A 60,948-nucleotide genomic window follows, 5' to 3' on the forward strand; every position below is an offset into this window, starting at 1 on the left:
ACTCCAGCGGATTTCCTTCAAGGCCAGGCACCAGGCACCAGTCCATGATCCGGGTCATCGGAAATTTCGGAGGCATCAGATGAATCATAGTCTAGTTTCAGTTGCTTCCGATCTTCCGCAGGTAAGGTCTTGAACTCAACACTATCCTCATAATACACTCGACTGCCGTCTGGCATCCACCACAGCTCGTGGCCGTCTGCAGAAGGGTGCATACGAAACTATTCAAATTAACTACAGAGAAAGAGAGAGAGAGAGAGTGGCATCCATATATATATGTCAAGTACGTTAAGATAATTAATGATGGAGAAATACAAAATGAGATGGATTTTAATTACTTACCCTCGTCTTGCCCAGCAGGTTCCTCTATCTCGCTTTCGTGATCCATCCAATCAAAATCATTCGAAAGCAGTGGATGATAGCGATTAGAGTAGGGGTGAGGAAATCGGTAGCCATGCTCTTTTCGAAGGTAGCCAGTGTTTTTCAGCTTGTAACGGAGACGCTTCACCTTAATTAATTAATTTACAGGAAAATTAAATAAAATTAGAGGCAGAAATTAATTAAAAATTTGAGCAAAGCATGAAATGAAATCAACTCGTACCGTCTCCCAGATGAACCTTTTATCAACACCAACACCGGCAAGCTGATCCCATGCCCTGTCCAGGGCCTCCTTGTCGACAGGATAATCTTCAGGCCGGCCAATAATAATATATGTACCAAATTAATTAATATTGACCGACAAATCTGATGAGTTGAAAAATAAATGAAAAAATCCCTTAAATAATTAAACATACATACATCTTCGCAAATCATCAGGTTTCCTGTCTGGCAAATGAGGAAGCTTATCAAGGCTGCTTTCATTCTCCCCCGGCGCCTGTAGGAACCATCTTTTAATGCTTGTCAGCTGGAACCAAAAAAAAAAAAAAAGGTGGAAACAGTGAGTCTGCATCTTTTTCTAAAAAAAAAAAAATCAGATCGAGAGAGATGAATAATAAATTATATGAAATAAGAACATGTACACATACCACATGGTAACGGAGGTCTTTCCCTTTCAGGCTTTTCACAAACGATTTTGGAGTCAGACGACGAGGAGGACGAGTGGAAGGAGGAATCGGAAGAGTGGGAGGAGGAGGATCCATGGCGGTGGCAGTGTGGAGCAAGCTAGGTATATAGCTCAGGGAGGTTGCTTTGTTTTTAGAAACTATGGAAGAAGCGGCTTGCTAGGGTTTGATCCAAGGAAAATGAATCCAGATATTTATGTGTAGTAAATGGAAGCAGCTAGATGGATAGGATTTGGGGTGTACGGAGGAATTGTAAACCGTTGCAATGATCCAATGACTATGATTATGACCAGCTAGCTAGGGTTTCTCTTGTACGAACCTAATACACACCATTGTTCACATCCAATGGCTGTGGTGATGATAGACATGACTTTCAAAATTCAAGCGTCTCTTTTTTTCTTTCCTTTTCTTTTTGAGAAATTTTTGTCCTCTTGGAACAATTTTTAGACTTGTTCAATTAATTTTAACATTAGCGAAATTAATTGGTCAGTGGTTAGTTCTTAATTAGCTAGCTAGAACATTGGATCTGAAAATATGGACAAAGGTTATAGTCTACCATGAAAAAGGCAAGTTTTAATCAAGTCAATGGACTAGACTAGTTACAATGGCGAACTTGGTTTCTATGATTAATTAGGATTTATCATGAGGAGTAGATGCGATCAAACTTTGCTCAAAATGTTACTGAGATAAATGAGGGAGGCCAAGGAATTTTTTACAACTTCACATTTCTACGTAAATGGCTTATTGGATGTCTTCTTAAACGAAATATAAGATCTTTCTTCTCTTAAATGATCTAGATGGCAACCCGTGAATGGTTAAAGCAGATATGAGATATATATTGTAACTACAACTTGATGATCGAATAATTTCGTATTTGGGCGACCTCGATCTGTTACTAATGTGTCATTTTATTTTAAACATCTTGACAACTAATTTTACTTGGTGTAATCGTTGCTCAGAACAAGGGGTGTTTGATGCTTAGAACACAATTATATAAGCTAGCTAGCTGGTTGCTTGCCTCTTGCTAGAAATTATAATAAGGCTTTTTTTTTAATCAATTCAGACAGAGCAGCTAGCATTGTCTACTAATGATGAAAAAGACCTTTCTCAAATCCTTGGGTTCGGACCAATTGACTTGCTAGACTTCTCAGTCCTCAGCCTATTTCTATTAACACGCAAATGGTTTCTGCTGAAAGACTACTAGAATCGAAACCTGCAAGAAAGGATGAAAGTGTGTAAAGCTAGCTAGCTAGCCCAGTTTCGTCAGTGGTTTACTTGTTTGATATGTCATACCAAATACTATTTGTCCGTGGGCTCGTTTCACTAAGCCAGTTTGTATTTCAGATAGAGTCAGCTAGTAATACAGAGAGAAAAGGCATGCCATTTGAGTCCAGGGTGCTTTCATGAAATTGCTCCTGCAATTTTCGGGGCACCATGGCTGACTCCAGCTTTGCTTCCCCTTGTTAAGGAAATAAGATAGCTACGTATCACTGCTACCCAGTAAAATAGAAAAACCCATGATCGAGAATTCGAGATGAAGCTAAGACGAAGTATATGAAAATAATAATAATAATAATTATTATTATTATTATTATTATATGAAACTTGTTCCTTGTACAAGATATACTAATATGCCAATACCAATTAAGCTTATCGTCATAGAACAAAGTTTTGGCACAAAAACCCTAGAGAGCGAGACTCTGGTTTAACGGCGGCAGTGGACGCTTCCAGGTCGATTCGACGGCAAACAGGAATGATGACCCTGAAAATTCTTGCATGGAATTGCAGGGGAATGGTTAGTAACTCAAGAAGGAGGGCGTTGGTGGATTTAATCCGACAAGAGAAGCCAAAAATCCTTTTCTTATCGGAAACGCTGTGCACAAAAAATCAGTTGGAAACCCTACGTATCAGAATAGGGTTTGATAATTGCCTGGGTTGGCCGAAAGAAGCTGGTAGTCGGGGAATTGCCTTTCTATGGATGAATGATACACAGGTCAGAATAAAAAACTACTCAGCCAGACATGTAGACGTGAATATTGGAGTGAGGGGAGCAACAGATGAGTGGCGACTTACTGGAATCTACGGTTTCGCTCAGACCGCAGATAGGAATGAAACTTGGAACCTAATGAGACGCTTGGCAGCGGAATCAAATCTACCATGGCTTATCGTAGGGGACTTCAACGAAATTGCAGAAAACTCTGAGAAGACAGGGGGTGTGCCAAGGCAATATGCCCAGATTCAAGCTTTCAGAGAAGCCATGATGGATTGCTCTTTACTCGACATGGGATATTTTGGAAGCCCCTATACCTGGTCAGATTATCAGACGAAGGAAAGATTGGACCGTAGTTTGTGGACATTAGAATTGCGAAATTTATTTCCATCATCTCGTACCACACACCTTCCACCTAGTGTATCTGATCATAGCCCGCTATTAGTGGAGATAAGTGAGAACCCCAGTTCGCAAAATAGTCGAAGAAAATCCTTGTTCCGCTTCGAGCAATTCTGGGCAACTCATGATGAGTGTGAAACTGTAGTCCAACGAGGATGGCAACATGATGCTGAAGGAGATCCTATGAACCGAGTCTGTCAAAAAATCAAACAAACCGGAACTGAACTATTGGGATGGCATAAGCAAACTTTTACCTTTCGACAAGTTGAGATGAGAACGATCCGAAATAGATTGGATGAACTCCTTAAGAAACCATATGATGTTGCTGATCATGCAGAGAAACAAGACCTACAGGCCAAGTTTCAAGAGTTGCTTACACAGGAAGAAACGTTGTGGATACAACGATCACGAGCCTTATGGTTGAAGGGAGGGGATAGAAACACAGCGTATTTTCACAGACGGGCTTCAAACAGAAAACAGAGAAACAAAATCATGGGGCTATTTAATGCGCAAAATCAATGGATGAGTGAAGCCTCTGACATTGAAGGCGTAGTCACTGATTACTACAAAAGACTATTTAACACAGAAGGAGTCAATACAAGAGCTCTTGAGCTTATCCTTGATACCGTTCAACCCAAGGTCACAACAAGCATGAATGAGCAACTAATGGCACCTTATTCTGATGATGAAATCAAGATAGCCCTATTTCAGATGCATCCATCGAAAGCACCTGGGCCCGATGGAATGTCACCTTTTTTCTTCCAAAAATACTGGAACAAAGTTGGCCCTGATGTGTGCATGGCAGTAAAACATTTTCTCTCTTCGGGGGTGCTACTCAGGGAAGTAAACTTTACACATATAACTTTGATTCCCAAAACTAAAAACCCGAAGTATATGACAGATTTACGCCCAATTGCGCTTTGTAATGTTCTATACAGGATTTGCTCAAAAGTTATAGCAAACAGATTGAAGAAGATGCTTGGTGAGATTATTTCACCATTACAGAGTGCTTTTGTCCCAGAAAGGTTGATCTCGGATAACATTCTAGTAGCTACAGAAGTGGCTCATTATCTCCATAATAATCGACGTGGAGGAGATGGGCATTTCTCTTTAAAACTCGATATCAGCAAGGCGTATGACAGATTAGAATGGCCGTTTCTACAAACAATACTACTGAAGTTAGGTTTTCATGCTGAATGGGTGGAATTGGTGATGACTAGTCTCAAAACAGTCAGTTATTCGTTTTTGCTAAATGGAGAGGTGCGGGGGTATATCAGACCATCTAGGGGAATTAGGCAAGGTGATCCTCTATCACCTTACCTTTTCATCCTCTGTGCGGAGGGCCTTTCCTCACTTATAAGCTACTTTGTTCAACAACAGTGGATTCAGGGTATTTCTATCTCCCCATCTGCTCCTATACTTCATCATCTCTTGTTTGCAGATGATAGCTTCTTATTTGGCACTGCAACTGAAGAGGAATGCCAACAATTCCGGAATATCCTACACACATACGAATTGGCTTCTGGTCAGAAAATAAACTTGCAGAAAAGTGAAGTGGCTTTTAGCAAGAATGTGCCTATGGATAGACAGGTCAAACTGGCAACCTTGTTGGGAGTTCAGCGGGTTGACAAACATGAGAGATACCTGGGCCTCCCTACATACGTGGGAAAAACAAAAACAGCTGCATTTAGCTACCTCAAGGAGAAGCTAACCAACAAAGTTGTTAGTTGGCGCGGTAAACTGCTTAGTGGAGCAGGCAAAGAAATTTTGATCAAGGCAGTGGCTCAAACGGTACCCAACTATGTAATGAATTGCTACAAGCTACCTGTTGGACTGTGTGAAGATTTGCACCAGCTTTGTGCAGGCTTCTGGTGGGGTGACTCAGAGGAGAAACAAAAAATCCATTGGCGATCTTGGGATAGATTGTGCATCCCAAAAAAAGAAGGTGGGATGGGTTTTAAGAACCTAATTTGGTTTAATATGGCAATGTTGGCAAAACAGGGATGGAGACTTGTCCGGAAACCGGACTCTCTGATTTCAAGGCTATACAAAGCAATCTATTTTCCCCATTGTGATTTTCTACATGCAGAGTTGGGAGATCACCCGTCTTTCCCGTGGCGGAGTATTTGTGAGGCTAGAGAAGTGCTCAAAAAAGGTCTGAGATGGCAGATTGGCGATGGGGAGGATACAAATATATGGGAAGATAACTGGTTGCCAGATGTATATCCTAGAAATCCTTGTTCACCACCACCAAGAAATGCACCAAGCAAAGTGGCAGAGTTAATTGTCCCGGGTACTAGAACCTGGGATATAGCAAAGATCGAACAATTTTTTGCCCCAGTCGATCGAGACCTCATCTTAAACATACCTTTAAGCAGACGAGCTCCCAAGGACAGGTTAGTTTGGCACTTTCATAAACGTGGTTTCTTTACTACAAATAGTGCATATTATGTTGCACGAGATATTGCTTTGGGTTTGGTTTTAGCTCCCCCTCCACCACCAGACCGCTATAAGAAATTGTGGAATGCTATCTGGAATGCCAAAGTGCCAAACAAAGTTGCACTGCAAGTATGGAAGTCTTGTGAAAATATCCTGCCCAATAGACAATGCTTGAGTACAAAAGGCTATATAGGGGATTCTATGTGCCCCTTCTGTGCGGGGAGTATAGAGACAAATACACACCTATTCAATCAATGTGGGTATGCAACTGAAATATGGACAGCAGCAGGTCTCTCTCTACCTCAAATGGGAACAATGGAAATTAAAGACTGGCTATTGGAGTCAATTGATAGAGTCAGTAAGGACCAATTCTGCAAGATTATGATGATCATCTGGGCCATATGGAAAAATAGGAACACACAAGTGTGGAATGAAGTGACACAACATCCGTGTGATGTCGTATTAATGGCATTTGGGTGGTGGGAAGATTTTAAGAAAGCAAATAGCTCTCCTCCCCAACCAAGGCTGCAGCGACATGGTTGGAAAGAACCACCGATGGGGTGGATCAAATGTAATACAGATGGGGCCTTTGTATCGCAAACTAGAAGAGGTGGCGCAGGTATAATCTTTAGGGAACATGGAGGACAATATCGAGCTACGACAACAAAGCCATTGCAGAATATTATCTCACCTTTCCATGCTGAGCTTATAGCTCTTTCTGAGGGCATTATAATGGCAGAAGGAATGGGCTATAATCAAGTCATATTTGAAACTGATTGTTCGATTCTAGTAACAGCTGTTAATCAAATCGAAACTGACCTCTCCATGTTCAGCCATGTTATTGAAGACTTGAAGACCCTCGTGCAGAAACATGCAAACTTCAAGGTAGTTTTTGTGCCTCGTGAGGCAAATAGAATAGCACATTCACTTGCTAGTCTAGCTCTAAATACAAATGTTAGCCAAACATGGTTTGGTACTGCTCCCGAATTTATAAGGGATGCCATTCTCAACGAGTGTACTCGTTAGTTGATTTAATGAAATCCACTTTCAAAAAAAGATATACTAATATGCCAAATTGGTAAATGGTAATTACTGTCAGCCCATTACATGCATGAGGTGAAATTAAGAAATTAATGAAGAATATGGATATTACTATTACCTAAAGTAAAAAAGAACATGCATTTAGATTCTAGTTGAGATATATTAGGGAAAGTTAATTAAAACCTACGAGTTATTTTATTTTACTTTTGTGTTCATTCGCTTAATTATAAGTACTGGTCTAATAATCTCAACACAGATTCATTGAAAGTACATGTACTTCTTGAATGTCATGGTTTGATTAACGCTGTCTCCAAAAGCTACCTCCATCGTAACTGACATGAATTTACTAGGTTATTTGAAGAAAAAGCATTATGTAATTTGAATTAAATACAATATAGACGCGCAATCACGGAAAAATGTCATTAATTTTCAAGTATGTTAGATGCGAATTCAAATTTTAAAAATAAAAGTTAGATTGGCACATTTCAGATAATTTACTACCATTAATACTGTTTTTGTTTACATATTACTATGTATATCCAATACTGTTTTTGTTTACATATTACTATGTATATCCATCGACATATTTTCACCTCTGAACTTCTAATATTTTTCTGATATCCAATTTGGTCATTGCATACAAATACAAATACACCACGAGTCACAAACGTACTAAATTTGGATTTTGTAATATTTAAACTTGAGAAAAATAATTAATTTGGAGGAAGATTTCAATGAGAAGTTTAAATCTTAATAATTACCACGTCTATAGGGTTATAGGGTGACCTCATGCTTTCATCAGGTACCACATGCATATTTGAAGATCCCTAATTATCGAAGATTCGAAGTCACAGCTGGTACCATAGACGCTTAGAGCAAGTGCACCCGTAGTCAAGAAAATGCAAAGTCGAGAAATCAAGAATTCGACCAGTCAAGTTACTATTCACTGCCACTGGACATGGGTTTGCACCTATTTTTTTTCTTGACCGGTCAAGACTGTTCACTTTTAACTATTCATCTACTTTAACTGTTTATATTCCACTATTCATCGAATATTTTACTTTTAATTTTAGTGTTCATTTTTTTACTGTTTATTAATTTGGAGCGATCTGGGCCATTCAAATTCTCACCGTTTAATCTCAGCCCTCGGATTAAACTGAGTTTTGGGGATAAATATCCCTCCGCACAGTTCAACGACCAAGATCGTTCCAGAAGCATCGAGCGCCCTCGACCCGAGAGAGAGAACTGGCGACCTGTATGGAAGACCCAATCGGAACTTTCGATTCCGGCCATATCACGGCGGCGGACCACTGGCATTCGCTTCTTCTTGACGACGCCGGCGCACCTCTGGCCACGGATCGTCCATGCACGGACCGTGGAGAGAGATTCGAGCTCGGAAGCTTGAAGCTTTTCCGGCAATTTCTGACTTTTCCTACGACTCCGGCCATCGTTTGGGTCACCTAAGGTATGAAACATAATCCTCTCGTCGAGCTCTAATCTGGGTATACTTACTTGTTGGAATTGATCGATTTTTAATGCTTTTCGATTCTGGGTACCGTCGGCTTCGTCGGAGTTACCTTGCACTGCGGCGATTCTGGAATGTCTGGGCTTGTTTTGATGTTGGTTCTCGTCCTAGAATCAAGAAGTGATGATCTCGGAGCAAATCAGACCGAATCCGATCATTGTCCTTCATCCTGCGGGTCTGTGGCGTCAAACCGCCCAGAATCTTCCCCCAGGCCGAGATCGAAAAAGCCCAGGCGGAGCAAATCTTCCGGCAGCTCTGTGGCGTCAGTCGAGCTGCCTTTGCGGCGCCACACGTCGATGCCCAGTCCTCCACTCCCTCCATTTGGCGCGTCGACCATTGCTGAGCTCCTCCTCACTTCAGCCACGATATGGCCTGGCCTAGCTGGCATCTGGGTTTGGCCGGTCATGGAAATAGTCATGGGGATGACTATTTTCTTGGCTGTAGTCAAGAAAGGGTTGGTTTTGCCCGGACAAAAAACCACCGGTGGAAGGAGCAAAATCCATCTCAAGGTCATGTAGTCAGGTTTTTCTTGACTAAGCCCGGTCAAGAGTAAACCGGTGGACTTGCTCTTAATAGCAAGTGCACCCGTAGTCAAGAAAAGGCAAAGTCGAGAAGTCAAAAATTCGACCGGTCAAGCTACTATTCACTGCCACTGGACATGGGTTTGCACCCGTTGTTTTTCTTGCCCGGTCAATACTGTTCACTGTTCATAGTACTGTTCACGTAATTCACTGTTCATCCGTGGGTTTCACTATTTAAATTTACTGTTCTTTTTTACTGTTCATATATACATATTAATTCATCCACCGTCGGATTGTAAACATTAATTGAAACCAACGGCCCAGATTAAAGGACCGTTGGTTTCAAATTTTCTGAACAAGCCAACGGCCCAATGCCACCTGTCCCCTGAGCCCACTCACTGTGGCTACGCGACAAAATAGCAATGCAGTCTGATTGTTGGCCACATGGCGCGTTTCGATTGGGCCGTGTCCTCTACTCTGGGCCATTAACGCGTTTGATAAGGTGCTGACCCCACTGACGTCACCCACGTTCCTCTCTTCCTTCAGCTGGCAGCCGGATGCCTTTGGGCAAGACTTTAGTCACGGGCTTGCCCGTTTTTATGGCTTTGGGCATGGAAGGGCAAGACTTGCCCAGTCAAGCTTGGGCCGGTGGAAACCATTTTTCTGCATAGCCAGGCAGCCACATCAACATTCCTTCTTTTTGCCCGGGCAATCCAACATCGGTGGACTTGCTCTAATAGTTCTAATTCCACAAATGTTTATCATATAAATATTAGGGTCATCATGATAATGCACAGGTGCAGATAGCTATCAAATCATAACAGTTGCTCTTTCTTATTATGGTAAAATACTACCTGTTTTTTTAATTTTACTTTAGTTGTTTGAAGGATAAAAGATTTTTTTTTTTCTTTTTTTTAGTTGGAAGGACAAAATATGGGAAGGATAGAAAGTACAAATTTTCAGCCACAAATATTTTACCTTTCAACATTCATTTACAATTTCATAAGAGTAGTACCAACAGAGAGACTAGGGGAACAAAATTAAAGGAACTAACTAAATTTTCCGCTAGCTATTAAAGACAAAGCACTAAAAATTAACAACACATACAGAATCATAGTAAAACACTAAAACGAGTTGATAAAACTACTGCACGAGTCTAAAACCCATCTTTACAATTCAGCTATAAATAGTTAAGATTTAGATTCTTAATCTACTGGTGGGGTACTTGGGTGCACCCCTAAGCTTTCCAAGAGGTGTGAGCTTCGGAGGCGACACACCATCGCATGGAGGTGCGACAACCACAGGCAAGTACTCGTCACACTCGCACCGGAATACTTTGCGCCTAAAATTCCCGATTAGTGCTTTCTTTCCCTACAAATATGAATTCTGATTTAAGAAATTCGTACAACTAATTAGATGTCAAAACATTTCCAGATAGAATAGATTACCTGAATTTTAGCGCAGGTAATTGCACATGTTTTTTTGTTCTGTTCAACATCCCACTCGAAATTGTGGTAACGCTGGTAGAATCTTTGTGCCCCAATTGCACCGGTGAAGTTTACAAATGCGTAACCCAAATTGCTACCCCTATTTTTGCTACAAGAACAATAGTTTCAAAGAAAAATGTAACATTTGTTTTTTGGAAAAACTGATCGAATAATTAAGCTATTACAGTATTACTTACTTGAAATCCATGGGCAAATACACAAAATCAAACTCGGACTTGTTAGGATCAGACCGCACCACAGCATCTAGGTTTTCTACCAAGCAATGCTCCGTCAATATATCCAGTAGATCACTCCTCCTTCACAATAATGAAACACTTCAATCAATACAATCCCGGAGACTAAAACTAGGGGATTAGATAAAAGTGGATGCATGCATATATTATATTCTCCTATGTCAACACAAAAGGGATCCACTTGATATGATCAAAAGGCACAAACAAAGTACGAAACCATGGCCGGTGGTCACTAAATTCTCAGATATCATATGTTGCCTAAAACGCTGCGCTTCCAACATGACTGGGTAATCGACCTTGGAACAACATATGTATGTGTGCCGTGTGCGCGCGCGCGCGCGCGCATGTAACTTGATCTATCATCTATATGCAGGAAACAATATGAAGCACCAGGATGCATAGAGATTTGAGAAAGTGAGGGTTCGATTACTTCACCTGAACTGGTTTGGGATATTCTTTATCATGATAGTTGTAGTAGCTGACGACCCATTTTGCTGCTGATCCGGACCTGAAGGAAATGGAATTACACCTCCCTCCCCAGTAGCACCACGACTCAAAGCACCAATGTTCCTTTTTCGACCGTTCCTTTTTCGAAGTCGTCTCATCGGAACTCTAGGAAACTCCACCACTGCGGTTGGGTTTAATTGATGATGAAAAAGATTTGGATGCAGATGATGATCAGCATAGATTGGGTAGTTGTAGCACACATAGGTCTGGAAGTTGTGGAAACGGCTTGCAAAAAATGGCTGGGCGTTGGAGTTGAGAGGTTTGGAGCCCATTGTTTCAGTTAAAGAAGAATGAGACAGACGGTAGTGTATATGAGTGGATGTGCATGCACCTGAAAATCAATAAGAAGGAGAAAATGCAGAGATCTCGATCAGGAGGAGATTAATTTTTGAAGCTGCAGCTAGCACTCTAGCGGAGAAATTTATGATGGATAAACTACTCCATGGCTCCATGCATGTCTTAGCTAGCTAGCTAGCAATGATGAGAATGGAGTTCGAGAAAGATTGCGAACTGGACAAACCCATATATGCCACTGGCATGCAGTGGCGGCATAACTTGACTGTCGTTTAGAGTAGTGCAGACGGCAACTAGTATGAGTATATTGACTGGACAAACCCCTCTTAATTCGATGCTTTGTTTTTCTTGCTTTTTTCTTAGCAAAATTCTTTTTCTTATATAAAAAAGAAAAAAAGGGGACTTCCATACATACATAATTTGAGTTATGACTTCTTATTTCCTAGAGCTTGAAGATTTGATAAGTCTATGGGCGATTTGGCTTGTTAGTTCTATTAAAACTTCGACAGTCTCTGCTTGAAGAGTGTTAGGGTCCTAACCTCCAACGATTTAAGCTCTTGAGCTTGTTTGATGCCAACTTCTATTCAGAACAAACCTAGCCTATTCCATTTTCTCCATTGGCAACCAAGAGACTGTATTTAATAGTTTTTAAGATACAAAACTACTAAGATGCTTAAATTTGGTAAATAAGTATATAAAACTTATGTTTCATTTATATATGATTATATGTAAAAGATAGGCATAGTCCTAAGTACAAACATATGTATAATAAATTGTATCGCTTGTCATTATTTCATGGTTAAGTGATGTGTACGATATGTCTATACGTATATATTAATTTAGAATATTAAATGCTTTGACTAAAAAAAAGATATGCGCTATTAATTTATCCAAATTCCTCTGAACACGTTAATAAAATCCTCATTTTTATGTGACATTCATATCTTTAGCAAAAAAATTTACACAGTGCGAGAAAATAAATAAATATATAAAAAAGAGATAAGATAAAAAAAAAAAATTAAGATAACTTGCATTACTCAATACTCATACACATAGAAGAGAAATTCAAACAAAAAGGATTTTAGCTTTTTCAGACATAGCTAGGCAATAAAACCCAGACATAGGTACATTTATAGGACCAACATAGTCGCTTTGTGCAGAAGTAGAGGTGGCAGTCTTACTAGTCTGTAGAGTAGCTGTGTGGTGCTCAGTTTAGAAATTAATTAAAAGCCTGTACAGAACTGTCTTATATATGCAGTCTTGGAGTCTTATTGCTACTGCCCTACACTATGCTTCCCTATCTCTGGGCGCCATGTTTTGCTTCTTCCTTGCTTCCCAGTACAAAGTATTATGATATCTTGTCCTGTTATCTTGTCCTGTTTCCCAGATTGTGTTCTTCATAATTTGTACAATTATTCATTTAACCAAAAAAAAAAATTTGATCATAAACATCTTTGATATTTGGAATATATATATGTGGAAAAGAGACAACAGGCTTGTTCACCTCCCTTTTTTTACTTGTCCTCCTGACCTTCTCACCAAGTATGGACTTACGGTGATCAGGGATCATCATAAGTCGAACATATTTAAAATTCACCATAACTAATTACTTTTTTTTTTTTTTAGTCTGAACCACAACTAATTACCTTACATAAATATTTTCATCTGTCACATTAGTCATTACATACCCTAATATATGAGTTTTCTTTGTGGGGGTTCTGAAAAGATGATCATACACCATACACGAATCCCTAGATGGATTTGTATACGGAAAATCACACCTTCACATCACATGCCAGAGACCTGGTTTAGATATTAACTTATTAAGTTAAGAGCAAGTTCACCCGTAGTCAAGAAATGTCAAGGTCGAGAAGTCAAGAATTCGACCAGTCAAGATACTGTTCACTGCCACTGGACATGGGTTAGCACCCGTTGTTTTTCTCGACCGGTCAAGACTGTTCATCGCGGGCACTGTTCAATCATCACTGTTCACCAATTTCACTGTTCATTGAGTTTTTAGTCTGAATTCTGCACTGTTTATTTTTACTGTTCATTGTTAATTTTTTGGGTTCTTTTTTTTTTTTTTTTTTTTAAATAAAATATATTTGATGCTACTAACATGGATTTATGGATAATTAATGTCATAATTATGCAATTTTATTTGGTTTGTATTATGTTTATTAGGTGCTATGATTTTGATAAGAGGAATGTGCTTTAATAATAGGAATTTTAAAATACAACTTTTATTTCATTAAATAGTAGCTTACATAAATGAAAAACTATGAATAAATACAATACAATTAACAACATGCATAATCAACTAATTATTCAAATCATAATCATAATCCTCATCTTCTCTAGACATCCAATTTGCGTTTGAATGGTCATCATGAGGGTTAGGGTTGGTGGAATTATCCGTAGAGAAAGGTGAAAATTGTGGTTGTGTAGGATATCCCCGGGGTAAGGTGGTTGCGGATAATATCCACCCATAGAAGCAGAGGGTTGTGGGAATCCACCCATAGAAGCAGAGGGTTGTGGGAATCCACCGGTGAAGGGAGGTGGTGGGAATCCACCGGTTAAGGGAGGTTGTGGGAATCCATCGGGGTAAGGTGGTTGTGGGTATGCACCGGGGTAAGGTGGTTGTGGGTATGCACCGGGGTAAGGAGGTTGTGGGTATGCACCACCAAAATTTGGTTGCGGATAGTATCCACCCATAGAAGGTGGCGGCTGCTCGTCAAGATCTTCTTTCTCCGCTATCTTCTTTTGTTTTCTTGACCAATAACGTTTTTTATTTGGCGTCATTTTACTTGTATCAATCTCCATAATACGCTCTTCCCTCTCTTTATTTCGCTCTTCCCTCTCGTTAATTCGATCTTGCCTTTCTTGAAATAGGAGTTGCTCTTTTCATATTTAGATTTGCAAGAGGATACATGCTCTTTTCTCTTCCTCTTGGAGACTTCGAGCGAATTCGTCATCGAGTTTTTTCTTGCCCTTGGTTGCCTCTATTTGGTTGTTCGCTATACTCTCGAGACTGTTTGACAAAGGACTTTGATCTTTCGCTGCCTTCTTTCCTTTCCGTATTGCTTCTTTGGCAGCCTTCCTTCCTTGAGGCCTCACATTGGGATTTGCAGTTTCACCTGCAATTACCTCATCTACATCCATGTCCAAGTTGATGGGAGAATTTCCAGGAATTGGTTGTGTAGGTGTATGTTGATTTCCTTCATTTGATGTTCCTCCAGATGTATGACTAGGAATGTCTTTAAATTGTTGAAAACACTCCACAACAGCGTAACTAGCAAAACTCTGAAAATTGTGTTTTTTTGGCTTCTTTTTTCTCTTCATCCCGGCATGCCACAATTTATGTGCTTCATCTCGCTACGAAATAAATAAAAACAATTACTACTAACTAAAACGATATTATAATTATTACATTATTTATCAAGACATATTTTACTAAAATGTATCAATAAGATTTATCAACAAATATAAAGGTCATAATTTTAATGAAGACATATTTTAATTATAACGAAAAATAATTACTACAATTAAAACGATATTATAATTACTACATTATTTATCAAGACATATTTTACTAAAATGTATCAATAAGATTTATCAACAAATATAAAGGTCATAATTTTAATGAAGACATATTTTAATTATAACGAAAAATAATTACTACAATTAAAACGATATTATAATTACTACATTATTTATCAAGACATATTTTACTATAATGTATCAATAAGATTTATCAACAAATATAAAGGTCATAATTTTAATGAAGACATATTTTAATTATAACGAAAAATAATTACTACAATTAAAACGATATTATAATTACTACATTATTTATCAAGACATATTTTACTATAATGTATCAATAAGATTTATCAACAAATATAAAGGTCATAATTTTAATGAAGACATATTTTAATTATAACGAAAAATAATTACTACAATTAAAACGATATTATAATTACTACATTATTTATCAAGACATATTTTACTATAATGTATCAATAAGATTTATCAACAAATATAAAGGTCATAATTTTAATGAAGACATATTTTAATTATAACGAAAAATAATTACTACAATTAAAACGATATTATAATTACTACATAAAAAATTAAATGATTTATCAAAAAATTCATACCTCATCAACCGCATTCGAACCGCTCTTGTACCAATTTTTCGCTTGCCTTAATGCACAATGCCACTCAAAGAGTTCAACCTTCAAAATTTTCCACCTTCCTTGCAAAGAGGAAGCTGATCGGCTTTGGGGCCAATTTGCGACAAAGTGTCGCGTCACACGCATCCATAAGTCGTTGTTTTTCTGATTTGTGCCCACAGCCGGATCTTGCCCAACAATTTTCCAAGACTTGCACAATTGAACATCTTCCTCATCCGTCCATCTCCTTTTGTCTTGGATATTATCATCTTCATTTTGATCTCCCTCTTGTCCGGCCACTGGACCTGTGTTTCCCCATACTTCAGCCATATTGGATATAAATAAATTTGGTAGATGAGAGCTATATGAAGAGGAGGAAGCACAAAATTGGGTTACTATGAAAGATAAATTTTTTGGTGTGAGTTGTAAAATAAATGCTAGGTATTTATAGAGAAATGTTTAGAATTTTTTAACATTTACTTTGTTACCGTTTGTTACCGTTTTATTACCGTTCATAACGTTACAAATATATATATATATACATGTTAATTGTAAGCCGTAGGATTGCAAATTTGATTGAAATGAATGGCTGGGATTTCTTGACCGTTAGGCCCAAAATTCAAAACCCACCAACGGGAAGAATCCATGTGGCATGCAGCCCTTCTCTGGCGCGCTCCAGTTTCTGTCCCTTGAAGAGGCCACGCGTCGATGCCGTGAAGCTCCACTCCCTCCCAGCGCGCGTCAACCACTCCTAAAAAGCTACTGACGTCAGCCACGATCCCTCCATCTCCTTGCTGGCTTCTGGGTTTCACCGGTCATGAAATTAGTCATCCTTGTGACTTATTTCTTGGCTGTAGTCAAGAAAGCCAAAAACCACCCCAGTCAAAAAACCACCGGTGGAACTACCAAATTCCTTCTCAAGGTCATATAGTCATGTTTTTCATGACTATGCCCAGTCAAAAAACCACCAGTGGACTTGCTCTAAGCATGGAATACTAATTTCGAATTTCATACTAAGAAAATTCATCAATGAACATAAATGTTCCTAAATGGCCATTCTTGACCTATCCAATCAAGCCTTGTAGCTACTCCATAAATGTAGATGAAGATAAACCCTACATGCACATGTTTATAACCAGTATCACCACAAACCAATATTTTCAGTTTTCAATCTCCGCTGCACCCAAAAGTCGTCCTACAGGTATGTGGTTGGACTCCCTCACTCCATCACATGCAGGAGCCAAGATCACAGGCAAAAAATCGTTTGTGAGACCATGATATATTTTGCGTCTAAAACTTTTCCTCAGTGCCTCAAAACCCTACATGTCAAAATTCAAATCAAAGATCAACATCGTATAAAGTACTCCAAGATGTGTTAAATGAAAATGCTAAGTGGACAACAAAAATCCAGAGAGTAAAAGGATTAGAAATTTCATTACCTGGATCTTGGCGCAAGTTATCTCACAGATTTTGGTGCTCTGAATGACCTTCTTCCACATGGTCTTGTGGTATTTCTCATAGAAACCTAGTGCTCCAACAGCAGTGGTGAAATTCACGAAACCGTAGCCAAGATTTGCAATCTTCTACAGGAAAATGTAAAACAAATAACCCAGCAAAATATCACACAAGCAATTAAACTCGGCCTAAAACGTTAACTTAATTACTCACTTGAAATCCAGTGGTAAATAGAAGAAATTGAACTCCGATTTGTGCAAAGAATCAGTATTTTTGTTCTCCTCTCGGCAATGCTCTTTCAATTTGAGCAGCAAATCGCTCCTTCTGCGTGATTGAATAAACGTAATTTTATAAAGGACTAAAGGTCCAATATTTGATGAAAACAAAAACACAGCACGATCAATGTTAAAAAAAAAAAAAAGCACGACCCATTTGGTAAAATGCATAGAGATAGAAAGAGGCTTCACCTAAGCTGACAAGGGATGTTCTTGATCATTACAGTAGTAACCTCAGACCCATTTTGCTCATCTGAACTTTCAGGAAAAGGAATCACAGAACCCTTCCCATTGGCAAAGCTAGATGATTGAACCCCATGACTTGGGCCAAGACTCAACCTCGGAGCTAGATTCCTTCCCCTATTGTTTTTCCTTTCAGGCCTTGAAGAACAGGGAACTACAGCACCACCGCAGTTACTGGTTGACGCAAAGTTTGAAGCTTTATGATTTGGGCTCTCGGCCAAGCTTGTTTGTGAAGACCTCAACCTAGGCCCCGCGTTCCTCTCGCGCCTGAAGTTGTTTCTCTTTCTCCGAGGAACAACAACTCTAGGGTTTTGATCCGTGGCAGTAGCTTCACATGTTGGGACTTCACAGAGAGAGCTTTGAGTGGGATGAAAATGGTGAGCAAAATAGGGTTACGTTGCGCATATGGGTTTAGAGGTCTGCGAGACATAGTGATTTGATTATGGAAATGGCTGTCAATAACATTGGAGGGGGTTTTGGGTTTAAGGTTATTTAGAATAGTAAAGTAAACAGTGCTTGAGAATGAGGCCCGACGGTGAGGATTGAGTTGGAGTGAGCTTTCTTAGATAAAAGATATGATATCTTTTAGTAATGATGATACTAAAACTTCTTTTTGCAGGCCAGAGTAGTAGCTACGGGCTAGCTGTGTGATGCTCAGGTTACAAGCTAATCCAAAAGCCTGTCCACGAGTGTTCTCGTCCCATATTAAGCAATGCTAAAACCCCAAGCTACTTCCACATTACGTACAGTAAGCCTTAAGTTATAGGTAGCTTTGGAGGCCTATTACGCCTAATATGGGTTACGCCTAATATGTCTCATGACTCTCATCCCATATCAGGCACAATAGGCCCCTAAGCTCCTATTCATATTAGGTTCAATAGGTCCTCAAGTTAATAATAAGTTAGGGGCTGTTGTGCATAAAATTAATTTAAGGATCTATTGTGTCTAATAAGAATAATAGCTCGGGGACTCTATTATATATTTGTATTAGACACAATAGGCCCTCAAACTAACAATATTATGCACGATAGGCCCCTAAACTACTATTAAGTATTAACTTGATAGCCTATTGTGCCTAATATAATAGTAATATGAGACATAGGGTTATTCTAGTTTACATCACTTCTTATTTTTAATTCATTTAAAATGAGTGTCGATCAATGACTTTTAAAAGTATTCAGGCACTAAACTCCAAGTCTCCAATGTACTTATTACATCTATTATTATAACCACATTTTAATAAATATGCCAATTATATTTGTCCAGTAGATGGCGGCGTGAGGTGGTCTTTCCTGAAGCTGGACGGCGGCAGACGGGTTAGTGTGGCAAGGTCTTGCGGCAGATCGTGGTGGCTGTTTCGTGGATGTGCAATGCAGGCTGTGGGGATTGGGTGAAGTTGGACCTCGTTGGGCTTAAGGCTTAATTGTCTTTAGGTTAGGTAATTGGCTGGGTCTTTGCCCTAGGCCTGTAGTGTTAGTTAGTTTCTTTCTTTTATTTCCCTTTATTTAGGAACTTTAGGTGATTAATTTAGTTTATTTTCAATAATTTCATAAGTTATTTAGGGAGTTACGCATTTTCATGCCTCTAGCGAATCTTTCAGAATAGTATCGATAGAAGATTCATATTATTTTAATGTAATTAATGTTAAATGAGTTACCTAGTTCTATGTACCACTATGGGTACTAACACATCTTCTTGTCTGTCTATAGATGACAGTGGGAGAAGAGTACGTAAGGATTATTCTGACTTTTGATCAATTATATATTGGCTTTGCCTGCTTTCATTTTAAAAAAAATGTCAATTATATTTTGGTCAGAAATTTGAAATTTTTTTACAGTACTTGTAATTTTTTGTTTTTGTTTCGTACGAGGCGATATGATTGAATTCAAAACTTACCATCTAAATTAAGGGATTAGGTAGAGCCGTAGAGGTCAAAGTCATTAGCTATTTAGATTTATCAATTTTGAATAAGCTATTTCCAAAATGATTAGAATAACCAATTAAGCACCTTATTTTCATCGGCTCACCGCTAGTATTACATAATCCATCACAATCATGTACAAAAAAGGTTCCTCAACCAAAAAAAAAAAAAAAAGGTTCTTCAACCATGTGTATTGAACGTTCATCATCACCAGCAGTACTGCATTTTTGGGTGGAGGTCATATCTTTTTTTATTTTCTTTCTGAGAGATATATTCTTTCTATGGAAACATTATACCTTACTCGAAGTCGAATGTCACTCTTCCTTTTCCTGTAATTGAAACTGCATTAACTATTCCAATGATTTTTTTACCAGTGCTTATAGATAATTATTATGACCTTCATGAAGGGTACGTAAAACTCCTATTAATGTCTCAATTCCAACTCTTACATATTTGGGCAATTTTGGTAGGTAAATGACATTTCTACCTCCAATTATCCATTTGGTGGCTACAAATTGATGCTTAGAAATCTACCAGACTTATTGCCACAAAAAAATATCTGCCAGTCTATTTCATGTCCCTTTTTCTACCTTTTAATAAATATACAAACACTGAAACACTCTGAACCCATGTTTCCATCCCCAATTGTGGCACCAGACCCCAAATTGTATTAGCCAAGTTTGGTTCACTGAGCTTTACATTACTTCTATAGAGGAATGATAATTATGGATGTTTGATGGGATACCACAATGAATTGGCTCAAAGTTTCACCTCATCCCCCTTTTTAGGATTGAAAAGATTAACACCTTTTAGCATGAAAACTAAAAAGAACCCCTTTTAAGAATTCAGCTTGGAATTCATAAATTTAAAGGTGATTGTGAAAACTTGATGCTCCTGCATGATGCTGAACTAAGTAACATATATACAAATAATTCAACACAAATTAAGAAGCGTTCTTAAACAACTGAATTCACTAGCTAGCTCATTTCTTCTTCAGAATCTTTGGTTGCCCGGCAAGTTTTCCGACCATTACAAGACCGGAGTTCTTAACACCATCACAGGGAGGTGCTAAAATCACCGGCAAGTACTCATTGCTGTGACACCAAAATATCTTGTTCTTGAATTTCTTGGTTAAAGCTTCCTTGCCCTACAATATAATGCCACAACCCAAAAGAATACTCAATACCTGAAATTCCAGAACTGAAAAAACATTTTCTAAAAGTGGGAGAAAGTTCCAAATTTCACAAACTGAATTTGATTAATTGACCTGGGTTTTGGCGCAAGTAACCTCACATATCTTTTTGTTTTTCGGCACTGGCCACTCAAATTTGTGGTATTGCTTATAGAATCTGAGTGCGGCACTAGACGAGGTAAAATTTACGAAAGCATATCCCAGGTTGGAGATCCTTTCTTTTTCCCAAAACTTCCTAACAGAAAACAAACAGAATAAATACAGAAATGAAATTTTCATCCATGATAATATTCAATCAGACACAGATCACAGGCATAAGCACAAATGAAACAAGAATAATAATAAAGTCCGAAAACCTGATCACTTACTTGAAATCCATAGGCAAGTAGAGAAAATCAAACTCGGATTTTTCCTTGGGTTCAGACCGCAACACAGCGTTTAAGTTCTCATCCAAGCAATGATCTTTCAACATACTTAGTAGATCACTCCTCCTGCAAAGTAAATTAAAACAAGGTTTTTAATAATAAAAATCCAAGACCTAAGAAAAGGGCATATCATATACAAACACATTGGGTCAGAAGTCAAAAGATGCAGGAAAAGTAAGAAGAACTTTGAGAAATGAGCTAGACATGAACTGGGTATTTTGTACTGCAGACAACTACTTAAAAGAAAGAACCAAAATGGTCACTCAATCATGTAGAGCAAAAGGTTGAGTACCCAAACTGATTTGGGATGTTCTTGATCATGATGGTTGTCGTAGTCGAAGTTATTTGCTGATAAGGACTTGTTGGAAATGGAATTACAGAAGAACCCTCCCGAACATTTCTAGTCCTAACAGAGGTAGAAGCTTGCTCATCTCTCCTTTTTGGCACCCATTTCCGAACGCCAGAAGTAGTAGCAGCGATGTTCCTCTTTGGCTTAAGGCGAGTATTTCTTCGAGGCTGAGGAAGTACTCTAGGGTTTATGGGTGGGTTTGGCGGCCGCTGAAAATAATATGTTGGAAAGACATGATAGATGAATGGATCACAGACGTAGATTTGAGTCTGAGAAGGGTTCACGAAATAGGGTTGAAGGACTTGATCATAGTTTTGGTAATAAAAATGGCTGGGAAAGAATGGTTGGGGGATTAAGTATGGTTGTCTTGGAGGTTGAAGAAACATGATGTCTTTGTCTCAAAGGTTTTTTCAGAGAGAAGGAAGAATCAGAAATCTTCAGACCTGGATGAGGGGTTTAAGTAAGAGTGGTGATAGTGAAGTGAAGTGGGGTGTAATATATCGGACGGTGAAGATCGGAGGAGTGGAAGTTGCTTCTTGCAGAAGGAGTGGTATTGATGATACCAAAATATTTGTAATGATGAGATATGTCCCCCCCCCCAACTAGAAAACAACAAAAACCAACCTTCTTTTCATATATGTTTTCAAACCAGAGAACGAGAGAAGAGCTATATTATTTACAACAAAGGATAGTGATAGGGCTCGTACATTTCTGGTGATTGACCTATATATTTCTCCAAATTGATAAAGGCCGGTTTAGCATTAGAAGTAAAGTTTGGTTTTTATTTTTTGATTCCTTTCGTTAAGTAGGGCTCTCAGGGAAATCAACTTTATAATAAGCACATAGAAACATTTTAAGTACTTCATTCAGGATGCTAAGTATATCTTGTGCTTTTTTTTTTCTTGTGCTTCTTAAAAGCCCAGGTATCAAAATGATTTTATAACCAAAAAAGACTCCTACCTATTTTTGTTGAACCCCGTTGAAAGCATTTTTACTAGCTTGAAAGTGCTTTTACTAATTTTAGAATCAATCTCAAACGAAGACTACATTTCTAGCACATAATTTATCATAATATAGTAATGGAAAAAACGTATTATAGTGTATATATATATATATACACACACATTCTTATGGATCAAATTGTTATAATTTGAAGTCCAATGCATGCTTCGTTTTGCTGTTTTGCAATATCAATTGTTCGTTACTTCAACCATTATTCGACATGTATATAGTGCACATGACAAGTAAGCTTTGGTATAGTGAATGTGTATTATATGACATTTCTATTCTACCAACTAAAACTCGTTTCATTATTTCACAATTAAAGTACATTATCATATAAGTGACATACTAAACATCTCTAAAATACCCTTGGCGTTATCACGTAACTAATTAAACTGTGTCTCGTGATATAACCGTCTCACTCAAATGGTTCTCATCACCTCATATATAGATCAAATATTTTTTAACATGATTAAACCGTGTCTCGTCACTCTCGTGATACGACCGTCCCACTCAAATAGTTCTCATCATCTCATATATAAATCAAATATTTTTTAACATGTCCCATTTATAGTAAAATGTGTATAAAGCTTCTAATATAGTGTTTGAGACAATTGTATCCCTTGGGAGTTCTCTACAGCAATTCTTATAACATGAACCAAGACTCGAAACTCTCTAAGGTTCAGTTTCTTCAAAGGATCTCCAATCCTTTGGTTACATGTTAGGTCCATAATTACCTAGTAATTATTCCCCTAATCTTGCACTTTTGCTTAACCTTTGTGTTTATTTATATATATTTATTATTTTTTCCTTATCATGCTAGGAAATAATGGAAAAGCTTGGAAATGCCCTAAAAACTCAACTTTAGCACATTTTCCTACTCCGGCTAGGAGAAACCGAGCTATGCAAGGAAGAAGGAGTGGCAGACTGACCAAATGAACTCCGAATGAGTTGAAACTTTCCAGATCCATTATAGACATCCTAAGGATCATTTTTTATGAAGAGTTTAAGAGCTATTTCTGAGTGGAAGGCCTTCAAAAGATAGGTCCAATTTTCTGCAGTAGAAGATGAAAACTGCAAAACCGGACCTGTAAGGATTCCGGCAGCATTTCCGGCCAAACCATGGTGAAATAAGCTCTGAAATTTTACCAATATGATCTACACTCATGGAGGACCATTTCGTATGAATAGGTCGGGGGCCAATTCCGAAGTCTCGGTAGAGATTCAATTGAAGGAAAATAGGAGAAGAAAGTGCGCAAACGGACAAAAAAATGGGTCAACGGTGGTCAATGCCGGATTCTAGACATTTCCGGCCGAGTTGGCCGGTCGAGAACATGTGAGAGGACATGGAAGAGCTGATTAGGGTTAGAGACTTTAGGTCTAGGTTATTTTGAAATTTAAAATTTGAATGATGACAAATGGTCTCATTTTAACACCTTACACCTTTGTCTCCAATTTATTACCTTGTTTCCTTACACATGACCCTTATACCCTTACTTTTTCTTCTCCACCAAAATATCTATGAGCTTTCTAGATCATTTCTATGTGGAGTTGAAGAATAGATCCACATTTTGTGCTTACACATTTATCAATCACATCTAGCCCTTTATTTCCTTTGATCTCCACCCTCCATTCATCACTTTTGGCCTATAAAAGCACCCTCCCTTCATTTGGACCTTTTTCATCTTCTCTTCACACATTTCTCTTAGTTTCTTAGTTTTAGTTCATAGTTTCTTAGTTTTGTGTAGAGAAAAGTGTAAAGTGTCTTGGGTTTTTACCAAAAACCAAAGATCTTTTACATCTTTGATCAATCACAACTTAGTTTCATCATTTCAAGCCTTTGTTCTTCAAGTTTCTCGGAGCTTTGTGGATTTGTATGGCAATTTGGGTTTGAGAAAACCGAAATTTCCATACTTTGAAACATCTCTCACTAGTTTTGCATCAAGGGGAGCTAGTTTACACCAACAATGGAGTCAAAAGCCAAAGTCATATGCAAAATTTGACTCCCCTAGTGTCATAACTATTCATTTAATTTTTGCATCTCCAACCATCTTTAGTCAAAAGCCAAAATCATTTAATAAATTAATCATTTTAGATAATTAATTAACTACAATTAAGCCTCTATCTTCCCCTCACCACCCATGTGCAGCTAGGGGCCCACTATCTTTCATCTGAAGAAATATGGCTTTCGTTCTAGCTTCCTTAATCATTTTAACTCCACTTTTGACTCATAAGTCAAAATAGCTAAGAAATGGGAATGGTTGGAGATGCATGCCACAAGAGCCAAAGCCAAAATGGCTTTTGACCCTTACCGTTGGAGATGCCCTAACCAACCACTTTCTCCACTCTTCCTCTCTATTGCTTGATGTTATTATGTATATGGGTTTGATTTATGTAACTATAAGTTGTGAGTAGAATAAAATTGGGGCTAGGCTGTAGCCCTAGCCAAACTCATGTATAAAATAGTGTGATGCCATGTTTTTGATGAATATGCATGTTTTGAATCCTTTAGCTACTTTACTTTAATGTTTTCTTACATGTGTTTTTGGATTTGTCACCTAGAAGCATGTTGTAGGAATTAATGAAATCGGAAACTTAAGCTTGACAATCTTTTGTAATCGAGAAGCATGTGTAGCTAATAGGGTGGTGGTCTAGCTTATTCTTACAGGAAGAACTGGATTGCTTGGGTTTCTTACCTAGAAATTAAAGCATGATGTTGTGGGTTTAGGTTCCGGAAGAATTTAGGCTCACGACACCAGAGGTCATTTAGGATCCGGAAGATTTGAATGGTATAAAGGTTGTGTAATTTAGCTTTGCTTCGGAAGAGATTGTTAAATTGCATGACTAGTTGGTTTATTGGTAGCTTCATCAAAGCACTAAGGGGAAATTTATCAAAGCATGTTGTCATTTGAAAATGGGTTACATTATATGCATGAGGGAGGCAAGGTGCAAAACCTATGCTCCTATTTATCTCATTGATCAAAGTCTCTATTTTATTTTATTTTATTTGCTTAATTTATTTTTCGTGCAACTTATTTTACTTTATAGAATTTAAAATCAACAAAGCCGATTCACCAGTTTACCATTGTAAATATCATTATTGATAGTTTTGGCTTCCAAATGGCCGAGACTATTAATTTATAAAAAGCTAGACTCGCATTTGTTGTCAAGGTTTTATTTTCGCGGTAATCTAGCTTAAGGTATAGTTACTCAATCCCTTGGGTACGATACTCTTACTTTTCCATTTTACTAAAATTTGACCTCTTAATCTTGGGAGTAGGGCACATCATCCATAAATTATATACCCATTCATACTCAATGATGACCCCAACATTACACTTGCACCTTTCCCTAATGGGACTCCCCTAATTTACATCCTACATGAGGCCACCGAGAACGTCTTCCGTGCTCCGAGTTTCGAGTGCTTGAGTTATTTGGGCCCAGCCATGTGAGCAGCACATGTGAATTCAGAAAGAGAAAACATAAGGGGAAAAGGCTTAGCCTGTTTCCGGTAGTTGAGAAAGAAAAGCACAGTTCACCTTCTTCATATCTCTCTCTGATTACTGCTTCACAAAAATATGAACTGAGCTATAAGAACATGTCCAACAATCAAAAGCGATTTATTCCCACACAAAGAAGTTGCTTGGGTACATATCAAAACCCTTTAAAACCTTGAAACCATGTGGTCAAAGTAAAGAGCAACTGCCACTTAAACAAGAATAAAAACCATATATAGATCCTAGTGGTTGGTCGTCGATCCCACCTAAATCCCAGCAGCAACTTTCCAGCGGCGGCAGTATTCCTTGACTATCCCGGCCGAGGTAGTATTGATCGACCCAACCGAAGTCACCAAAAATGCCAAATCTTTAAATTGGAACCCAAAGATGACTTCAAGTATACCATCATGTAGAGCTTGGAGAGACACTTGCAGATCGCCGATCGAAGCTGCCGGAAAACTTATCAAAACCGCAGGTAAACCAAGAGTTTTCGAGCTCTATTCATCATCTCCTGTCATTGATTGACCAAAACAAGGCCATGTCCATCTTCGTGCCGTCAAGGAGATTAAGACGCCGCTGGTCTGACACCGGAAAACAGCCGGACAGTGGAGATACCGCCGGGTAGCGTTGCGGCTTCGCGGTTAGGGAAATGGGTCGACGGAACTCTGTTCCTTTTAGACCGATCTGAATTTAGATGTAGAATAAAATTAACAGTTAAGATCGAGCAATGATGATTAACGACCCAGATTGAGCCACCAATTTTCTTTTTATTAAAAATAAATTTCAGTAATTCAAAACTTTATAAATTCAAGATAACTTGCTCAAGCATCCGAAAAATTCCACCAAAATACCCACGGACTCATCACGATGCACACTTTATGCAGTGGTTACACACGTCGAGTGAAATTATTAGCATGATTTGGCGAATATTTTGTATCGGTCAACCTAGTGGTTACAAATTAAGCTAACTTCGGTTTGACCAAATGGATTAAAGTCGAAACATCAATGAAATTGGCTACATTTTTTATGAAAAAACATAGAATATTTTACTTGTCTTATTCAACGATTGGTTTCCCTTGTTTCACCTGTCTCAATGTGGTTTCCCTTAGAGGAATCTAATATATAGATATTGTTTTATAAATTTAACTGCGGTTGACCACGTAGATCATAGTCGAAACTATGATTAAATTTGCCGAATTTTTTACAACATCTATAAAACAATGTAATCCACTCATCTAATGGTGGGTTTCTCCAAATTAAGTTTCCAACGCATTGGCGCTTTTGAGAAGACCAATTCTTTCTATATGTAATGAACAAGTTATATAACACTAATAGGCACATTACAATTTTTTTATACTAACCAAATTGAAATTGATAAATTTTATTTTGAACTATTTAGATGTATCCACCAAGTATTTTTACATATCTTGTGAAACTATTAGCATAATTGTTGCTGGATACGACATCGGTCAACCTGAAGGTTACAAAGCTAATTTCGGTTTGACCGCTTTGTTTGATGTTGAAATAACGGCGGATGGAGTTAATTTTTTTGCACAGTACCTATTAATAAATAGATGGGTAATGTCAAATTTATCGATTTCAAGTTTCCATTTTTTGGATCGCATAAAATCCTTATATGCATACTAATGTTGTCTAAATTGTTTATTAGTTGTATGAAAAAATATATATTCCATAAGCAACAAGGTGGAGGAAATAGAATTTATCAAAATTGACTGTTGGATGTGATCATGATAAAAATAAATGATTATGGTCAAAATTTCAGTTATTTTCATCGTCGTTTGGGTCTCGATATACTTGGTCAACCCTAAACCCAAAATACCACGTAAAACTTATATGTTCATAACCGTTCATTCACAACTTCTTTTTTCGATATGTCAGCTCTCACACTCTCATGGGTGTGAGCTATATCAACCATTGTAAAAATTTTGGGAAGTTTATCTCCTCATGATTCAACTCCTCTAAGGAAAGTATAAGTGTAAAAAAGGTTGACCGCTTTATTTGATATCGAAATGACAACGAACCGAGTTAATTTTTTTGCACAGTACCTATTAATACCCTAAAAATAGATGGGTAACATCAAATTATCGATTCCCTGTTTCTATTTTTTGGATCGCCCAAAATCCTTATATGCATACTAATTTAGTATAACTTGTTTATTAGTTGTATGAAAAAATATTCCTTCCATAAGCAACAAGGTGGGGGAAATATAATTTATCAAAATCGACCATTAGATGTTATCATGATAAAAATTAACAACTACGGACAAAATTTCAGCTATTTTCATCATCGTTTGGGTCTCGATCTACTTGGTCAACCATAAACCCTAAATACCACATAAAACTAATATGCACATAACCGCTCACTCGTAACTTATTTTTTCGATCTGTCAGCTCTCATGCTCTTGTAGGTAGGAGCTATATCAACTAATATAAAAATTTCAGGAATTTTATCTCTTCAAGGGTTTTAAAGGGTTGACCGATTTATTTCATGTCGAAATGATGGCGGATTGGGTTAAATTTTTTACACAATATCTATCAATACGCTGTAAATAAATAGATAATGTCAAATTTATCGATTTCTAATTTCAATTTTGTGGATCACACATAATTCTTATATGTCTACTAAAGTAGTATAACTAGTTTATTAGTTGTAATTAAAAGTATACCTTCCATGAGCAACAATGCGTAGGAAATAGACTTTATCAAAATCGACCATAGGATGTTATCATGATCAAAATAAATGGTTATGGTCAAAATTTCAGCTATTTTCATCGTCGTTTGGGTCTTGATCTAGTAGGTCAACCCTAAACCCTAAACACCACATAAAACTACTATGCTCATAACCGCTCACTCGTAACTTCATTTTTTAATCTGTCAACTCTCACAATCTCATGGGTATGAACTATATCAATTGGGGAAGTTTATCTTCTCATGGTTCAGCTCCCCTTAGGGAAATATAAGCATACAAAGGGTTGACCGCTTTGTTTGATGTCGAAATGATGGTGAAAATGATTAATTTTTTTACAGAGTACATATGAATATGCTATAAATAGATGGGTAATGTCAAATTTATTGATTTCCAATCTCAATTGTTTAGATCGCACAAAATCTTTGTATGTATACAAATGTGGTCTAACTTTTAGTTATATCAAAAACTATACATTCCATGAGGAACAATGTGGAGGAAATAGACTACATCAAAATCGGCCGTTGGATGTTATCATGATAAGAAGATATAATTATGGTCAAAATTTCAGCTATTTTCGTCATCCTTTGGTTCTCGATCTACTAGGTCAACCATAAACCTAAACACCACATAAAACTAATATGCACATAACCACTAATTCGTAATTTTTTTTTCTCCGATTTGTCAGCTCTTACACTCTCGTGGGTATCAGATATATCAACCAATGTTAAAATTTCAGGAAGTTTATCTCTTTGAGATTTAGCTCCCCTTAGGGAAGTACAAACATATAATTAGTTGACCAAATTGATCGAAGTAGCAATGATAACAAAGTTGGCTGAATTTTTTACAACATGCATAAAATATTCCAATCCTACGGTCGGTTTCCCCAGTTTCATATGTCTTGATGTGTTGCCCTTTGAGGAATTTGATATATAAATATAGTTATAAAAGTAACTATATTTGACCAAGTGGATCGAAGTCGAAACGAATACAAAATTGATTGAATTTTTTACAACCAAAATGAAATATTCCGTGAGCCTGTGGTTTGAAACTTTTGAAAATCATAATAAATAACTCGGTTGTTTGCAAAAATTCCCAACAAATTCTTAGAGACTCGTCATCACATGTACTCTAATATTGTTCCCAAACCCTTGTATTCATTAACGATCTAGTCATTCGAAGTGCGAAGTTAATAAAAATAAGAAAAAAAAACTTAGTCAGTTGACTGAATGGATCGATGTCATTATTGTCACGCCCCGAATTTTGAATACAGTAATTCAAATCCGAAACGCGAAAACACACAAGGAAACACATAGAAAATTTTTTATTTAAATTAAGCAACTAAACAACTAAGCTTACAAATTAAACTGAATGTAAATTCAACATGTAACCACACTCACCAACTCACTACACAGCGGAAGACTACAAGTATAAGCGCCCTTCTACACCCACGTGACGGAAAGTCCACCTCAGCTTCGATAACGATCACTCGATATTCTAACTTGCACAATAACTCTACACCATAGAAATAGTGCACCGAGATTGCAAACCACAAACCTGGTAAACTTTCAAGCCCGTATGAGTAAACTCAATTAAAGTGACTCACGTCACGCATGCTTATAATTCCTCAATTCGTGAGACAATTAAAGCATTAACATTTAATTCCACAAAAACATGCTTTCACTATCTCAGTCTAACAAAATCAATATGCAATCATCACAACACAAACGTCAAGTTCATATTAATCAATATCATGCTCAATCATTTCAACCCAACTAACACCCACATACTCTGTCTCTCAATTCATTTTAACTCATTTTCCACAATCTCCAATTACACAATTAACTCCAAATATGTTAAACACTCTACGTCCCCACAATCTATCAGATCACCAATCATTTGCCTCAACAGAACAACCACAAAATCACACTCACTCCCCTCAACATAAAGCGTTTGCCAAAATCATGACATTTCAACTCATTTCACGATCGCTACGGATCACAACCCACAACCGTACGCACAATAAGAATTAAGCAAAATCAGTAATCCCTGCATAGAAACTTAGTTTAGGAGATCACATGAAAACAAACAAAAGAATTCATAGTAATCCCTGCATATAGTTTAGTTCAGGAAATTACATTAAAACAAACAATTCAAAAGGCAGTAATCCCTGCATATAACTTAGTTCAGGAGATTACAATAAAACAAACAATAGAATGAGAAGGAAAATCAATAAGAAAGTCAAACAACTCACACTAAGATTGATGATCAACCATCAACTCCAAACTAAAGTCGATGATCACCCATCAACTCCCAATAAATCATATTATCTCAACTCACACCATAATATGAACATCAAGTCCCTCTTCGGACAACAAAAGAAAGCATACACTCGAAACTCTCTTTTAATAACATGTACCCTTGAGTGCCATAACACAAAGTTATCCCCCAAGAAGTAGAACTGCAGACAGACTAGAGCTCTAACTGAATCGTAACCTGTCACCTCGGCCGAGGTTCAGCCTTACGATATCATGCACTTCGGTTACTATTAAACTGTCGAACTTTGGATGCCCCCGTCCTCAGAACAAAACATTTAAAACAAATCCCACACGACTCACAAATGTCACCCATAACTCCAAATCACTCTTTCAACACGAAAAATCAACAATCCCATGATATAATGTATTTCCACAAAGAGTAAACGCACAAAACCACATTCTGAATAATTCACAGTTCATACGCACATCACAATGTCACGCCATCCATATATATATATATATATATATATTCCATGTAAAAAAAATTTATATATATATATTATATATATATATATGTATACACACACACATGTAATCATTCACGCAAGAATGACCACTAATACCAACTATAGTTTTATAAATTATACTTCTCGAAAATCATTTTATAACAAAACATTGTTTTAACTTACCCATGAACCGTTGTCGATCAAGTTCATAAATTTTAAAACCAATTATTTGTTCGAAAATGATTTAACAATTAAACAAGTAATTCCGAGTAATTAATAAATCCGTTCGTAAATGAACCACGTGAGATTTACTCACCTCCATATCCTGCTACGTCTTCATACAACCAAGACAAGCACCAAATCGTCCAAACTCTGCTCACACAAATCCGTCAATCATCTACTCATATCAAGGTCACACTCAATACAAGACAAAGCACATAATTCACAAAACACAATTATACGACGATCCAACAGTCGGATCCTCATCTGAGACCGAAAATCGATCGAATCGAAAATGCTAAAACCCTAACATGCTCAAACGATCTCCAAAAATTACAAACCACATATCGAAATGCTCGTATCGATGAGTAGATCGAAATCAGGAATAGAAACTGTCCCTGGGATGGCCGAAGCCCCAGGAAAACACCACCACAGTGGCGGCACCGCCGCCAACCAAAAGTCAGAATTTGGCCAAATTTCCTAAACAAAAGATCTTCATCTCAACTCCAATTGCAACATTCATAACTAGCACAAAGTCTGAATCAAAGTCATATGGCCGGAATTTACCTCGCAATCTCTGAAACTCGATGAACCCTAGAATCACAATCTTCAAAATTCGACCTCCACACTTTGAATCGTTGCAAGCCGTCTTGGGTATAGAATCTACGTCTTTTGGGCTAGAAAAGCCCACAAGGATCAAGAGCTATGGTGGTCGGAGGAGTGAGAACCCACGGGGGCGATTTCAACGTCAGCAGCTCCACTTCTCAGCCTTGTACTGCCGTGTACAGTGCTTCCCATGATGAATCACTACCACAGACGTGTAGAGAGGACTGAGGCGAGCAGGATTCCCTTTGGAATGGCGTCGATTGGTGGTCGGAGGAAGAAACGTGATGCCGGCGAAGGGAAGGGGCGAAACCGGGGTCGGGAGAGAGGAGAGAGAAAAATTTCCCAAAATAGAAACTTTGATTTTTCTGATAATTTTTCGGAAAAATCCCATATATACCAAAATGGAAACTTTTTCCAATAGCCATAACTTCTTCATACGAACTCCTATTTTCGCTTTCCTCATGTCCACAAACTCGTATCGACGCGCTCTACAATATCCATGAAGGAAGTTTTCAGAGAAACCCAACATATAAAAAGTCAACCTTTGCAACCCCCCCAAAACCATACTTTTTGAATAAAAATTCGTCCGAAACACTTCCGCTCCGTCCACAAGCCACGAAACCGTCCAATAACCATAAAATTAACTCCGGAAAATTCTCGGAAAATAAATACGAATTTCCAGGCATCACAATTATTATGACAGAATTCATTGAATTTTGAACCCGAAGCCTAAAATGATGTACTTGTTATATTTAACGGACAGTGTCTCAAGTGTACGATCTGATGATACCCTTACTCTTTGAAGCTTGTAGTGAAAAAAATATAGGGTAATTTAGCCTTAATCGGTTGACCGAGTGGATCCATGTCATTACTATCATGGAATTGTCTGAATTTTGAACCCGAAGCCTACAATGATGTACGTGTTATATCTAACGGACATTGTCTCAAGTGTACGATCCGATGACACCCTTACTCTTTGAAGCTTGTAGTGAAAAAATATAGGCTTATTAAGCCTTAATCGGTTGACCGAGTGGATCCACATCATTACTATCACGGAATTGTCCGAATTTTAAACCCGAAGCTTAAAATGATGTACTTGTTATATCTAACGGACAGTGTCTCAAGTGTATGATCCGATGACATCCTTACTCTTTGAAGCTTGTAGTGAAAAATATAGGGTTATTAAGCCTTAATCAGTTGACCGAGTGGATCCACATCATTACTATCACAGAATTGTCTGAATTTTGAACCCCAAACCTAAAATGATGTACTTGTTATATCTAATGGATAGTGTCACAAGTGTACGATCCAATGACACCCTTGCTCTTTGAAACTTGTAGTGAAAAAATATAGGCTTATTTAGCTTTAATCGGTTGACCGGGTGGGGGTCATTACTATCACTGAATTGTCTGAATTTTGAACTCGAAGCCTAAAATGCTGTACTTGTTATATCTAACGGACAGTGTCTCAAGTGTATGATCTGATGACACCCTTGCTCTTTAAAGCTTGTAGTGAAAAAATATAGGGTTATTAAGCCTTAATCGGTTGACCGAGTGGATCCACGTCATTACTATCACATAATTGTCTGAATTTTGAACCCGAAACCTAAAATGATGTATTTGTTATATCTAACGGACATTATCTCAAGTGTACTATCCGATGACACCCTTGCTCTTTGAAGCTTGTAGTGAAAAAATATAGGCTTATTTAGCTTTAATCGGTTGACTGAGTGGATCAACGTCATTACTATCACGGAATTGTCTGAATTTTGAACCCGAAACCTAAAATGAAGTACTTGTTTTATCTAACGGACAGTGTCTCAAGTGTACTATCCAATGGCACCGTTGCTCTTTGAAGCTTGTAGTGGAAAAATATAGGGTTATTAAGCCTTAATCGGTTGACCGAGTGGATCCATGTCTTTACTATCACGGAATTGTCTGAATTTTCAACCCGAAACCTAAAATGATGTACTTGTTATATCTAATGGACAGTGTCTCAAGTGTACGATCCGATGACACCTTTGCTCTTTGAGGCTTGTAGTGAAAAAATGTTAGGTTATTAAGCCTTAATTGGTTGACTGAGTGGATTGACGTCATTACTATTATGGAATTCTTTGAATTTTGAACCCGAAGCCTAAAATGATGTGCTTGTCATATCTAATGGACAGTGTCTCAAGTGTACGATTCGATGACACCCTTACTCTTTGAAGCTTGTTGTGAAAATATATAGGGATATTAAGCATTAATTGGTTGACCGAGTGGATCAACGTCATTACAAGGTGGAAAACAAATTTGAAGAAACCGACCATCTGTTAGGAAGATTGAAATGTTTTATGGTTATTGTTAATAATTCAACCAATTTCGTATTATTTTCAACTTCAATCTGCTTGGACAACTATAATTACTTTTATAAATATATATTTATATATCAAATTTCTCAAAGAGTAACCCCTTCGAGAAAAATGAAAATGAGGCAACCGACCGTTGGATAAGAGTATTGGAATAATTTATGTATGTTATAAAAAATTTAGCCAATTTTGTCATAGTTTCGATTTCAATCCACTTAATCAACCGAAGTAACATATATAACCTTTTGATTGACGATGACATAATGACCATGAAATGTGCTAATTTTTTCATATGATGTCTATAAATATGTCGTGGATACATGTGAATGATTAAAAACAAAACAAAATTTCTATTTCTATTTTGCGGACCATAAGAAATATCAATATGCCTACTAATCTTGTATAACTAGTAGGTCGCATTTAAAGTGATGAGGACCTTTAAAAAGCGACAACATGGTGGAAAATGAATTTGAAGAAACTGACTATTTGATGGGAATATTGAATTTTTTTATGGTTGTTGTTAAAAATTCAGCCAATTTCGCATTCGTTTTGATTTCGATTTGCTTGGTCAACTGTATTTACCTTTATAAACATAAATTTATATATCAAATTTCCCAAAGAAAAACCTTATCGAGGAAAATGAAAATGGGGGAACTGACCATTGGATAATAGTATTGGAATATTATATGTATGTTGTCAAAAATTTAGCCAATTTCATCATAGTTTCGACTTCGATCCACTTAGTCAACTGAAATAACATATACAACCTCTTGGTTGAATGATGACATAACGACCACATATACAAGGCTTGGGACACTATAATAAAGTACACTACACGATGAGTTTGTGGAAATTTTCGGAGGTCTTTTGGCACACCAGAGATATTTTCTACAATTTTTCAAAAATCTGAAGCTAGTTAAATTAGTTTAACAAAAAGAAACTTTTAGATGGTGCGATCTGGACCTTTGATCTCAACACCTCTCAATCAGGACCATCCTTTAATTATCATTTGGGGCCTATAAATAGCCCAAGTCAGATCAGAGTCATCGGACAATCCAGCCTTCGACCCGTCTCCTCAACTTGAGTTGCGACGACCCTCTTCGAAGCGGTGTGGTCATAGCTGAAAGTGAGGTGGAGGAAGGTTTGGCCCTGGGTTTGCGGTATATTAAACAATGAGATCGATCGAGGTCGAGGACTCTTTTAAGTTGATATCCAACGGTCCATAATAAGCTGACGTGCCCAAGCATGGAAGAATTTTCGGAGGCCCACCTCAACATAAGCCCAAGATCAAGACCCAGCAAAAAACAGAACCTCTCCTAAACCCAACACCCGACCCGCCCGGAAATAAAATTGCTGCGCATACATAAACCCTCTAAACTTCTCTCTCCGGCGGCAGGTATATAGTTTAGCAGCACCACCGTCGCACACACCTCAAAGACCGTGAGTACTAAATTCTGGGTTTTGTTTTTTTCATTACACCAGCTCCTTATTCGGTTATCTAACTTCTATTTTATCGTTCTGTTTCTTTAAATGCTCCAAATTAGTTGTTGTTGATTCTAGGATTGTCATGATGAAATTTCTTGATATATGCTTGGATTTGATGAAACTGTGAAATCTAGTTTGCTATTTGGTATACTCATGTTTACAGAACTAATGTGTGATATTGAACTTGGATTAAAAAAAGGCATTGATCGATATAAATCTCCAGCTGTTGCTGGCATGAAATTTGGAATTGTGAGTTGGGTGAGGGTCACTGGGTTTTGATGCAGTGAGAAAACTATGGAGGACTAAACAGCAGAAAGGAAATGGCATGAAATTTCATTACTGACCTTTGTAAACTGCAGAGAAACTAGCTAAAGGATTCTAAGCAAACTCATTGGTTGCCCCATTTTCTTTACATTTTTTTTTACTCGGGGCTTTCAAATGTGCGTAAATTGGTTGATATTCATATTCTCTAATCGTCATTTAGTATATGTTTGCTTAAGATTAGCTCTAATAGGTAACGTTCTGCAACAGAAAGGAGGTTAAGTTGGCAATGTTGTTTCAACGATTCTTCACAGAAAACTCATTTCATGTCAAATACGAGGGTGTGATGCTTTGATAGTTTTTGTGTTTGTATTATTTTTCTGATAATTTGAGGTGCCACTTTGGCGTTTGGAATTTATATTCGTTGAGTAATTCCTGTTTGCTTTTTGCATCAGAAGATAAATGGCATATAGAGGTCGTGGAGGATTTGGACGTGGTAACTTTGCTAAGGAAGAGCCCTTTGTGCCATTTCCTGTGAGTTTATGTTTCTACAGTTTTGGCTTTAGCACGAAGTTGCCAAGCTACAATTAATTCTTGATCCTGATTCTCCTTCATTTTGAATTAGTTTTTTTTTCTTTTCTTTTTACTGATTTGTTTGCTAATTTCTAATGACGTCTCTGATTTGGTAATGGATGACTTATAAGATGTTTTTATAATTAGTTCATATATTGTGTTTAGATGCTTACATTTTACAGAGAATATGAATTTGATGTCTTGATCATATCCAGTATCTTCTATTTCTGTTTTTATTAAAATGGGTGTAGGAATCTTACTGTCGTTAATCTTCATTGTGGATTCAGTTTCCTAGGATTTCATTAGATATTAACTCATACGTAATTGCTTGTTGGCTCCACTACTACTTTTCATATCCAATGTGAGACTTGTCTTGCAGGATATTCATTTACCTGATGCTGGAGGTATTTTGTCTGAGCTAGATCAAAAGAAAAACAAAGGTTTGAAGGAGGAAGAAACATTAATCAGAGATACTCTGAATTGGCTAATGAAATCCGAATATAATCTTGACAAGACTGGTTAGTGTTATGTACTGATTCCTTGTTTTGTATTTTTTTATCAGTTCGTATAGTAACAGAATTATGTTAATTAGATTGATATTTCAGCACGAATTTTCCTTTTGTTAATACATAGGAAATCATGCGTGTTATACAAATAGCAACTTGTAGCACTATTTCTGTGCCCAGTATGTTCACATAGTTCCTAAATGACCTATAAATCAATGGCTGTGCCCAGATAGAAATACATATTTATTGGCAATCTGAAATTATCTCACTTATGTTTATATTTTTGATTGCAACAAGTGCACCCATCAGTCCCAAAACCGTGTTTCTGACTAATATGCAATAAAACATCAACGAAAATTGTCAGACTGTCATCAAAAGTTTTAGAAGTTTTATAAAGTTTGTAAGTTGATTCATTTTATAGTCACTTTGTATCCAACATATGTATTCTTAACAATATATTTGTTGTTATTAGTGAAAACTATAATCTTGTTTCTAAGTTATCTGTTACCACTTACCACTTTTTCACTTGTATTTTTCAAATCATATAATTCTTCAACTTGCGGTTTCAGATAGACAAGACAAGGATGTTGAAATATCTGAGAGAACCAAGCGAAAGGCTAAGAGAGAAATTGATTCTTTCTCACAGTATTTGGTGCCCAGTATGTTTCCTAGAGAACTGACTAGAGGTTTGTAATGTGAACACCATAAGAAATAGGGGATGGTATCGAATACCAATGTTGTACAGTGGTTTTGTGCTTTATTTTTGCGTTTCACATGCTCATCAATGCAATGGAATTTCAGGTTCAAATGTGCGGCAGGTGAGCAGAGAAAATGTTAAATGGGACAAACGGAACACAGGTACCATGAGACTGAATGCTTCGTTTATTTATTTTTTACTTTTTTTAATTTTTATGTCTATGGGGATGTACTTATCAGTTTGGTTATCGTGACTTTGACAGAAAAGAACTCTGAGATATACTGGAATCAAATTGAAAAGCGAGAACAGAATTCGGTATGAGAAGTCTTTATTTCTCTCACTTACTGCAATAGTTTGTGTGATAGATTACTGTAACATCTATGGAACCAATCCAAATGAAATTTTGAAGATGTTATTATTTGTAGTTGTAGTTTAATCATTTTGTATTCATTCCTTGATAATCATCTTTGTTGTCTGTAGGATGCAAAGAAACAGAAAGAAGGTGAAAATGATGAGGAAGAGGACGAAGATGCGGATGCGGAAGAGGAGGAAGATGAGGACCCTAGTGATGATGATTATGCTCAGGTTTGTACAGAAAATTTGGATCTTATATGTTCTTTGGGCCTTGAAATTCAATTGATTTAGGTCATGATATACGATGGTACCTTGCTTTTCCAAATGCGGTATTATGACTGAAAGGCTGAAAGCCAATAGTATAAGTGGTAAATGATGATATGAAATGACCTCGTCTATGGATGCTATTTTATTTATGTAATTTTTCTAAGAAGATCATAATGAACTGAACCCATTTCTACATTGTTGGGTGATACTGATCTTTGAGAGACCACTTTGACTCTTTCTTTAGGGTTAGTTGACTATAGGAGTTTCTATGAGAATAAAAAGAAATTTTAACTGCTTGAATTCATTAACCTGACAGTGGATATAATGAAAAATAAAAATGAACTGACTATATATGAACATTAGTTTTCCTTTCTTCCATTTTTAAATATGAAACCACTTCAATGTGGTGGTTGGTTATGTTTTCTTTATGTTCACCTTGAGATTGCCATTCATTTATATTTGTCACACTGTTGAGTTATGTTCACAACTACTCGAGTTTACTTTGATCTTGCAGAACATAGACTTTGATGACGATGAGGATGATTTTAATGCAGACGATGGTGATGGTGAGAATTTTTCTTTTAGCAAAATGTATTCAGTGTTTCTTCTTGCACTACAATACTTTTGATTCGAGGAATTCCAAGCATGCCAAACTAGCATTGAGCTCACACCCATTCTTTTATCGGTGCAGATGAACCTCTTTTGGAGGAAGATTAGATGGTGTTGCATACAACCTGGTCAAGAAGATTACAGAATCACTCCTCTTAATTTATCTTCGACTATCATCATTGTTACCTCTTAGGCTTGCACATGTAACTAATAAATTTTATGGACAATGTTACAGTTAATATTAGAGTACCATAATCAACCATCTTAAAGCTTATTGAATCTCTTGGTTGGTTGAGTGTTTCTGTTCTGTACTAGTGTGCTTTTACCCTCATTAAGTTGGATCTGAACCATCTCATGATATGATGGAAACACATCTCGGACGATGTTATCTGGGCTGGACAAAGTGCTTTCAGAATCTTAACCACGATACAGGACGATCTTGACCATATGAAACTCAAATTTAGCTCAGCAAGAGTTGACCTTCTGCACAATGCGGCAATCAGTTAGCATCACTAGCATAAACAAGGTCGACCGGTGATACAGCGGGGATAATCGTCGAGAAAATTAGAGGGTTTTGGTAGTAAAAACAAAACAGAGTAAAATGTGGGGGAAAGCTGCAGCTTAGTACTTTGATACTTCTACTGCAAGTATACTCTTTAACTAGGAATCTGACAAGTTAACTGTTACTGGGTTCCACGTGACCAAACGCGGGCACAGCCGGAACGTGACGGGCACTCATCATGCAGGTCAGTCATGTTCGCTGGGACCGACGGCCAACCCAAACCCAACCGGACTCGCTCCTTTTCGTATATAAACGCTTGCCCTTCGAACAAGCCTAAGTAGAGAGGTTCAGAATCAAACCAGAAAAAGAAGATTGGACGGTGAGGATTGAACCGGAGAAATGTCGTGGCAGGCGTACGTGGATGATCACTTGATGTGCGACGTCGACGGCCACCACCTGACCGCCGCGGCCATCGTCGGTCATGACGGTAGTGTGTGGGCTCAGAGCTCAAGCTTCCCTCAGGTTCCTTCTTGAACTCTCTAATTAATGACTATATTGTTTCACTAGTACTTTCTATATGATCCATGTTGTTTAATTTGATCTGTGTACATGATCCAAGAGAACAAGTGGATTTTTGTTAGGATTCAAGTATTTGATGATGGAAAAGTAGAACACTCTAGAATCACATGCAAATTTAAGAGAAGACATTGATGATTGATGTTTAGAAAATTGATGATTGTGCTACATTTTAGTTTAAGACGTGGTGGTGATTTGGAGTGAGATTGATTTGCTTATTGATATGCAGTTCAAGCCGGAAGAAGTTGCAGCGATAATGAAAGATTTTGATGAGCCAGGGTCTCTTGCCCCAACTGGATTGCACCTTGGTGGCACAAAGTACATGGTTATTCAGGGGGAGAGTGGAGCCGTAATTCGTGGAAAGAAGGTTTGTTCATTTGCTTTCATCCTGTAATTGTTGATCAGGTTGATAGGTTAGTTCTGTTCTTTGGGGGTGTTGTTCAGCATCTCACTTTGTTTGACCATCTATTTTTACATGATTTCAACTGATCATTTGTATGAGTGTCGAGTACATAGTTTAGACTATAAGGGCAAAGAAAATATGCTTTCGAAAACTTGCATTTGTAGTTTAGACTTCAGAGCAAAGAAAATTTGTATCCCATTCTTGTAGAACTTTATTGAAATCTTTCTGCTTCCTTCTGATTTGATGCTTATTATAAGGATTTGGGAAATGGTATTGTCTTAACTACTCCTTGTTGATAATAATCTCACATGCACGCTAAAGGAAACAAACAGGTGATTGTCAATTGCATTAATCTGTCCCTTTGATAGATAGAGCTGTGTAAATTTGAAACCATCTTCTGATACACATTGATTGCGTTTTCTGATGCGGCGATTGGTTATGCCCTAACTCATGTTATAGTAATGCAGTTTGATTATGATCTTGATTTCCTGTTCAGGGTTCTGGTGGCATTACTGTGAAGAAAACCAGCCAGGCTATGATTTTAGGTATTTATGATGAGCCTTTGACACCCGGACAGTGTAACATGATCGTGGAAAGGTTGGGAGATTACCTGATTGATCAGGGCCTATAGGAAACTTTAACATCATGGTTTGCATATACATATTTTTCCTGAGATTTTGGGGCTTGCATGTACTTCGATTTGAACCCGCAGTGTGAGTTGTTGCCGAAAATATCCATGTGCTGACAGTGAGACGGAAGCAATGACGATATTGGTGTGCAAAGATTGTTTATTGTTCTCCCACTTTGTATTTATTTACCCACGTGTTACTCCACTCTTGAGTATGCTTTTTTAAGTTCAAATTTGTTGTGATTATGATAAACTTTTGCATTCATTCTTAAATAAATGTATTGCATTTATTCATGTGATGGCAGAATGCTTGCTTCATTCAATCATATCAACTTCACAGAAATATTCACATTATAAGTTTGTTACAATTTAGACGCAATGTAGATATTATCTCTAATGTAGATATTAACTTTACACTCTCAAAGTCAATTAGATTATGGTAAATATTGTTCAACATGAGTGTAGAATGAATACAATCGTAGAATGAAGTTGGTTGTAAGACTAAACCAAGCCTGATAGCTACATTATTCATCCATGGTTTAAAATTATAAAAATCAAAATCAGTTGAAGAATAGTTCTTCCTCCTTGTAACAGAGATGAGCTGAAGATTTGGGCCTGAACCGGGTTGTCACTTAAAGTGAGTTCTGTAGAAAATAGTACGAGGCCCCTAAAACCCTAAACCCATTAAACTAAAAGGGTATTTCAGTAATCAAAAGTCGGACTAAAACCCTAGCGTGGGTTTCTTCTCCTATATAATACAATGTTCACTGACCAGTTCTCTGATATTAAAACTGGCCGTCTTCTCCTCTCCTCTTTATGCCATCGTCTTTGCCCTCTGTTCTGTATGTTGAGTTGGTTGATTCTTATTGTTGCTCTGTGCATGTATAATTCGATTCGATTCGATTGTTATAAGCAAAAGCAGGGATTGTGTGTATCGGCGTAGTGCTACTCAATGCACTCTGATCCGAAAGATTTCCCTGCAATATCCATTTGGGGAAGGTGGGCAGTTGAGTTTCATTTTAACCCATTGAAATCCTCAACAATCATCTTCCCCACATCTCATCATCTTTCATATTATCCATGTCTTTTCTCCACCTGCTTATAGAATTAGTGTTTTACGACCGTAGAAATAAGATGGGTCTTGTGTGGAACTTGGTGATTCAGATCTGGGTCTTTGTTTCTTTTCTAGCATTGATAGTGATAGTGGATCTGCTTTCATCTAGCTCTGACTTGATGATGGAAAAGTAACAGGATTCTACATCTTAATGTTGAGCAAAGTCTTAAAACTCAACACAGAAAACTTACCAATTGAAAATGAATATCTGACCCCAATTTATGTTTTTTTTTTCTATAGACCATGATTGATTCATGTTGAGGGATGAAATTAGAGCATATGATGAGAAAAAATTTGGAATTGAAACTGATTGGTTAAAAGCCATGAAGCTTCCAAAATTCGAGCTTTTTAAAACTGATGCTCAGACACTCACTCTCTTCTCGTCAAAATCGAGCTTCAAGTCTCAAGAACCAATGTTGGTAAAGGCCCAGATTAGTTAGTGGGCTTTGTCTTTGGGCTTTTTTTGCCGTGGTTCAATTCCTGTGACCTACAACATGATCTGCGAAGCTGACTTATTTTTATTTTTTTGTGAGGAGGATGAGCTGGCAAGCTGAAGTCAACTACTGGCATTAGAAAAATAAGCTGACCATTAGGCCGACCTTCAAAACACATTTGGGCCTGGACAAACCAAATAACAACATTTTGGACATAATGAGACTGATGGTTGCATAGTTCTATATTGATACTAGGTTCCGCACCAAGGCTTTGTTTTAAGTATCAGAGATAAATTGAGGCTCAAATTACTCAAATATTACGTGTGGTGCTTCTGTGATCCAAATATTACGTGTGGACGGTGTGGTGCTTCTGTGAACCAAAAGTGATTCAGAATTGCTAAAGCACTGGACCTAAAGTTTAACGAACTTTTCTCCGAACCTTATAAGGAATAATTACTCAAATGATGTGCAATGTGAGGAGTCACATCCAAATCACCCAACATGATGTTTGTTACAAGAGCAATCATAGTAGGTACACTTCAAATTTGATCCTATTCTTGAACAACACCCCCCCCCCCCCCCAAATAAAAAAATCTCAGTACCTTTTGTCATTGCAAGTAGTAGAACATATTCCTATGAAGCATCATTATCTCAAAAAAAATTGAGGGGCCACAATTAAGGTGTTGGCACTAAATCACCATATGGTGTTGCCTCCCTCAAGGAATATCACATTGCCTCCTCTGTCCCAAATTTAAAACACAACTCATATGCCACAGTTGAAACTCAAGCAGGATCATACAAATTGGGTAGGTTCATTTCTATTGACCACCCTAGAATAAGTGTAGCAACGCCAACCCACCATGAGAAAATTAAAAAGGGATTGGTCCATTCAATTACTATATATCAACACAATCCACAAGAATTATTTGCATTTTTGAAGTTAAAATATATACAAACATCTTCTTCATAACTGGTGGGTTGGGTTGGGTTGATGTGGGGTTTTTGTGTACTCAACTTGAGAAACCTAATGAGTAGATCATTACCATGACATTTTCTTGTGGTGTCTCTACCACTCTCCTTTCAAATTTTATTGTTTGATTGAAAATGAGGTGTTTGATTACACATAACTATCACCATGACCATCCAGAGTTCCAGACTGGCTATATGAGCATTTCTCAGAAGTTAAGCAAAGAGGGCTTCTCCTTCGGCAACTGAAAAATGGTCCTTATCTAATCATTTATATTTTCTACTCCTATTCACAAACCCCTCTAATTGAAATTGTTCTTAAAGTATTAAGGGCCAATTATTTCCGTTCTTAAATTGTTTGACCAAATATTTTGTAATGAACCTAATGTACGGTGTGCTAAAAGACTAAAAAGATACAGCTATTGCTAAAAGCTAAATAAAAGAGGAAAACCATTTTGGGAAAGATAGGATTTGATCCCCTAATGTTAGGTAAACCGAAGTAGGCAAGTTGCAATACACACAGCCTACCTTGGTCCAAATGCGTCTCTCAAATGCTTGCAAATATACTTGTATTATCAAAGTTGGTGTCTCTAAACTCTTTATTAGCAATAGCAAATACTGATGAAGCCCTAGATGGTCCTTTGGTCCCATACATCTAATCCTAATTAAACTCATAATGGTCCCATGTCTTCAAAATGAGGCTGTATATGGAGGAATTATAATCAATATCCAAGTAGGTGAAAAACTATAATGCAGAAGGCCCAGAAGGGTATCCATACCAGCTTATATATATGTCTGAATGTCTGATAGCGACTAAGCTTGGGTCAATTGGACATGGACGTCCCATATCAACTTGGCACTTGAGTCCATTCCATATGGTATCACCTCGTCAACCATTTTCTTTCCGTTTGATGAACTTTCACCCTGAATCACTTAATTCATTCACCTCTTTCCATTCCGTACAAACAATACTTCAGTGTCTACTAGGCTACTATTTGGCTCCACCATCAACAGATTCCTCATTCCTCTGATGAAATTATATTTTTTGGGGAATAATATGCGAGGCTTGATTTTTAGATATAGGGTATTAGGGTTCATAATCTCTACAATAATACATAATACAAAATGGAGTTACTGGACGAAATGTAACAAAGTGTGACTAGAGTTACGGGTCCCTGACATTGTGTAACTATTAGTAGCAAAGCAATGTTAGACTTATTTTATTAATATGTAGTAAAACTATACAACTTCAACTTCAAAATGCTCGAATGTTTCTTTTAAAAAATATAAATAAGTGTTCGATGAAATGTGACAAACATTAAGATCACATATTGCGATAGTTTCTAAATTCGTCACAATCTATTTTCACCATGTTTCGATTACTTGTTTACTTTTATCTAACGGGGTAATAACGTATATTAGTGTTTGTGGATTATTTCAGACGGAAAATATGATAGTGAAAAACCAAAGAAAGGGAAAGGAGAAAATGAACGGGAAGTCGCCAAGGGACTGAAGGGAGTGTTCCCTAGAGTGGAACCTAATGTTGGGAATGATAAGGACTTTTGCTAGACCAAATTAATCGGCACTGCATTATCATCTTCCTTTCAAACTAGTTGTTATTGTTGTAGACACTACTTTACAATTCCATTATTCTTATCATAGAATTTAAGAGGGCACATTACACATGGCCCCTTTCCGTTCATTTTTCAAGTGTTAGGTGATGAAGCTTCTGAATTTACCATTTCTCATTTTCTCATCATAAATATTTCTCGTGCCATTCATGGAGTTTTAGTTGAATATAGACAGGCGTTGGCTTTAGCCTTACTTGATCGTATCACATTGTGCAAATCACGTTTTCTTGTCCGTTGAAACTTGGAGGTGCTAAGCACGTCCTCCCCTCACATTATTTGCTAGCTAGCTCAACTATTATTTCTCAATCTTTAACTTCAACGAATCCAGATCCACTTTCATCAACACGCTTCAATTATACCCTAATTTTCTATAATATCCTTCTCTAATTATCTAATTTCATTTCTCATTGAACTTGTGTATGTTTAGTTCAACCACTTAAAAGAATCAAACGTTAATGCCCTCTAGCTAGAAGAGTTTTTTTTTTAAATGTCGAAACTCATATTGTCCGTCTCTTCATTAAATACACAATTTTAACGAACTTAAAATATGCATGTTCAATCATTCGAATTCGTAAACTATTTGCATAAAGGAAATAGATCTTAGATATTTTTATGGTCTGAAGTGTCCAAACTTTGGACTGCTGTGTTTGTGCTGGTTATTTGCAGCCATGTTCCAAGATAATGCAATCAAAATACATGAATTATTATTTGTTCAAGCAGGAGGAAATCTATTATGAGTAAAAACTCTAAATGGTATCTGAATTATTGTGAAATGTACTTTTTGGTACCTACGAATTTTTTTTTACTCTAAATGGTACCTGAAGTATTACGCTGTTACCAAATATAGTATCTCCGTTAAAATCGCCTACGTAGCATGTATTTTTTGGTACATGTAATTTTTTTTACCCCAAATAGTACCTCAAGTATTGCTCCTTTACTATTTTTTTTCATTATAATATGAAATCCATTCATCGGAATAAGTGTTACAAATTGGTTGAAATAATAAAGTTTCAGTATAAAAAAATATAATATTTCATCAAGGTAACTACTTATTTTTAGCTAAAAATTTTATCAACAAAAAAAATTGGGGGCGATACTTGAGGTACAATATGGGGTAAAAAAAAAATTACAGGTACCAAAAAATAGATTTTGCTATAATTCGGATACCATTCAAAGTTTTTATTTAAAAAATACATGCCATATAGGCGACTTTAACGGAAAAATTAATTGAGGTAGAGGTACTATATTTGGTAACGTGCAATACTTCAAGTATCATTTGAGGTAAAAAAATATTTGTGTATACCAAAAAATACCTTTTGCAATAATTCAAGAATTATTTAGAGTTTTTACTTTTTACCCATCCATTATTGTGTCCAAACGAAGCCACCCTACAAGGAGTATAATACGGCTTGGAAAACCCTAAAGGGCTAAAGCAGCATAATTAGGAGGTCCGCCTACTTTTAGATCATTAATTTCTGTGGACAGTGCCACCATGATCGATCTTCTTGGCTGTGTTGGGACTTGGGTGGATGAAGCAATAATCACAGTAGTACTAGCAGAGGCACAACTGCACAAGATAAAAGTATATGATTATGGAGATATTGGAGTGGATATTGAAGATGGAAGGTGGAGTTGTCTCCCTCCAAACAGGCCTAATCCTCATGTTGTGGGTAATGACCGTGGCTTTTTCCCGACATTTGGCCGCACCATTATCATTTAACAAATCAATTAACCATGTCAAGGAAGCAACTCAGTCTTCTTAAGGAAGCTTATAATTGTTAACTAATTGTTATTGGATAGGGAAAAAAAAAAAAATAGATCCCAGTACTCTACCATAAACTGATAGAAGGCATTTCAAAAAAAAAAAAAAAAAAACTGATAAAAGGCAGTGGATCTTTTTGGAATTTAAGGAAAAAAAAAAAGAGTATTAGGGTATGTTATCCCCAACTCCCACTTTCTTGGAGGTAATTATGAAATCTGATCATGGCTCTAAATGTACCTATTTCCTCGTCTCTCTTGCCGCTTAGGAAGTTAACTTCATGAGTTTGGAATGGAGTTTTATGGTTAAATACCCTCGCAGGCTCTCAATTGTTGTCCAATTTTAGACTTTAATTGTAATGTGGACGGAATGTTAGAGAGAAAAGACTAGAGTGGAACATTAGTAAACGTTTCAAGTCCATAAAGGGTGTCTTGTGAAAAAAGATTCAATCATGTTCGTCTCATTTATTCAATCACAGAAAAACATTATAATGTTGAGAATATACAAATCCCACATGGGAAAAATGGAACCTTGCCTATGGGTTTATAAGGGTTTGGGCCACTCCATCCATTGTCAATTGGTTTTGAATGTGGACATCAGACTACTTTATCATGGTATCAGAGCGGGTTACCCACGTGTGCATGCCTCACGGCCACACGGGCTCCACGTCACCCAAAGTTGTCAATTTGTATGGCTTGAAAATTCGCCACACGTGCGGGAGCGTGTTGAGAATATATACATCCCACATGGGAAAAATGGGACCTTGCTTATGGATTTATAAGGGTTTGGGCCACTCCATCCATTGCCAATTGGTATGGCTTGAAAATTCGCCACACGTGCGGAGCGTGTTGAGAATATATACATCCCACATGGGAAAAATGGGACCTTGCTTATGGATTTATAAGGGTTTGGGCCACTCCATCCATTGCCAATTGGTTTTGGATCTGAACTCCAGATTACTTTATCATGATATCAGAGCGAGTTACCCACGTGTACATTCCTCATGGCCACACGGGTGATGCGTATGGCTTGAAAATTCGCCACACATGCGGGGGCGTGTTGAGAATATACACATTCCACATTGGAAAAATGGGACCTTGCCTTGAGAATATACACATTCCACATGGGAAAAATGGGACTTTTGCCTTGAGAATATACACATTCCACATGGGAAAAATGAGACTTTGCCTATGAGTTTATAAGGGTTTAGGCCACTCCATCCATTGCCAATTAGTTTTGGATGTGAACATCAGACTATTTTATCATATAATAGCAAATTAAGTTATATTCCGAAACATAGTAGAAACTTTATCTATTGTGAATTTATGAATAAAACGTTACGGGTAGTGATGAAAAGAAAGGGCGGTGAGTTTGTCGAGAGCCGAAATATAGTAGAAACTTTATCCATTATAAATTTCTAAATAAAGCGTTACGGGTAGTAATGAAATGAAATGACAGTGAGCTTGTCGAGGGCTTACTGGACAATCAAAATCAAATCCAGCAGCATCAGCATGCATGCAAGCTGGAAGTTGGAACTCGGAACTTGGAAGAAAATGATGATCGATATGAATAATGAAAGGCGGGGTGGAGCTTTGTCTGAAATACCCCGAACAACAGAGTACATTGCAATAAATAAATATGTCATTCATCTCCGTTCCCCAACAAATAGATTAACAACATTGAATTTGAAAAAGAATGAAAGCAGATGGATCGAGCAAAGCGTAGATATAGAGATCTCCATTGCAGACGAGATCTCTTGTCCGTACTGGTGCTGCTGCAACAAGTCACTGAGTCACTCACTCGATCTCTTCAAAGTAAAGGCTGGAGTTGAAAGAAAGATAGAAAAGAAATAACAACGTTTTCTTTTGTTTGTTTTGCTTTTTAAGCATGCAGCCACTCCCCCTACCTAGCTAAGCCCCCCCCATCTTAGCCCACTAGCTAATAACCTAACCTAACCTAGCCTTTAACCTCTCTCTCTCTCTCTCTCTCTCTGTGCCATGGTAGTACCACACCTCAGTTTTTGATAACAGTGCTAACTTCTTGTCAACGAAACTGTTAGAAGGAAAACCAGGCTAGTTGGCGAATGAAGAAGACTTCGATCCAAAATTCCAAATCACCTACATTCTGCATGTAGTATATGTTTCACCATTTTGTTACCTTTCGATCAAGTAATTGTATTTTCTACATTATGGTTGAATTCAACGGTGGTTGTCGTATCTTGATATCAGAATTCTGGTTCCGAAAATTTATAATTCAGTTATATGAGACTTTTACTTTTCTTACTTTGCAAGGTACAAGGCTAGATAGGGTTTACACTCATACCTCTGTATATTAGGGTCAAGTACAACTACAGACTGCAAAACTAAAGGGCATTTTCAGAAAATCTTCCCCAAGTCGATCCTAATATCGTCCTCTAATAACTTAAATTTTGGGTCCAATGATTAACAAATCAATAAACTATCCTCTATTTTTTGTTCCAGACCTATAAAACATAGAAGTTGAAAGTTATTGATTTTATACCTCATGTGGTCAACCCGACCGAATACAATAATGGTTCATAAATGAAAAAGGAAAAGGAATAGAAATGCTCCAATAACGTGTCATTTTGTTCAAACTATTATTAGAATGGTGTTACAAGAGGCCAAGTCCTTTACAGGCAGGACGGCTGACTTAGCATCACAATGTTTGGACCAAGCCAAATAAAACAAGTGTGTCACTGTGTGTGTGACACATATCTGGGTTGGCTTGCCGCTAGCCTTCTAATTTGCGCTTTACCAAGTCTTGATGCCTATTGCCCTATTTGTATCATTTTCAAAAAAAGAAGAAAGGTGGAGAGACAGATACCTAATCAATTATTTGGTCGTTCAATTTGTAGGCAGAATGTTGCAACCATTAGATCAAACTGCTGCTTGATTAGCAATTTTGGACATTACACTATTTTTCGCTATTTAAAGAGAAATAACATCACTAAAGAAAAATCTAAACACAAAAATCTCTCCTCAATATGAATAATATGTATTCATTTATGAAAAGCTAAAATTCAATATTAGTAAGAAACTTCACAATAGAATTTAAACGCATGAAGACTCCATTATTGTGAATTCATTCAATAACTTGTGCCAATCATCAATAACCGAAAATCCCTCCACAAGATGCTAGCAATTTCATTGATGATATTCATTTACTCAGAGCTCACGTGAACCACATGAAATGAGTTTCATGCCCCTTGAACACATAGTTGGCTCTGGACTCCCAACCATTCTGATACCCAAAGTACGTTTTTTGATAGTTGGGTCTAGGTTGTGTTAGGTTCCTATCTTTTGCAACCTTTCCTCAATAACAATGCATATAAAATTTGATTAAGACTTTCTATGCAACACTGTTGAATCTTACTACATTTACTATACATTGAACTACGGATTCAAGAAATCCAGGAAAAGGTCGATATGATTACCTCAACTGTTTGGTACATTAGGGTAATCTCTTGAACTTTGTAACCTATCAAGCTTGATCACTTGACTTTTCTATCGCCTATAGTAAAAAGTCACTAGTAATCACCCCGATCAATCTAACAATTTCACGCAATAAAGCTAATATAACGATTTTGGAATTAAGCTCGTAGTATAGAACATTCAAATTCAATAAAGAGGATTAGAGGAGAAGATCATGCAGATCACACCCATTCAAATCGGTCATCATCATCAAAGTGACCCCATGGTAGCAAATGCCAATGGCCCCGATCACTAACAGTGAAGCCACTGCTTTGGGTCTGAGCTATCAGACATTAGTTGGTCCCAAAAGGGCAGTGGTCAAAAAAGAGACGCAAAACTCTACCACTGTTTCGACTCTTCCCTCTCTCTTTCCCTCTCTGAACCAAAACTTTGACCTGTGATTCTGCTAAAGCACAGCTCGAGTCCCAATGCCCCAAACCCTAAATTCTACTGCTTCCATTCTATGTTTGATTTTGTTATGCAACTGTATATCCCCAATAATAATAACTGTGCTTTGGATTCATCTCATAGCTCTTAAATATAATAAAGTGCCCAGCGCCTGTTGGGTCAAAATGCCTCAATGGTCATTCACTGTCTTTCTTTGCCTCCCACTTCCCTCATTTGCTTTAGCAACTATTTCTTTCATCTGCTACTACTGCTCCACCCTCCTCTTGAAAACAAGTAACTATGAATGGTCTCTCTAGTTCTGGTTCCGAATTGAATTCCAAAGTGAAAACATAGATATGAAAATCCATTCATTTTCATTCAGAGGGAAACAGTAGTAAATAAAAAGGGGAAAAGGCAGTACACAAAGTAGGCAAAAACAAGAAACATCAGCGCATCTTTCTCTTGCTTTCTCTGCTTTTGATGCATCTCACCCTCTCTCTTGGGTCTTGAAGGACTTGAACAAAACAAACACCTACCTCTCTCTCCTCCTGCCCCAATGCCTCCCTTTCACTGCAAAAAGCAAAGCACTGACCCCATTTCTACTCCACATTGCCAACACCATTTTATATACAAACCTCTGGATTAAAGGAGCAAAGAGTAAGAGAGAGGGAGAAAGATGGGAGGAGAGAGATTCCTGTAGGGTCTCTCTGCTGATTCAAACATTTCTTTTTCCTTTTCTTGTTCAAAATATCACATAAAAATCCATTGAATTCCATAAGCTATCCAACCCTATTCTATAACCCTGTACACTTTTTGTTATTCCAAGTCTCCTCCCCCATTTTTTTTGAATCTTCTCTCTGGGAAACATATTCATCTGTTCCCTATACCTATCTTTCAAATCTTTCACATTCCTTGATACCACAAAAATTTCACCTAAAGGAAGAAATAAATTAATTAAAGAAAGAAAACCCAGAACCCCATAACTTAAACCTTTCCTCTCTACCTTGAAGAATGTACAAGCACCCACCCCCTGCCAAAACCAAACACCTTGGCTGTGTCTTCAAAATTCAGCCATAGGGATCCCCGAAGACGAACCACCACCGAGCTTTGGGGTTTCGCCACAGTTGCATTGGTTCAGTCTCTGAACCCCACTCAAGTCATGCTCCATCCCAACCACTCTGAGCTGGTCTTGAGCCTTCTTCTGGAAAGAGGATCATTTAATGAATCTTCTTAATGCAACAGCACTCGTTTCCACTTGCGATATGCCATTTTGCGACTACCTGTCTTCAATGAGAATTCTTCCAATGAAATCCCGGAACCTCTTTGAGTAAAGCTTGGGATCCACAGCTGATATTGAAGTTGACTACCTGTCTTCAATGAAAATTCTTCCAATGAAATCCCGGAACCTCTTTGAGTAAAGCTTGGGATCCACAGCTGATATTGAAGTCGGGTCGACTTGCAAGGATTTATATGCATGCTCTAACTTCTTGCTGATATCATAGTCTTGTAAAATGTCTATTATCCCGAAGTAAAGAACTACATCATAGATTTCACCGCTGCGTGAAGGGGTCAAATGACTGAACCCACCAGGGGTGTACTGATCGAAGTCACTCCTTCGAGCCATCCGCTCTGCCCTTGCAGGCATGTTGGCTCCTAGGCAGATCCGTGGCTTCCTGATAGAGAACATATGTTAACATCAATGCAAATCATATAATTCAACTGCCTAGAGATGTAAATCCGTTTCCCACTATATTAGAAAACAAAATGCAGGCTATTCTAAATCGACATTGCATCACATAACCACCTCAAGAAGAGAACAAATGCAAGAGCCTTGTAGTGCTATCCTATTTTCCAATTTGGGAGGCACTGAGATATTGGTAAAAAACTAGACCTGAATTTAAATAATTACCACGTACATGGTTTTAACTTTTAACTATTGCCAATGAAGCAGTAATGCCATTAGTGTTCAACTATGGTAATAGATTCCTCAGGACTTCAGTCACTAAATACAGATTAAATTGGGGTAATGGGGCAATTATTGGGATATCCTTCATGTGTCCCACAAACAACTATTGCCCAATGAATACCCCACAAAAAACCACCAAGGCGAACCTACCCCCAATTATTTCCAAGACATCCAAATCCATGGAAGAATGATTATCCCACCCATCAAATCCAGAATGACAATGCTCAACCACTTATGCTCTTTAAAAACTATAGTTAACCCCAGACCATGGAAACCTTTGGCTGTAAGCTCGGGAGAAAATATCAAGATATGAATTATTAAAACCATACCGGCCAGACAAAACTCGATCCATGTCTTGTAGCTCAGCTTCGAGAAACCGACACCCGCGCATAAACTTTTCATTCTGAAATGAATCCTTTTGGCCTGCAAGTGCCACAAGCATTTGAGTCAAACATTCAAACTGACCCATAACTAAGCTACAAACTCACTGATCCAGGGAAGACATGGTCAATTACCAGAGCGCAAGAGAAAAGGTGACAGCGCCATTTTGTCATACGTATTGCCATCATAAAAATGAAGACCAACCAAAAGACTATAATCCATGATTCTCTCTGCTTCCAAAAATTCACAATCCAGATCAATTTGCCTGCCAATGTTTCAACGCAGTTAGTATCAAGCCAATAACAAAGAACAAGAAGCAACTAAGTACAAGTCAGTTAGTGGAATGGAACTTACTTCATAAGCTCCTGGTACCATTTTCCTTGTAGTCGAAACACAAAATTAAGATCAAGGTCCTTCAGGGTTGTAATTTCATCAATCTCCCCCTCAGGCTTATCAGTTGTTCTACCATGGGAAGATCCTTTCAAGTCAAATCGTCTATGTATTCTATACTCCGAGCAGAACAAATTGCCCATCACTATAAACCTTGTCTGATTTTCAGTCAAATAACAACTAGTTAGGTATCCCATCGCTGAAGAAGGGGATTAATACAAAATTATGCAAAATTAGTCCCCACAACACATACCTTCTGGCCCCCAACAGGTTTGACACAATGCACCCCGTAGAATTTAGTGACAAGAGAATTTTCATACCGAGACATATGTCTATAATAACTTGGAAGCATCCTTATTAGCACCTGCAAACAAAATAGAATCCATCAGGTCAATTTCAGAAGTCGTCACCTTCCACCTGTTGCCTAATAGGGAGCATAGAGTGGAATTTAAGAAACAAACAAACTGCAAAGCACAAATTGTTCAACACAAATGTTCTTTTGTTGCCAGAAATGTAAAAGTCAGGAAGATAGAAGTAAACAGGTAGCAACTAACCTTGACTTCTGATTTTTTGACAGTCTTAATCATGAATCTATCATCCTGAGTCAGGTAAAAGAAGCTGCCGCTTTTCCCTGGAGAAGAAAGCTCCCTAAGAGCATCATTTCCACAAATAGCCAGCATATAATCTGCAGGGTCTACTTGGAATAACTCCCTCAAACGCCTGAAATACCCAAAGAGAATTAGTAACAGAAACTGATGCAAGAGTAACAAGACTCACAGCAACAGAAGAAACAAACACTTGCGGTATAACTCAGCACCCTAAAATGTAGTGCTCTTTACTTCAGTATTCGATTAAATTAACCTCTCCGATAAGAGATGATCGCCCAACAATAACTAACTGAAATCCATCTGAATAAGCTAGAGGCTAAAAAGCTCAACACACACCTGAACACCATAGGACAGTAGTCCTTCCACCTGAACTCAAACGATTGATGAGGCGGCGTTTTGCTGGATCCCTCCGGCGGAAACCTGGTCCAGAACTTCTCCTTCGGATCGAAATCACTGGATTTAAGGTCCCGCACTATGGAAGCATGCTTCCCAATAGAGTACCTGAACTCAAAAAGGCACCCAATCAAACACTAAGCTACAAACAAAACTCACAAACAAAAAGCACCCAGTAGAATTCGCAAACTACCTTATACCCAATTGAAGATTGAGCATCAAATCGTAGTTCTTATGCCCTTTGGAAATGGGCTGGCCAGGTTTCTTGGGCTCGCCGGAAAAGCAACAGGGATTCCTCTTGAACTGCATAAACGAGTCCCGATCGAACGCCGTGCCGTTGCGGTAGAACATAGAAGCCTCCACATTATCAATAATATCACAAGTAATATCCCCAGCCTCACCGTCGCTCTCCCAAATACAAATCCTCGGAAACGACCTCTCCGCCAGGCTCCCTCTAGCTCCGTCCACCGACGACCGTTTCCTCATCGTTATCGTCAAATTCTCCGCCGCGAAAGGCCCAATGTTGTCGAAGTTCTGCTCCTTGCCGCCGTTGGCGGGGTAAAACGTGCCGTTAAGCTGCTGTATCTTCAAATCCTTGTTCCAGCAACCGACGTAGCAGCTGCCGTCAGGCCAGGTGAATATTCCGTTGCCTTTGGGGACTCCATTTTCCCACTGGCCGTCGTACTTGTTCCCATTGGCCCAAATCAAAACGCCCCGACCCGAAATGACTCCGGCCTTCCACTCGCCGACGTACTCGTTGCCGTTCTGCCACACGTACCTCCCCTGGCCGTCCTGGAGGTTCCTCTTCCACGATCCCTCGTAGAAATCGCCGTTGGCGTAGCGCTTCTGGCCCATCCCGTGCTTCCGATCCGCCGACCACGTCCCCCGGTACGTGTCGCCGTCGGATCCGATAAACGTCCCGTACCCTTCCATCCGACCCGACTTGAATTCGCCCTCGTAAGTCGCGCCCGACGGCCACGAGAATTTCCCTTTCCCGGAGGCCTTGCCCTTCCGCCACTCCCCCTCGTACATGCACCCGTCCGTCCACAGATACTTACCGGATCCGTTCGGGACCGAGCCGGCGAAGCTCCCGATGTAGAGATCCCCGTTCGGCAGAAACCTCTCGATGCTCGGCACCGCCACCTCCGTGCTAGTCGTCGTCGTCGTCGTCGTCGGAGTGACGCGGCGAGTCCCCGCCTGAGATCGGCTCCGGCCAATGGAGAGCGCCGGGGCGGCAACCACGAGCTGCGGAGGCGCGTCCTCGTCCTCTGACCTCTTCTTCTTGGCACACAACACGACGTCGCTTGGGGATTCACACAACAGTGCTTCACGCATTTTTGCCTTCACATATATACACACGCACCGACACTACCTTGTTACTCACACTGACGTAAACACCTCCTGGAGTCGAAGCTCAGCGAAACCGAGACTGCATTTAGAAAGAGTCGGCCGGAAAATGGAATCCGGCGAGCATTAGTGAGAGAGAGAATGGAATGAGTGAAATGGGTATTTCTTTTTCTTTTTGTTCTTGTGGCTACCCTCTTTGTCTTTGTCTTTGCTCTTTAGTGCTTTGTGTTTGGGAAAATAGGTGGGAATCCACAAACCAACACAAGGCGCACAGCACAGCTTAGAGAGAGAGAGACAGTCAGTCCAGTCCAGAGAGAGAGAGAGAGAGAGATTACAACCAAATTTTTAAATTTTTTTCCAAATATTAGAGACCCGAAAAATGAAAAAAAAAAAAAAGCTGAAGAGGGAGTGGGTATTGATTGAGCCGGCTTTTTCCTTGGGAAACGGTGCTGGGCATTGGCGAGAAATTATACCATTGGTCCATTACCACACCGCCAGCTCAGCCGGTTCGGTTCTGAAATGACGATATTGCCCCCGGTTCGGCTTTCCCACCTGCCTCTGTTGGTTCGCCGTTTCGTCCTGACGTGACGGAATGGCCTAGGAATAGAGAGGGGGGGGGAGCAACCAAAGCTGATGACAGACGTAGGGGTAGGATTCGTAATTTTGTACAAATTCTGGATCGTCCTTGTCTTTTCCAAGGATTCGGGTCGCGAGATTACGATTCCGCTCTCCGTTGTTCGTTTTATTACGGTTTTGCCCAGGCCTTGGTGGTCCCCATCGACACGTCCAAGGTTTCTTGATTGTGCTGCTGCGAAACGGAACGTTTCGGGGTCTCTCGTCCTGTTGTCAAGGCCTAGATTGTGGCTACGTAATAAATCGATTTGCCACAATTAATGGACTGTCCTCCTTTTTAAAGAATAAATTTTCATTTTCTAATTTTTGTTTTCTTTATTTCCCTCCTTTTGGTGGTTGGTTGATTGGGTTTATTATTGATGGTGTAATTTTATTTCCACATATCTATTTATTAAATACACACCCCCATAATTTTTTTGTTCAACTTTTCCCTCTAATTTCCTGTAATGCCCATCATAGTGTGCAACCTCAGTGACAGACTGACAGGATGAAACCTCATTCCACTCACCCAAGTATACTTCTTTGTTCCTAAGATAAAGTATTGGTGCAGGAATTACTTCGTTCATCTCTTGTTGAATCTTGTAGTTCGATAATCGTAATACAAACTTGAATTCCATCGTAGGTGCAGTTTCCATGTATCCAATTGATCTCAGTAGCTCAAATATGTTGCTTGTTTGGTTTGGTTTTGCTTGGAAGATTATCCATCATATCTTGATATCCCAACTCTCAAGCCTTACTTTCTTCACAACCTTACGCAATTCTAATTATGTTTTGGGCATGTGTGTGTATTCAATATATGTAGATGCAAAAATGGACAACGATCCTTGCAAACTAGGTGAACGCTGGGCTTGTTCAAGAGAAAGATGTGTGTTGGTTTCCTTTGCTCCTGACGACCATGGAGGGTCGGTCGTCTATGAGCTCGGCCATGGATTCCAGATGTCAAGTTTGTGTATTCTTTTAATTTTATTTTGTTGTGTTTATCTATTTTGAGGGTAAAAATGTATTTTTAAAAAATCTTAAAAATTGGGGTGTGTATTAAATAGATAGCAATGTGCAAATAAAAATTTTCTTATTGATATCCCAAGAATATCTGAAAAATTAGATAATTTCTTGTATTGTCATTATAATTATTATTGTTAGGATTTATTATTTTCTTTATCAGACCAAAAGATAGAGATTTTTTTTTTTTTTTGTAGATGATGAATTACAATGATAATATTATAGCATCGAACACCGCTTTCAACAATGAAAATGGAAAACGATCTTTTTGATTACGATAGACACGCGGAAATTAGTATTATGGTTCTGGTTATTACCAAATCAAGGTGGATTGGGCCATTGGGGAATCAAAAATGTCAAATTTGTAAAGTTCATATTTAAACTTAGAAAGAAAATGTATGGATTCAATAATTTAGATGGGATAAGTAGAAACTTATTTTTGTGGGTTGGCTCTTTTGTTTGTGGTACACCATATGTGGTGGTCCAAATAAATTAATGTGAGCTAAGCGTGTGGAAGTTTTGGGCATGTTAACAACCTTGAACATTGGTTTCAAATTTAAAAACAGAGAAGAAATAACATTTGTCAGTCTTTTAAAGTTAAGAGTGATAAATATTATAGTAAAATAACAAATTGCTGTAAACACTATTTAACTCACAAATTGGTATTGGGATTAACCAAATTGTTTTTTGTTCTAAATCTCACAAATACGTATTGGGATTATATGCATTATTTTCAACGGAATGATTGATACCATGTTTGAAAATTAACCCTAGTCAAAAGGGGAAAAGATGAATCTCCATGTAAACAAAGCTTTGGAAATGGTGATCTGGTTCACAGTGAACAATCATACAAAAGCCAAAAACATGTATAGTGGCACGTGTGGCCCATTTGGACCAATTTCAATTTTCCAGTAGTGCGTTTGTCCAATTACAAATTTAGAGCATGTCCCAAATTTGGTACACAATGAATATTAGTAAAGGTCATTCTCATTCTCATGTGTAAATCGATCTGGCTTGTACATTATGATGGCATTTCGTTTTCCAAACGTCTTCCTTTTACTGTGTGAATTATGATGATGATTGTGATCGAAGTTACTGTTTTATCGACTTAAGCTTACTTAGAAGTTACTCACTTGTTTTAATATTGCATACATTCTTGACTAGATCACATCTGATTAAGAAGCCTTAATGATTAGTAGGTATACCGTGTGTTTGCATGAACGTTGTTGTTACACATTCTTCGTACTTGGCCTTTCTCTTTCGTAGTCTGTAAATAGGTCCTGAAGCTTCAATCATGCTATAGTATCGAATGCACTAACTTTATATTTGATATGATTACTTATATGGAATGAAGAATGAACGAATAAGAATGAGTTTTTAAAATATTAATATTAGGTATTTCTATCTCCCTCAAGTAATTGAGTGCCCTTAAAGATTAGAAAACTTATTTACTCTTTATATGGCCTAAGCTTATTCTTTTTGTCTTGGTAAACTCATGGGAACTCACAAAATCATAATATCTAATAGCTCTCACTGTTATGATACTCAATCTATGTAAGGTGACATGTTTTGTTATGACAATCGAGACTAACGTAGACCTCATGCAGTGAAAACTAAGGATTTTTTAATTATGATTGAATGTTGTTCCAACTTGGATTCATGACATAGTGACAATTCGGTCTATATCATTGGAAATTATTCTATGATAGTACAAGCCAACACTTATTAAATGATATGAGCCGTTGATATTTATAGATAACATTTTTTTTAATAACTAAAAATTGTATTTAATATTATCTAACTTCTGCAGTTGGAAAAAACCTTGGTTTACAAGCTATAAACCCTAAAATAAGAATTATGGATCTCCATCAGGGAAATACGAGAAAAGTACTCTCAATTTGATTGATATTAATATGAAAGATAGAGTTTGCAGCCATTTAATGTTGCTTATATATATAGCAAAAAAGAAACCATAGGGTGACTACCAATCAATCTTAAAAGCCCACAAATTAAAAGAAAATAAATTCAAAACTAACTAGAAAAGCTAAATTGCTAGAAAAATAGTAAAATGTAGTTTTAAGGCCTGTGCTTAACTCCTAGCGCTGTTTCCTTATCCAAAAGGTTTAATAATTAACATTTTGACACAGAACACCAAATTTGCAGCAAATTGATTTTTCCTTTTTCGCGATCAAGCTGCTATTCGATCATAGTTGTCATCCATCCGTTCTACAACATTAACGGTTCATTTATGTTGATGTAAGTGTACGTCGGTGCTCTAAATATTCTCCCTATATCATATCTATGATCGTTGACATAATTAAAACTAAGAAACTGCATTACTTTCGGGACGTGGTTTCTCCATACCTTATATTCGAATGAAATACCAACTTGAATTTACAACGCAATATATGATGTCGTGAGATGGTTCAGTCCATACCCTATGCGAACGTTCCAACATCAAAATTACATTTTCTTAGCACGAAAGACACATTTCTAAAAGAAGATTAAGCATTTATTAGGTAGATCAACCCTAGGTTTTCATCTTTTGTAGAACTTCCCATAACGGATTACAAATGTAGCTTTGGAGGCTACAGAAAGGAAATAAACAGGCTCACTGATATGATCCGGTCATGAACCAACCCACCTTTCTGTTCTGAATAATCATCATCTTCGTCCTCCTCTGCTTTTATCAGTGTTACAAGTCGCAAAAGCATGTGCGTGAATACCATAAATTCGAGTCATGGATCAGTAAATATTATGTACCTTGCCTATTTTCGTGATCGATCTACATAATGAGGCCCCAAGTCTTTGATGATATATGGGGTAAGCAATAAAGCTGTTAGATATCTATACAATTCAATATCAATCGACGTACTATTTAACCACCGCCAATTGAT

At 37.8% G+C, this 60,948-nt stretch overlaps 7 protein-coding genes and 2 non-coding genes across 11 annotated transcripts in view; 4 read left to right on the forward strand and 5 right to left on the reverse strand.

Moving 5' to 3' along the window:
• LOC112171633 overlaps positions 1-1,172 on the reverse strand; it is a 16,046-nt gene extending 14,874 nt beyond the window's left edge. The window contains exons 1-5 of one of the 2 annotated variants that reach the window (XM_024308791.2): positions 1,023-1,172; positions 796-901; positions 599-684; positions 340-505; positions 1-196 (exon numbers count right to left, since the gene is read on the reverse strand). The exon at positions 1-196 is cut by the window's left edge and continues 12 nt beyond it. In XM_024308791.2, coding sequence (XP_024164559.2) covers positions 18-196; positions 340-505; positions 599-684; positions 796-901; positions 1,023-1,136 — 651 coding nt within the window. In that variant the 5' untranslated portion in view covers positions 1,137-1,172 and the 3' untranslated portion in view covers positions 1-17. The remainder of the gene's footprint in view (positions 197-339; positions 506-598; positions 685-795; positions 902-1,022) is intronic. The other variant, XM_040509403.1, reaches the window with a different exon arrangement.
• Positions 1,173-10,170: 8,998 nt separating this feature from the next.
• On the reverse strand, positions 10,171-11,493 carry LOC112171634 (protein terminal ear1 homolog). Its single transcript, XM_024308792.1, has 4 exons — positions 11,150-11,493; positions 10,658-10,777; positions 10,422-10,569; positions 10,171-10,344 (listed from the first exon to the last, which is right to left on the reverse strand). The coding sequence occupies exons 1-4, from the start codon at positions 11,491-11,493 to the stop codon at positions 10,171-10,173; spliced, it is 786 nt and encodes a 261-aa protein (XP_024164560.1).
• Positions 11,494-16,850: 5,357 nt separating this feature from the next.
• LOC121050045 (protein terminal ear1-like) lies at positions 16,851-17,739 on the reverse strand. Its single transcript, XM_040508598.1, has 3 exons — positions 17,704-17,739; positions 17,130-17,273; positions 16,851-17,009 (listed from the first exon to the last, which is right to left on the reverse strand). The coding sequence occupies exons 1-3, from the start codon at positions 17,737-17,739 to the stop codon at positions 16,851-16,853; spliced, it is 339 nt and encodes a 112-aa protein (XP_040364532.1).
• Positions 17,740-20,492: 2,753 nt separating this feature from the next.
• On the reverse strand, positions 20,493-21,940 carry LOC121049709 (protein terminal ear1-like). Its single transcript, XM_040507684.1, has 4 exons — positions 21,494-21,940; positions 21,145-21,267; positions 20,852-21,011; positions 20,493-20,731 (listed from the first exon to the last, which is right to left on the reverse strand). Exons 1-4 carry the CDS (start codon positions 21,934-21,936, stop codon positions 20,567-20,569), a joined length of 891 nt encoding a protein of 296 aa, XP_040363618.1. The 5' UTR covers positions 21,937-21,940; the 3' UTR covers positions 20,493-20,566.
• A 14,108-nt stretch (positions 21,941-36,048) lies between these two features.
• LOC112174476 (glutamic acid-rich protein) lies at positions 36,049-39,738 on the forward strand. 2 transcript variants are annotated; one of them, XM_024312250.2, is made up of 9 exons: positions 36,049-36,131; positions 36,896-36,971; positions 37,390-37,528; positions 38,086-38,202; positions 38,318-38,374; positions 38,476-38,528; positions 38,694-38,798; positions 39,349-39,400; positions 39,526-39,738. In XM_024312250.2, exons 2-9 carry the CDS (start codon positions 36,900-36,902, stop codon positions 39,549-39,551), a joined length of 621 nt encoding a protein of 206 aa, XP_024168018.1. In that variant the 5' UTR covers positions 36,049-36,131; positions 36,896-36,899; the 3' UTR covers positions 39,552-39,738. The 2 variants fall into 2 exon arrangements, with proteins under 2 accessions (XP_024168018.1, XP_024168017.1); XM_024312249.2 differs by having other exon boundaries at positions 36,050-36,131; positions 36,893-36,971.
• Positions 39,739-40,234: 496 nt separating this feature from the next.
• LOC112174477 (profilin-3) lies at positions 40,235-41,846 on the forward strand. The gene is made up of 3 exons (XM_024312253.2): positions 40,235-40,467; positions 40,751-40,888; positions 41,421-41,846. The coding sequence occupies exons 1-3, from the start codon at positions 40,345-40,347 to the stop codon at positions 41,553-41,555; spliced, it is 396 nt and encodes a 131-aa protein (XP_024168021.1). The 5' UTR covers positions 40,235-40,344; the 3' UTR covers positions 41,556-41,846.
• Positions 41,847-42,467: 621 nt separating this feature from the next.
• On the forward strand, positions 42,468-42,612 carry LOC112174945. The gene has a single exon (XR_002926255.1). It is a non-coding gene; the product is annotated as a small nucleolar RNA snoR135 (small nucleolar RNA).
• Positions 42,613-42,939: 327 nt separating this feature from the next.
• LOC112174963 lies at positions 42,940-43,030 on the forward strand. Its single transcript, XR_002926269.1, has one exon. It is a non-coding gene; the product is annotated as a small nucleolar RNA SNORD36 (small nucleolar RNA).
• Positions 43,031-51,679: 8,649 nt separating this feature from the next.
• LOC112170364 (phosphatidylinositol 4-phosphate 5-kinase 1) lies at positions 51,680-56,729 on the reverse strand. The gene is made up of 8 exons (XM_040508138.1): positions 55,266-56,729; positions 55,016-55,180; positions 54,626-54,791; positions 54,325-54,435; positions 54,036-54,229; positions 53,816-53,946; positions 53,630-53,723; positions 51,680-53,007 (listed from the first exon to the last, which is right to left on the reverse strand). The coding sequence occupies exons 1-8, from the start codon at positions 56,405-56,407 to the stop codon at positions 52,698-52,700; spliced, it is 2,313 nt and encodes a 770-aa protein (XP_040364072.1). The 5' UTR covers positions 56,408-56,729; the 3' UTR covers positions 51,680-52,697.
• Positions 56,730-60,948: the final 4,219 nt, after the last annotated feature.

The sequence above is a fragment of the Rosa chinensis genome, chromosome 6 (assembly GCF_002994745.2).
Source record: "Rosa chinensis cultivar Old Blush chromosome 6, RchiOBHm-V2, whole genome shotgun sequence".
Classification (NCBI taxonomy): domain Eukaryota; kingdom Viridiplantae; phylum Streptophyta; class Magnoliopsida; order Rosales; family Rosaceae; genus Rosa; species Rosa chinensis.

Excerpts from the sequence above, each read along its gene's own strand:
- LOC112171634 (XM_024308792.1), bottom strand. The coding sequence starts at position 11,493 with ATGGGCTCCAAACCTCTCAACTCCAACGCCCAGCCATTTTTTGCAAGC. Across the intron at positions 10,570-10,657 it reads TATTTGCCCATGGATTTCAA|CAAAAATAGGGGTAGCAATT; the intron begins GTAAGTAATACT and ends TTGTTCTTGTAG. Across the intron at positions 10,345-10,421 it reads TTACCTGCGCTAAAATTCAG|GGAAAGAAAGCACTAATCGG; the intron begins GTAATCTATTCT and ends TCATATTTGTAG.
- LOC121050045 (XM_040508598.1), bottom strand. The coding sequence starts at position 17,739 with ATGGGGTTCAATCATCTAGCTTTGCCAATGGGAAGG. Across the intron at positions 17,274-17,703 it reads TAGCTTTGCCAATGGGAAGG|AAGATTGCAAATCTTGGCTA; the intron begins GTTCTGTGATTC and ends ATTTTCCTGTAG. Across the intron at positions 17,010-17,129 it reads TAACTTGCGCCAAGATCCAG|GGTTTTGAGGCACTGAGGAA; the intron begins GTAATGAAATTT and ends TTTGACATGTAG.
- LOC121049709 (XM_040507684.1), bottom strand. The coding sequence starts at position 21,936 with ATGTTTCTTCAACCTCCAAGACAACCATACTTAATCCCCCAACCATTC. Across the intron at positions 21,012-21,144 it reads TACTTGCCTATGGATTTCAA|GAAGTTTTGGGAAAAAGAAA; the intron begins GTAAGTGATCAG and ends GTTTTCTGTTAG. Across the intron at positions 20,732-20,851 it reads TTACTTGCGCCAAAACCCAG|GGCAAGGAAGCTTTAACCAA; the intron begins GTCAATTAATCA and ends ATTATATTGTAG.
- LOC112174476 (XM_024312250.2), top strand. The coding sequence starts at position 36,900 with ATGGCATATAGAGGTCGTGGAGGATTTGGACGTGGTAACTTTGCTAAG. Across the intron at positions 38,799-39,348 it reads GTGATGATGATTATGCTCAG|AACATAGACTTTGATGACGA; the intron begins GTTTGTACAGAA and ends TTGATCTTGCAG. Across the intron at positions 39,401-39,525 it reads TAATGCAGACGATGGTGATG|ATGAACCTCTTTTGGAGGAA; the intron begins GTGAGAATTTTT and ends TTATCGGTGCAG.
- LOC112174477 (XM_024312253.2), top strand. The coding sequence starts at position 40,345 with ATGTCGTGGCAGGCGTACGTGGATGATCACTTGATGTGCGACGTCGAC. Across the intron at positions 40,468-40,750 it reads AGAGCTCAAGCTTCCCTCAG|TTCAAGCCGGAAGAAGTTGC; the intron begins GTTCCTTCTTGA and ends ATTGATATGCAG. Across the intron at positions 40,889-41,420 it reads CCGTAATTCGTGGAAAGAAG|GGTTCTGGTGGCATTACTGT; the intron begins GTTTGTTCATTT and ends TTTCCTGTTCAG.
- LOC112170364 (XM_040508138.1), bottom strand. The coding sequence starts at position 56,407 with ATGCGTGAAGCACTGTTGTGTGAATCCCCAAGCGACGTCGTGTTGTGT. Across the intron at positions 54,230-54,324 it reads AACCTGTTGGGGGCCAGAAG|ACAAGGTTTATAGTGATGGG; the intron begins GTATGTGTTGTG and ends ACTGAAAATCAG. Across the intron at positions 53,724-53,815 it reads ACCTTTTCTCTTGCGCTCTG|GCCAAAAGGATTCATTTCAG; the intron begins GTAATTGACCAT and ends TGGCACTTGCAG.